The sequence below is a fragment of the Erpetoichthys calabaricus genome, chromosome 5, assembly GCF_900747795.2.
Source record: "Erpetoichthys calabaricus chromosome 5, fErpCal1.3, whole genome shotgun sequence".
NCBI classification, from domain to species: Eukaryota; Metazoa; Chordata; class Cladistia; order Polypteriformes; family Polypteridae; genus Erpetoichthys; species Erpetoichthys calabaricus.
This window is the reverse complement of record NC_041398.2, coordinates 228235871-228307959: the sequence shown is the minus strand read 5'-3', so window position 1 is coordinate 228307959 and position 72089 is coordinate 228235871. Positions and strand designations below refer to the sequence as shown.

The 72089-nt window shown below is 40.4% G+C and overlaps 3 protein-coding genes across 3 annotated transcripts in view; all 3 read left to right on the top strand.

Annotated features, from left to right (window-relative positions):
• Positions 1–13140, top strand: part of LOC114652308 (granzyme A-like) — a 13839-nt gene extending 699 nt beyond the window's left edge. Inside the window, exons 3-5 of the mRNA XM_028802628.2 lie at positions 232–370; positions 9212–9478; positions 12796–13140. Coding sequence (XP_028658461.1) covers positions 232–370; positions 9212–9478; positions 12796–12951 — 562 coding nt within the window. The 3' untranslated portion in view covers positions 12952–13140. The remainder of the gene's footprint in view (positions 1–231; positions 371–9211; positions 9479–12795) is intronic.
• Positions 13141–30755: 17615 nt separating this feature from the next.
• On the top strand, positions 30756–54390 carry LOC114652307 (granzyme A-like). Its single transcript, XM_028802627.2, has 5 exons — positions 30756–30916; positions 33594–33726; positions 40762–40900; positions 45716–45979; positions 54006–54390. Exons 1-5 carry the CDS (start codon positions 30856–30858, stop codon positions 54153–54155), a joined length of 747 nt encoding a protein of 248 aa, XP_028658460.2. The 5' UTR covers positions 30756–30855; the 3' UTR covers positions 54156–54390.
• Positions 54391–67218: 12828 nt separating this feature from the next.
• On the top strand, positions 67219–71872 carry LOC114652886 (granzyme A-like). The gene is made up of 4 exons (XM_051928583.1): positions 67219–67226; positions 67734–67875; positions 71063–71326; positions 71720–71872. Exons 1-4 carry the CDS (start codon positions 67219–67221, stop codon positions 71870–71872), a joined length of 567 nt encoding a protein of 188 aa, XP_051784543.1.
• Positions 71873–72089: the final 217 nt, after the last annotated feature.

Sequence of the window (72089 nt, the reverse complement as noted above, 5' to 3'; positions counted from 1 at the left end):
AGTTGTGTATTCAATCCTTTTCCTTGTGTTTAATAATTCATTCTTTTATGGCTTCATGTAATAAATTGTAACAGATTATTATACACTAACTAAAAAGTCCAGCTGCAAACACTGAAATTGAGTTGAAAGGCTATATGGACTACTTTTAAATTGGGAAATCATATACTTACTATATTGTGAAAATGTTTAAGTGTTAATTTTCTTTGTCTTATCTTTATAACCAAATATCAGGAAAAACATATTTGTGATCCTGGGAGCTCATTCACTGACTGAAAATGAAGAAACAAAGCAGTTTATTAGAGTGAAGTCTGCTATCATTCATCCACAATATAATCCCAAAAAGTACAGCAATGATATCATGCTCCTTCAGGTAAGCATTTGTTGAATCCAATTTTCTGAAATGTTTCTGACCCAAGTTAAGGTATCACTTATGAAATAATACCAGAGGCTGACCATATAGTACTTCCAATTAGCCAATGTGGAAATGCTCTTCAATGTGATTTTCATTTTTGACTGAAGTCTTGGCAGATCACAGTAGGTTAAAACTGTTTCTGACATCTCAATATAATTGTTTTAGCATTCTTGAATTAATGTCCAATATAAACTATATTCAAATCTCTGCCATTGTGTTCGAAAGGTACTAAGATATGTAACACAGTGGGCTATCCTCAAATGATGGTCCATTGTAGGATTGTAGAGGCTCAGAGCCAATGCTAACAGTATTCAGACAAAAGGGGGAAACAACTCTGGGAAATGTTCAAGTCGATCACAGGTCACAGTTGCACAAACAAAGTCGATTTAAAGTGGTCATTGGCAAACCAGAGCATCCATTCATCCATCCTCTTCCGCTTATCCGAGGTCGGGTCGCGGGGGCAGCAGCTTGAGCAGAGATGCCCAGACTTCCCTCTCTCCGGCCACTTCTTCTAGCTCTTCCGGGGGAATCCCAAGGCGTTCCCAGGCCAGCCGAGAGACATAGTCCCTCCAGCGTGTCCTGGGTCTTCCCCGGGGCCTCCTCCCGGTTGGACGTGCCCGGAACACCTCACCAGGGAGGTGTCCAGGAGGCATCCTGATCAGATGCCCGAGCCACCTCATCTGACTCCTCTCGATGCGGAGGAGCAGCGGCTCTACTCTGAGCCCCTCCCGGATGACTGAGCTTCTCACCCTATCTTTAAGGGAGAGCCCAGACACCCTGCGGAGAAAACTCAATTCAGCCGCTTGTATTCGCGATCTCGTTCTTTCGGTCACTACCCATAGCTCATGACCATAGGTGAGGGTAGGAACATAGGTCGACTGGTAAATTGAGAGCTTCGCCTTGTGGCTCAGCTCCTTTTTCACCACGATAGACCGATGCAGAGCCCGCATCACTGCAGACGCTGCACTGATCCACCTGTCGATCTCACGCTCCATTCTTCCCTCACTCGTGAACAAGACCCCGAGATACTTGAACTCCTCCACTTGGGGTAGGATCTCACTCCCAACCCTGAGGGGGCACTCCACCCTTTTCCGGCTGAGGACCATGGTCTCGGATTTGGAGGTGCTGATTCCCATCCCAGCTGCTTCACACTCAGCTGCGAACCGATCCAGAGAGAGCTGAAGATTACGGCCTGATGAAGCAAACAGGACAACATCATCTGCAAAAAGCAGTGACCCAATCCTGAGTCCACCAAGCCGGACCCCCTCAACACCCTGGCTGCGCCTAGACATTCTGTCCATAAAAGTTATGAACAGAATCGGTGACAAAGGGCAGCCCTGGCGGAGTCCAACTCTCACTGGAAACGGGTTCGACTTACTGCCGGCAATGCGGACCAAGCTCTGACACCGATCGTACAGGGACCGAACAGCCCTTATCAGGGGGTCCGGTACTCCATACTCCCGGAGCACCCCCCACAGGATTCCCCGAGGGACACGGTCGAACGCCTTTTCCAAGTCCGCAAAACACATGTAGACTGGTTGGGCGAACTCCCATGCACCCTCCAGGACCCTGCTAAGGGTGTAGAGCTGGTCCACTGTTCCGCGACCAGGACGAAAACCACACTGTTCTTCCTGAATCCGAGGTTCGACTATCCGACGGACCCTCCTCTCCAGAACCCCCGAATAGACTTTTCCAGGGAGGCTGAGGAGTGTGATCCCTCTGTAGTTGGAACACACCCTCCAGTCCCCCTTCTTAAAAAGGGGGACCACCACCCCAGTCTGCCAATCCAGAGGCACTGTTCCTGATGTCCATGCGATGTTGCAGAGACGTGTCAACCAAGATAGCCCTACAACATCCAGAGCTTTGAGGAACTCCGGGCGTATCTCATCCACCCCCGGGGCCCTGCCACCAAGGAGTTTTTTGACCACCTCGGTGACCTCAGTCCCAGAGATGGGGGAGCCCACCTCCGAGTCCCCAGGCTCTGCTTCCTTATTGGAAGGTATGTTAGTGGGATTGAGGAGGTCTTCGAAGTACTCCCCCCACCGACCCACAACGTCCCGAGTCGAGGTCAGCAGCGCACCATCCCCACCATACACAGGTTGACACTGCACTGCTTCCCCCTCCTGAGACGCCGGACGGTGGACCAGAATCTCCTCGAAGCCGTCCGAAAGTCGTTCTCCATGGCCTCCCCAAACTCCTCCCATGCCCGAGTTTTTGCCTCAGCAACCACCGAAGCCGCATTCCGCTTGGCCTGCCGGTACCTATTAGCTGCCTCTAGAGTCCCACAGGACAAAAGGGACCGGTAGGACTTCTTCTTCAGCTTGACGGCATCCTTCACCGCTGGTGTCCACCAACGGGTTTGAGGATTGCCGCCATGACAGGCACCGACTACCTTACGGCCACAGCTCCGGTCAGCCGCCTCAACAATAGAGGCACGGAACATGGCCCATTCTGACTCAATGTCCCCCACCTCCCTCGGGACAGTTCTGCTGGAGGTGGGAGTTGAAGCTACTTCCGACAGGGGGCTCTGCCAGACGTTCCCAGCAGACCCTCACAACACGTTTGGGCCTACCAGGCCTGACTGGCATCCTCCCCCACCATTGGAGCCAACTCACCACCAGGTGGTGATCAGTTGACAGCTCCGCCCCTCTCTTCACCCGAGTGTCCAAGACATGTGGCCGCAAGTCCGACGACACAACCACAAAGTTGACCATCGAACTGAGGCCTAGGGTGTCCTGGTGCCAAGTGCACATATGAACACCCCTATGCTTGAACATGGTGTTCGTTATGGACAATCCGTGACGAGCACAGAAGTCCAATAACAAAACACCACTCGGGTTCAGATCGGGGGGGCATTCCTCCCAATCACACCCTTCCAGGTCTCACTGTCATTGCCCACGTGAGCACTGAAGTCTCCCAGCAGTACGAGGGAGTCCCTAGAAGGTATGCCCTCCAGCACCCCCTCCAGGGACTCCAAAAAGGGTGGGTACTCCGAACTGCTGTTCGGTGCATACGCACAAACAACAGTTAGGACCCGTCCCCCCACCCGAAGGCGGAGGGAGGCTACCCTCTCATCCACCGGGGTAAACCCCAATGTACAGGCTCCAAGTCGGGGGGCAATAAGTATGCCCACACCTGCTCGGCGCCTCTCACCGGGGACAACTCCAGAGTGGTAGAGAGTCCAGCCCCTCTCAAGGAGATTGGTTCCAGAGTCCAAGCTGTACGTCGAGGTGAGCCCGACTATATCTAGCCGGAACCTCTCGACCTCGCGCACTAGCTCAGGCTCCTTCCCCTTCAGAGAGGTGACATTCCACGTCCCAAGAGCCAGCTTCTGTAGCCGAGGATCGGACCGCCAAGGTCCCCGCCTTCGGCCACTACCCAACTCACACTGCACCCGACCTCCTTGGCCCCTCCGATAGGTGGTGAGCCCATGGGAAGGGGGACCCACGTTGCCTCTTCGGGCTGTGCCCAGCCGAGCCTCATGGGTGCAAGCCTGGCCACCAGGCGCTCGTCATCGAGCCCCAGCTCCAGGCCTGGCTCCAGAGGGGGGCCCCGGTGACCCACGTCCGGGCGAGGGAAAACGCTGTCCAAATTTTGTATTCATCATGGAGGTTTGTTTAACCGCTCTTTGTCTCATCCCTCACCTAGGACCAGTTTGCCTTGGGTGCCCCTACCAGGGGCATAAAGCCCCGGACAACAGAGCTCCTAGGATCATTGGGACACGCAAACCCCTCCACCACGATAAGGTGGCAGTTCGAGGAGGGGCAAACCAGAGCATCCAAAGGAAAATTCCCACACATACAGGGAGCGAACACAGACTCAATATAGACATGCCTTGGTGGGATTCCAGCTAGTGACACCAGGCCCCTGAGTCTGCACTGCTAGTCCCTTTCATTCAAATAATTCCATATTTATTTTGTTGGTAGATCTCACTGATGTGGTCATCTGACTCTCTCAAACCTTCTGTCTGGGCTGCCCTTTAGGTTAATGTATTTTCATATTGTGCTTTGCATTTAAACATGCTTTCTAGTTGTGTGATGTCACACTGTATGAATCAACTGATAACCCTTCAGAAGCATTAGGGCTTGAAACACAGATTTTCTTTGTTTTTATGTTTTACTTCATTTTAAATAGACCTGTTAAGTAGGTAACAATTAAAGGTTCCAACATTACAGTTTTTGGTTTGGTCTCTCTAGAGAAGGTTCACCTGATCATTTGTCCCATGCTTTTTTAGCAAGTATTTAGACCCCTTCACTTTCTGCACATTTTTAAATGGATAAATGTAACATTTTTGTCCATCAATCTCCACTAAATAAGTCATAATGACAAAGTCAAAACATGTTTTCAGAAAGGTTTGCAAATTCATTAAAAATCAAAAACTGAAATCTATCAGTCATGTAAGCATTCAGACACTTATATCAAACACCCCTTTGCCAGCAATTACAGCTTGGAGATTTCTTGAGTTAGTGTCTACAAGCTTTGCACACCTTGATTTGGGCAATTTATCCTGTTCTTCCTGGCAGGTCCTCTTAAACTGCATTAGATTAGAGGGGAAACATCTCTAAACTGTTCTATGGGATTCAAAGACTTGTCCTAAAACCACTGCAGCTTTGTCTTGTTTGTAAGCTTCAGGTCACTGTCATGCTGAAAGGTGAGCCATCGCCCCAATTTGAGGTACCGTGCATTCTGGAGCAGGCTTTCTTCAAGGACCTCTCTGTATTTGTCAGCATTCACCCTTCTTCAATATTGACCAGTCTCACTATGCCACTTAGAAAAATACATGATGATGTCTTCGCCATAGGGATGAAATCAGGCAGAACATTGTCTGGTCCTTGCCAGACATAGAGCTTGGAGTTCTCATCAGACCACAGAATCTTTTTTTCATGCTCTTAGATTCCCTTAAATGCCCTCATAGGCCTTTTACTGAGAAGTGGCTTCCAACTACCCATTCTACCATAAACACCTAACTGACAGAGTGCTGCTGAGATGGTCATCCTTTCGACAGGTTCTCCAAACTCAGAAGAAAACTGAATCATTCTGAAATTCTGTTAGAATGATCATTGAGTTCTTGGTCACCTTCCTGTCCAGTTACTCAGTTTGGCCAATCAGTCAACTCTAGTAAGAGTCCTGGTCACTCCAAACTTGTTGAATTTCACAATTGTTGAGGACACTCAAAGCTTTAGATATGGTTTTATGCCCTTGTCTTGATATATGCCTCATCACAATTTAATCATGAAGGTCTATAGACATTTCTTTGAACTTCATGGCTTGGTTTTTGTCCTGCCATGTAGTGTGAATTGTGGGACCTTCGATACACAGGTGTGTGTCCTTCTAAATGATGTCCAATCAATTCAATTTGCCAATCAAGTTCTAGATACATCTCAAATATAATTAAAGCAAACAGGATAAACCTGACCACAATCTGGAGGGCCACAGCTGATGTCTGAATACTTATGTGAATAAGAGATTTCAGTTTTGGATTTTAAATAAATTTGCAAACATTTTGTCATTATGAGTTATTGAGTGTACATTGATGGACTATAATAGCAAAATGATCTATTTAGAATTAAATGTACAACACAATAATGTGTAAAGAAAGTGAAGGGGTGTGAATACTCTCTGAATCCCATTTAAGTTTATAGTTTCAAAATCTTGGCTATCTGAGAAGCAACTAGCAAAATAACCAGCAAGTAACTCTTTTCTATTTAAAAAGACATCTGTGATTGTTGGAAGAACTGGAGGTTCACACAAGAGGAAATATTTGGACACCAGCTCGGTTTAATAAATGCAAGTCTAACAAAACACACACTTAATGGCTGCTAAATCAACAAAAAAAAAGTAGTGTCCTAATGAGGAATGTTTCTCTCTGGTTTCAAACCTCACAAAATCATGGCTTGAAGGAGCTCCGTCCTACAGTGCATTCTCATAACGAGAGAGGCCTCCTTCTGGGAACTGCAGGATATTTAGTGGGGAAACCTGAAGGGACCGTCTTCTTGGAAACTGTGAAGGAAGAAACAGAGGATAAGGTTAGCTGCAGCGCCCCCTCTCTATCTGAGGTGGAAGCAGATACCTCAGAAGAGCCCAAAGGATGATCCACTCTTGCTGCTCACATTGATGAGAACTCTTAAAAAGAAAAAATTAGGTTGAAATTTGAAGGTTCCTGGAGCGCTCCTATTAGTCACACTACTTGAGTATTTTATTCTATTTATCTTCTAGTTCTCTGTGTGGTGACTAAATAACATTCTAGTGTTTGTGGAAAGCGTACCATCATGCAGATTTCATCAGTGTCCCCATGTTCTAGCTAAAAACTCATTTTGAAGTAGCAGCTGGAACTAAATATTTATTTCTGCCTCTACCCCACTTCTGTGATTTCACTTTTAAAGATAATCTGACTGGAATGTTTTAAATGTTTTATGCTCACTTTAAATAATTTAATTAATTAATGTGTTAACACACTTTAATCTTCATACAAAGTACTGTATGCATATTAAATGAATTACTGGAGAGACTTTAGTTTTGGTTCTGCAATAATGCATCTATTACTCATTTACCACTATGCAACAAAACACTTCTTTGGGTCTTCATAACACATGCAAAGCATTAGTAAAGTGTGTATTTATCTCGGCAATGTGACTTTCTAACAAAACTTCACATTGGAGTGCTCTGAGGTGGCTTCACTGAGACCCATTTCTCTTGATATTCCATATTTAGTATAAGACCTGTGAATCCTTCATATTAACAACTCATTTTACCATCATGTCAGTATGTGACACTGCCCAGAGATGAATAACCAATCATCTACTGATGTTTTATAAGTGTTATGAAGAGCAAAATTAGCCTTTGTTAAGGTCTTGGTATACACAGTGCATCCGGAAAGTATTCACAGCGCATCACTTTTTCCACATTTTGTTATGTTACAGCCTTATTCCAACATGGATTAAATTCATTTTTTTTCCTCAGATTTCTACACACAACACCCCATAATGACAATGTGAAAAAAGTTTACTTGAGATTTTTGCAAATTTATTAAAAATAAAAAAATTGAGAAAGCACATATACATAAGTATTCACAGCCTTTGCCATGAAGCTCAAAACTGAGCTCAGGTGCATCCTGTTTCCCCTGATCATCCTTGAGATGTTTCTCCAGCTTAATTGGAGTCCACCTGTGGTAAATTCAGTTGACTGGACATGATTTGGAAAGGCACACACCTGTCTATATAAGGTCCCACAGTTGACAGTTCATGTCAGAACAAAAACCAAGCATGAAGTCAAAGGAATTGTCTATAGATCTCAGAGACAGGATTGTCTTGAGGCACAAATCTGGGAAAGGTTACAGAAAAATTTCTGCTGCTTTGAAGGTCCCAATGAGCACAGTGGCCTCCATCATCCGTAAGTGGAAGAAGTTCAAAACCACTAGGACTCTTCCTAGAGCTGGCTGGCCATCTAAACTGAGCGATCGGGGGAGAAGGGCCTTAGTCAGGCAGGTGACCAAGAACCCGATGGTCACTCTGTCAGAGCTCCAGAGGTCTTCTGTGGAGAGAGGAGAACCTTCCAGAAGGACAACCATCTCTGCAGCAATCCACCAATCAGGCCTGTATGGTAGAGTGGCCGGACGGAAGCCACTCCTTAGTAAAAGGCACATGGCAGCCCGCCTGGAGTTTGCCAAAAGGCACCTGAAGGACTCTCAGACCATGAGAAAGAAAATTCTCTGGTCTGATGAGACAAATATTGAACTCTTTGGTGTGAATGCCAGGCGTCACGTTTGGAGGAAACCTGGCACCCTCCCTACAGTGAAGCATGTCACTGGCAGCAGTGGTGGCAGCATCATGCTGTGGGGATGTTTTTCAGCGGCAGGGACTGGGAGACTAGTCAAGATAAAGGGAAAGATGACATCCTGGATGAAAACCTGCTCCAGAGCCCTCTTGACAACAGACTGGGGCGACGGTTCATCTTTCAGCAGGACAACGACCCTAAGCACACAGCCAAGATATCAAAAGATTGATTCAGGACAACTCTGTGAATGTCCTTGAGTGGCCCAGCCAGAGCCAGGACTTGAATCCGATTGAACATCTCTGGAGAGATCTTAAAATGGCTGTGCACCGACGCTTCCCACCCAACCTGATGGAGCTTGAGAGGTGCTGCAAAGAGGAATGGGCGAAACTGGCCAAGGATAGGTGTGCCAAGCTTGTGGCATCATACTCAAAAAGACTTGAGGCTGTAATTGTTGCCAAAGGTGCATCGACAAAGTATTGAGCAAAGGCTGTGAATACTTATGTACATGCGATTTCTCAGTTTTTTTATTTTTAATAAATTTGCAAAAACCTCAAGTAAACTTTTTTCACGTTGTCATTATGGGGTGTTGTGTGTAGAATTCTGAGGGAAAAAATGAATTTAATCAATTTTGGAATAAGGCTGTAACATAACAAAGTGTGGAAAAAGTGATGCGCTGTGAATACTTTCTGGATGCACTGTAAGAGTAAATGAATAATAGATGCATTTGCACAGCACCTAAACTCAAGTGTTACCAAATTATCAAGTGGCTTGCTGTAGGTTAGGGCTTAGTACCTTCAAATTTCAACTTGATGCTGTTTTGGAAAATTTTAGACCTGCTTGATTAGTGAACTTGTTGGGCTAAATGGACTGTTCTTATCACTATTGCTCTAATGTTCTAAATAAAGCACTTTAAAGCTTTCACAACAGTGTTTAGGGTTGACCATCTTCATTTAATCCAATCATTTGAACCATCTGATCAAATGAATGTAATATTCTAATCATTTTCTTTATGTTCTTCTGACAAAGCTGAACCAAAATGCGCAACTGAGCAAAAGCATTTCAACTGTTTCACTTCCTAATTTTGGAGAAGATGTCAAAGCCGGGACAAAATGCAGTGTCGCTGGATGGGGAGCTACCAGGAATAATGGGAGCACGGTGGACAAGTTGAGAGAAGTGACTGTTACCATTATAGACAGAGATGACTGCAATGGCCCCAACTATTACGAAAAGATTGAAATAACACGTAACATGCTGTGTGCAGGAAATCCAAACGGAGGAAAAGACGCCTGCCAGGTAAGAACTCTGCATTCATTCAAACATTATTTACAAATATCTTTGCTTGTCAGTTTTTTGTCTTTTATTACATGTTGTGATTTGAATTATATTACCGGTTGTGTAGCATAAATGATTTATTCTATCCTGACTACATCTGTGCTCTGCTGGACGGTAGCAGGAAATATTTTAATAGGGAATCAGAAACATAACAAAAATGTAATCCGGCAATCAAAACAAGTTCAAAAGCCAAAAAAGGAAAAAAATCTGTTATCAAATCAAATGCGAAACTGTAATTTGTTTAATTAATTTCTATGAATTTTTTAAACTGAGGATAGATATCCATATACATTCATATCACATGGAAATTGCTTGCAAACTTAATTTGAACCATCAGATATGAGAATGATAATTGAAATTGAGTAACTTTTAATAGCAGTGTGAATGTAGTTTCAGCAGCATAAATGCATCCATCCATTATCCAACCCGCTATATCCTAACTACAGGGTCACGGGGGTCTGCTGGAGCCAATCCCAGCCAACACAGGGCACAAGACAGGAAACAAACCCTGGACAGGGCGCCAGCCCACCGCAGAGCACACACACACACACACTAGGGCCAATTTAGAATCACCAATGCACCTAACCTGCATGTCTTTGGAGTGTGGGAGGAAACCCACGCAGAAACAGGGAGAACATACAAGCTCCATGCAGGGAGGACCCGTGAAGCAAACCTGGGTCTCCTAACTGCGAGGCAGCAGCACTACCACTGTACCACCGTGCCACCCCAGCAGCATATAGCAACTTAAAAAGTCAAACGGACCTGGTCTGGACTCTTAACTCATTTTTACAATCACGACTTTTCTGTAGCACTGCTGTTTCATTTTGGGGGTTGTATTTCCTTCCAACTCTAGGACGGGGGGTGGGTTGTTGCTCCATGCCCTCAATATGGAACAACCATATACAAGGGGGAGTCAAGCTAAGGTTAGAAAATGGGATTTATCAGAAAATGGAACGAACCTTAATAAACCTGATCATGTCATTTCTCAATGGAGTCCCCACCCTTCACAATGCACTTGTGCCATCTGCCTGGATTCCTTGTCAGTCACTCATGCACCGCTTTCTTCACGTTATCATCGGTCTTGAATCGACGACCACCCAGGGTTTTTTTTATGTGGTCCAAAAAGGTGGAAATCACACGGTGCCAAATGTGGTGAATAAGGATGATGTGGCAATACCTCAGATTTCAGTTTCTTCAGACAAGCCTTGCTGTTCTTAGCAGCGTGTGCCATTGTCTTGCAGCAAAAGGACTCCTTGAGACAGCAATCCCCACTACTTGGATCAAATAGCAGGCTTCACATTGGTCTCCAGCAAGTCACAGTAACTTGCACTAGTGACTGGAGTACCCCTCGGCATGTAGAGTTCGACAATAACTCGGGGTGCATGAGTGGCTGCAAGGACAAGATGAAACCTTTTATTCTGCTGGAATCCAAGCACTTCCAGGTAGGGGGTGCAAGTGCATTGAGAAGGGTGGAAAAGACATTGAGAAATGACATGATCAGGTTTGTTAAGGTTCACTCCATTATCTAATAAATCCCATTTTCTAACTTTAGCTTCACTCCCCCTTGTATATTATGCTGAATCATACATATATAATAATTGAACAAAAAATACAGTATATTTTCATTTAATTATTAACATTTAGATGTCTATAAATAAGCATATATACAGTGCCTATAAAAAGTGTTCACCCCCTTGGAAGTTTTCACATTTTATTGTTATACGGCATTGAATCACAGTGGATTTTATTTGGTTTTATTGACATTGATCAACAGTAAAAGACTCTTTAATATCAATGTGAAAAGAGAGGGATACATTAATTAAAAATTTAAAACACAAAATAATTGATCGCATAAGTTTTCACCCCCTTCAAGTCAGTATTTTGCCAGCCATGACAGTCTTGAGTCTGTGTGCACAGGTCTCTCTTTGTCTCTTGTGGCAGATGGCCGGGACCCATGCCCAGCAGGGATGCCCCTTTGTCACTGGATCCGGGGGAGCAGCCATGGGAGCCACGTTACATCCCTTGGAACCTTTGTTGGCAGCCCCCCTGGGTTGCGTTGGGGCCACTTTTGTGGAACACCGGAGCTCATCCTAGAGTGGCCCCGACACAACCCAGGGGGCTGCCAACAAAGGTTCTGAGAGATGTAGCGTGGCTCCCATGGCTGCTCCCCCGGATCCAGTGACAAAGGGGTGTCCATCTTCCACACGGGTCCCGGCCATCTTCCACACTCTCCATCACCTTAGTAAACCTGGACTCTGCACTTCTTCTCAATTCTTTTTCTTTGCAAAGCTGTTGAAGCTCTTTAAGGTTGCATGGAGCTCATGAATGAACAGCATTTCGTACGTCCAGCCACAAGTTCTGAACTGGATTGAGAGCTGGACTTTGACTCAGCTGCTCTAGGACCTTCACGTTGTTGTTTTTAAGTCATTCCCATGATGCTTTTATTTTGTGTTTGACCAGCAGCAAGCTCTCTTGATAGGTTGGGTTCTTGCTTTGTGCTTCTCTTGAGCTCAAGCTGCTTTCCCTGAAGATCATAGAATGCCACACTGGCTACTATGGACTGGTAGAACATTTCCAGCAGTTTGCTGCACAAATCAAAAGACCTGGGTCTCTTTAGCAAGTACAGTCTGCTCTGGTCATTCTTGTACAGTGCCACTGTGTTGTCAGACCAGTACAGTTTGTTGTTCATGTGGACCCCCAGCTAATTGTAGCTCTGCACCACTTCCATGTCCTCCACGTGAATGGTGACTGGTCTCAGAGGCTCTTTAGCTGCTAGAAGTCCACCACCAGCTCTTCTGTGATGTTGATATTCAGTTGCAGGTTGTTATCCCTCCACCACAAGACAAAGTCCTTAACATCCTTCCTGTACTCTGACATATCTCCTTTATTAATTCAGACTATGATAGAGAAGTCATTTACAATTTTTGTAGGTGGAAAGTGCTGGTATTCTACTGGAAGTCTGTTGTGTAGATGGTAAACAAGAAGGGAGACAGGACAGTTCCCTGAGGTTCTCAAGTATCAAAGAGTCCTTTCCTGTTTTTCAGCATCAAAAAAGCCAAATTAAATCTATTATGTTGTATAACAATAAACTGTGAAAACGTACAAGGGGGTGAAAACATTTTTATAGGCCCAGTATTCATATATCTCTGTGTAAATACTGGACAGTGTTTGAGACATATAATTATATAAATCTTTGTCAAATAAGTAATCATACAAAAAGAACACCTTTACAGTCAATAATTTGTTTTGCAATGCTGTTTTTTGTTTTTTTTTTGTAGGGAGATTCAGGGGGCCCATTATTATGCGATGGGGTCTACAGAGGAATCGTCTCTTTTGGTGAAAATTGTGGGCTGCCTAACAAGCCAGGAGTCTATGTGCTGATTACAAAAGAATACCTTGAGTGGATTGAAAAAGTAATTAGGCAATATGGTTAAAATTCATTTCTGTAAATGCTTTGCCTTTCATAGTAAGAATATATTTTCAGAATATTTAGCCAACCTGTTCTGTGATAATCGCATTTAATGGAATGCTTACTCATTTATGCTATTAAATTTAATAAGAGTAATTTGCAGCTAATGGTTAAATTCTTTTGTATGTTTTTGTCTAAACATTAATAAAATCAAAGTCAGACTTTTTTCCTGTGGTTTTCTGTTTATTTCTATTTACTGATGTATAATTCTTTAACACAAGAAATTGAAAATGTATTGCACATTTCAATTCACTGTGAGTTTCAACTGAGAATTGACTGGCTAACTAATAACAATTGAAACTGAACTTACAAAGTTAGATCAGCTTGGTTGTGGCCAGGATGTTCAAAGAGTATATGCATGAATTATACTTTAAAAAGAAGGAGCCCGAATAAAGGTGACACCAATTTAAGAATGAAAAAGTATATGTCGAGAATTCTAAGAAGAAAACTAATAGAAAGAATGAATAACGTGAATATGTAGGAGGCAGTGTTAGAATGTTAACGGTAATAGTAAATTTACATACAGTTAGGTCCATAAATATTTGGACAGAAACAACTTTTTTCTAATTTTGGTTCTGTACATCACCACAATGAATTTTAAATGAAACAATGCAGTTGAAGTGCAGACTTTTAGCTTTAATTCAGTGGGGTGATCAAAACGATTGCATAAAAATGTGAGGCAACTAAAGCATTTTTAAAGCTAAAGCCCCTGAAATGAAGGGATTGTGTTAAAAAGTGCTTTAGTTGCCTCACATTTTTATGCAATCGTTTTATTCACCCCACTGAATTAAAGCTGAAAGTCTGCACTTCAACTGCATCTGAGTTGTTTCATTTAAAATTCATTGTGGTAATGTACAGAACCAACCAGAAGTTGTCTCTGTCCAAATATTTATGGACCTACCTGTAAGTGTTTGCTTAACTTGAATAGAATATGAGCTTCATATTGCTACATAGATAACAGAATACTCGTTTATCATGCTATTCCTACTCTATTTCTACTCTTGTCCAGGGATTCCAAAATTCTGCAGCTATAGCTCCAGAAAAAGTTCAGGGCCCTCATGTATAAACAGTGCGTACACACAAAAACGTTGTGTAAGAACGTTTCCACGTTCAAATTGCAATGTATAAAACCTAAACTTGGCGTTAGGTCACGCACATTTAGCTCATACCCTGCCGTACGCAAGTTCTCTGCTCAGTTTTGCAGACTGGCGGCACCCAGCGTCAAAGCAGTGTTACTGTTCCAGTGTGGTTATCCTTTCTTTTTTAGATCCACATCCCTGACGCGGCTTTATAAATACACTGAAATTAACCACATATTCTTTATTAGTTTAATGCATCTGATTGTAATTAACCTGTAACAATATAATGGTTCACGGAATGGTCAAACTATTCCAAATACCATAACTGCTTTAGCGTTGTTACTCTCACTGCACCTTCTTCTTCTTCTTTCAGTTTCTCCCGTTAGGTGTTGCCACATCGGATCATCTTTTTCCATATTACTCTCACTGCACCACTCAGAGTACTTATTTCACTGTATCTGAGTGTGAATCACAGCTGTACAGCAGCTGATCGGAAAGAGAATTATCGGTATACAGCATCAAGCACACGCTGCCTCGGCCATGCTGTCTATTGAACTGCTCTCATATGACAAACGCCTTTCCTGTACGTACTTCGCAGTTCAGAAACAGTTTAATTCCAAGAACTTTAAACGCACTCAATCAGTCCATCAAGTGCTCCTTGTAGAATTGTTTGTACTTATAAGTACAATTACCTCACTGTAAACTTGCGATACTGTTATAATATTGCACAAATTGAGCCACTTTATAAAGCACATATTTACGTATGATGGCAATGTCATTTTTAAGATGAAATGCAGCAAACTATGTTTATTATACAGATTTAACTTTAACTACACGGTTGCACAGCGCTAGAGGATTGTACCTGTCTCGCGCTGTATTCTTGCTGGTGCTGACATGACACTGGAAGGACAGATGGATAGAATAATTAAACACGTAGTATGAAGATATTTTGATGTTCCTTTAAAGCTTTGAAGAATCGCGTTCTAAGCTTATAAATGGCTTAACGTCTATTACAGAGCTGATTGTGTGGCGATTGGGTATTTGGAGAAAGAAAAGTAAGGACAGGAATTGGGGGTTAGTACGTTTGAAAGAGACAGTACTGCTAGAATAAAGTATTTCATCGAAGGTCACGCACGGCGCAGTTAGCATCTTGCGTGAGACATGAACAATCTCTGTGCCACCGTGTTCCCAAGTTTAATAACATGCTTTAACTCCTATCATCATGACAATGATATCACGTATACATCTCAGCATTTTAAATATTCAGAGAGCTGTAATACCACGAATGTAATGGATTCTGTGTCCTGTCGGAGGAAGAGAAAGCCCGTTTAAGAAGCATGTAGTGATTCACACACATAAAGCACATAGAAGAACACATACAATACAAATCATTTAACGTGCTACTTTAGTTACGATGGTATTTGAGAAACTAGTAAATTAAACGATTTTAAGATGAAGTTTATGACGTTCTACTTTATTGACCAAATAAACTATGTGATTAAAGTGGAAATTCTGTGATTAAAGATGACATTATGGAGCTTTTTTTCCTACTGTGTGCCTATTTTTTTTTCTTTTCTCTGTACCCTAATAAACTTTCATATGACACTCAAACGGTGGGCTACGACTCACCTTTTTATTATTACGACTTTGATATGTGACAACTTCTTTTTTATTTCAGGCACGTGCGACTTTGTGAACGTGAGCTTTCGAGTTTCTCGGACAATATGTCACCCGATCAACTTCCTTTTGTTGTTTATACTACTGTTTAAACCAAAAAATAGTACGTTTTTCCTTTGCCTCCACTTGGTATTCGCTGAAATTATTTTCACTCTTGCTTTTGCCATTGCCTTTTCACAGAAGGCTGAGCTTAGGGGCTATTTATATTGATTTGTATATTCAAAGAAGCGTAATTCTGGGAGGAGTTGGGGCGGGACAGCAGGCGCATGCACGTGTGTTACTTTCACGTTGACTGGGATTTATAGAGCGGAAGAATGTGGAAGTTGGCGTTCGCACAGATTTATGCATCTGGATTTTTTTGTGCGTAAGCGCATTTCTGCTTTTGTGCTTATGTCATGTTATAGTGCAAATTCTACACACAAAGTTATGCATGAGGCCCCAGGTGTTGCTCATTTTTTCTTGATCAAGGTTTTCGACTGCTTCATGTAGCTCTCTCTCAGCTTCAGCAAAGTTTGCTCCATTATCAGAGTGCATAATTTTAGTTTATCCTCTTCTGCAAATGTATCGATGTATGGCATTGACACAAGAATCACTGCTCGATTAGATAGATAGTGAGGTATTATGCAGGCATATTGCTGTTGGTGTAAAGGAGCCCCTGTAGTGTTTCTTGACACAGTTTTGCTGAATAATTCTTTGGATGAAAGTACATCTGGTCCTCTTGAGTAAACTTTACTCTTTTTTAACTTAAAATGGTTCAAAATAATTAACTTCAACTCCGGTGAATGGTGGTTGGTCGGGTAGCATTGTATCCTTTGCATGTGTTTGAAGCTGCCAAACACAGAAGGTTTTTAAATGTACAAACAGCTGTTAGAGTCGTTGTGATTGAGGTGCCTTGAGTCCCCTTTTCAGCACCATTAGTAATGCTATTAGTAAAACTGGTTCCTCTCTGGCCACTTTTCAGGACAGTCTTTTCCTTACAGTCTTTTCTCTCTATGTATAGGCAGCTTCCAAGAAAAGGAGGCAGGGCAATAAAGTCAACAAAATCAGCTGATCTTCCTGTACTTCCACATAGGAAAACAGGATGCACATAGGAAGCACTTCCAGATCAGCTGGAAGCCCTACAAAGTAGTGGTCGTTAATCCCTGCAGCACCCATGGACCCCAACAGGGCTGCCCCACTTGACTACAGTTCCCAGCATGCCATGCAAGTGCACATACTAGTTCCATGTCTCATGGATTCTGCCATCTGGTGTGACAGGGGAGCATGTAGCTGTATGTCTGCATGTAGTCTGCTTTGAAATGGGAGCTTTGATAAAACAGAACATCTGTTTTCTAGCTGCCCCACTAGGCCTACTAAAGCAACTGATTGGGTGGCTAACCCACATGCTCACTTTCACAGTACCACTAACACACTCCCGCTCATTTCCCCTTTCATTTTTTCAAAGCCCTTTCCACAATAATTTCCTGACAAACTGCTTTCTTCTGCTTCACTTATACAACAATAGCAGGTAGCTATCAGATAAAGTCCAGTGCCCCATGTAGTTCTAAGGAATTTCTTTTTCAGAGTTTCACTCTGTCCATGCCACAGCAGATTAAGGTGCTGTCTGGAATCAAAGCCAACAATAACAACATCATTTTATTTTCTATAACACATATTCATACAAAGAATGTAGTTCAAAATGCTTTACAAATGTCACAGAGATAGTGTGATGAGAGAGTTTAATGGCATTCCAGATTCTAAATAAATATTGTGAGTCCCGGAGCATTCAGGCTCCTAGTGGGTGTACTGTAGGTGCATGTGTAAACTTGCATGCACCACTCCGAGGTTAATTGGGATGCTTGGCTGATCGCGTGTTCACATGCAAATATGAGCAGATGGGTCAAGAGCTTCATTTACACCCCAGAGCAGGTGGAGGACAGCACCTGCACCCACTTGGATTTACAAAGGGAACCTGCATGGTGAAATCAGGAGGGTAAGAAAGAGAGAGCAATGAGAGACAGAGGTTAAAGAAAAGAATGACACAGATGGCAGGTTTGGCAGATGCAAGCATATGGTAGAAAGGAGCCAGTCAGATGGGTATAGAGCCCTGAGGAGGAGCATATGATGAGGCTGAAAAGGGTCACTTCAGCTGAGCATCTTGAGGAAGTTATAGTAATCCTTCACTTGTGGACTTTAGTGTAAGGCTGGGGAGTGGCAGCAAGTGTCAGAGGAGTAAGGTGAGGCTCAACGCGGCACCCTGTCGGGAGCTAGTAATGGCTGCAGATGCCCAAGTCCCAGTTAAAAGTTGGCTGTGCCCATTGGAAAGGATGTTTCCTCTGGCTAATGGATGCCATCTGGGGTAAGCAGAGGAGTTTTTATAAGGATGTACCTGGGATTGTGAGTTTTTAGAACTGTTTCCTGACTTTGATTTTAACCTCATTTTCATGGATTATTTGACTTTTAACCTCAAACACAAACTTGATTTTATTTGATCATTTATTGACTAATTTTTGAAGCACTGCAGTTTTGGACATTGTTTAATTGTTTTAAATAAAATCACTGATTCACTTAGCACCAATCCCTTGCTGACTGTCTGTGTCCTCATTTGCCTGGCTCACCCTCAGGTACTTTATCAATGGTTCCATGTTCAAGTGGCTCCTGGAAGCGACCTTGAGACTGTGAAGCTGATCTGGACTATCATAAAAATAAATTAAATCAAGAAAGAATAATAAGTAACTACAATAAACCCATACAAGCTTATATAGCAGACTATAGATACTTAATTAGCAGAAAAGTAGTGTTCTTATATACAATATCATATTGTGAGTCTTTCCAGATGAGTACGATGATAAAGTCAGATGGCCTGGAGGAAAATAAAAAAACAAAAAGAACTCCAGTTAAGCTGGTGAAAAAACAAAATCTGCAGGGGCTCCAACAAGGCCAAAAGACCACCCAGCCCCCACTGGGCATTCGACCTAACAATGGCACCTGTCAAGTGGTGGGATGTATTAAATAGCAAGCGAACAGTCTTTTCTTGAAAGTGATGTGTTGGAAACAGGAAAAATGGTCAAGCATATGGATCTGAGCGACTTTGACAACGGCCACAATGTATAGTCCAGACGACTGGGTCAAGGCATCTCCAAAACAACAAGCCTTGTGAGGTGTCCCTGGTATGTAGTGGTTAGTACCTACCAAAAGCAGTCCAGGGAAGGATAACTGGTGAACCGGCAAGATGGTCTTGGGCGCCCAAGGCTTACTGATGAGTGTGGGGAGTACGAGTATGGTTCAATCCCACAGAAGATCTACTGTAGCACAAAGTGCTGAAAAATGGAATGCTAGCCATGAGGGAAAGGTGTCACAACACACAGCACATCATAGTTTGCTACATAACCACAGAATAGTCAGAGTGCCTATGCTGACCCCTGTCTACCACCAAAAGTGAACATGTGTGTCAGAATTGGAACATGGAGTAATGGAAGAAGGTGGCCTTGCCTGTTGAATAACATTTTCTTTCATATCATGTGGGTGACTGGGTCCATGTGTGTTATTTACCTGGGGAAGAGATGGCAGCAAGATGCACTATGGGAAGAAGGCAAACTTACAGAGGCAGTTTGATGCTCTGGGCAATGTTCTGCTGGGAAACCTTGGGTCGTGGAATTCACGTGGATGTTACTTTGGCATGTTCCACCTTGTTCAGGAATAATTAGAGGAATATGGCAAAGAGTTCAAGGTGTTATCCTGGCCTCCAAACTCCCCAGATCTCAATCCAGTCAAGCATCTCTTAAATGTGCTGGAAACACAAATCCATATAGGCCCCATTTCACAATTTACAGGACTTACAAGGTCTGCTGCTAATGTCCTGGTGCCAGATAGCATAGGATACCTTCAGAGGTCTTGTGGAGTCCATGCCTTGATTGACCAGAGATGTTTTGGTGGCATGAGGAGGACCTACACAATATTAGGTATGAGGTTTTAATGCTGTGGGTGATCATGATCGGTGTACATAAAGAGAAAGTGTAAAGGCAAGTAATCACGGAGAGATTGTACAACTTGGCGCACTGGATTAATGAGGCACCACTACACCACTTTGTTGTCCTGTTATTTTTGATGTTCAATTTCATTTAAGGAAACAATTTAATTTCAGAATATGCTTATTTTTTCTGAAAATAAACCATAAGAATGTGTTTCTCAAAAAAAATGTAAATTATACTTGCAGAAAGTAATCTAACTGCTAAATCATTCTTTAATATGATGAGTACTTCAATCTTCTTAAATCAAGATTTAAAATCAACAGTAAGTTCATAAACTGCTAACTATTTTAAATTTGAGAAGTGTTGAGAAATCTTATCTGGACATCAAAATAAGCATACTAAAAAGCTGCCTTGCATATGTTTATGATAATGTCTATTTTGGAGATGCTTTGTTACATTTTTGGTAAGTTTATTCAAGGGTCTTCCAAAATGTGTAATGTGAAAAACTTTTTAAACATTTGTCTCAGATATGCTTAAATGATATGGTCATAGGAAAAGGAAATTTGGTGTTGATGGCACCTCTTATGTTGGAGAAAAAAATTAAAAATCTGAACCTACAAAATGATGTGGAAAGAGGGAGCTTAGGGGGCTGAAGGTTAATTTATTTCTGGTCAAAAAGAGACCCTGATTGTCAAAGAGGGGTCCTGAACATGTTGAATCTCTTGCTGGTAGATCATGTGTGTAAGTTTTGGGTAGAGATCTAGCAGCAGACTGTCAGTCCTCAAACATTTTTAGCATTTATGTTTAGTATGCTGCATCTTTTTTATCATTTGCATTCATTTTCCCTTATAAAACATTAGAGGTGACTAAGAGCTCGCCACCCTATGGTCCTTCTCACTGCAGCAACAAATTGCAAGCTCAGCATACAAAGGAAAGAAGCCAAACAACAGTGATACCAGAGGCAGAGCAGGAAAATAGAGGACAGCACATGTGTGCAGGTGGCATTCTATAAATAATATGTTATGTTTGTACCCGTAAATGGGACCCTGACAGTCTGTTGCCCATTCCTCATGGTCTTCCAACATTAGCTTCTACAGCCTAAAAAGCTGAGCTGTGACAACAGAAAGCACAAAGATGCCTTAGCTAGCAAAATGAACCAATGTGGTGACACAGATATAGACTGCTAAAAATATAAACAGATGCTGTAGAAAGCTAGTTTAAAGATAAAAAAAAATGATTTATTCTGCATAATTTAAAACCCATAAAATCTAGTGCAAAAAAAGAATTCTGTCGTCTTTCTGATATGAGCCAATAAAGCAACTAAGCTGAACTAAACCTGGGGAGAGGTAAAAATCAGTGGCGCCTCTACATTAAGGGCAGGTGAAGTATCTTCTAGCAGAAGGCACTGTTGGGTAAAATTGACATAAGTAATAAACTCGCCTCAATAGTTTAACGTGATGTGGATGGCAAACTCAACTTAGTCAGCATAATCAAATGTTTGCAATTTTCCATAATGTGCTCAAACCAATTTCTTATCTAGAAAAGTATTTGCCTTTGGAGTATGTGAGCATTTCTTTGTGCCTAGTGTCACTAGCTTGTTTCTGGGTTGTTTATTCAGGCCCTTTGACCCTGCAGTGTTCCAGGCATTGCTTCGCTCAAGTGTATGCCTGAAATTTCCAGTTCTGTCTTGGGGTTTGAAGAATAGAACCCTTTAAAGCAACCCATTGGCTGATATTTTGTGAGGAAACTTAAAGGGTGCATGGACTTAAACGCCCATTTTGGAGCAGTCATCATGATTATCATGAATCACGTCAATTACTTATATACGGTAGCACTTTGTTTATTTCTGCATTGTGTGTCTTCTTTTAGTGTTGAGTATTTAATGTTAATGTTTATATATTGTGGAGAATAATCAAGCCTTGACACACAAAGAGGAATGGGGAAGCCTCCTGCATACTTGAAAATTGGTAGCAAAGTTTGAAAAGAGGTTGAGAAAATGGTCTTTATAGACAAGAGTCTACAACAGAACTGCCTAGGTTAATAAACATGGTGGATATATAATTGGACTGCAGGAAGAGGAGGGATCTTGGGACCGGAACCGGAAATGAGGTCACCGGGTTGTGACTTCTTGAAGGCGGGACCGGAAGTGACATCTTCGGTGGTGGAGCCAGGCGAAATTTTCCGCATTTGGTCTGTGGGGAGATAAGAGAAAGGAGTAATGCACTCTGCCACCCCCTGGTCTGATCAGGAATTACCTTCTTTTGAGCCCTTTAGCTGCCTCCCATGCACACGTGTATGAGAATATGTTTATATGGACTTTATGCTTAAGTGATACTTTTGTAGTGAAAGTTAGTTAAAAAGTATCCTTCTTATTGAGAGAATGCACAAAGTGCCATGCTGAGTCCCAAGCAAAAATTTTGAAGGGGATGCTCAAGAAAGCTCTGAACCAAATCATCATGTTCACGTATCATATTCCTGAAGCAAAGGCCTTCTTTCAGTACTTTCCGAAAAGAACGTAAATGGTGTTAGAGCAATCTATAATCAAGGCCAAATGAAGACTTATTTTCTCATATTCCTTCACAACATTTCAGTGCTTCTTCTCTTTCTAGAAACTACTTTTTGGCATGTGAACATTTTAGAGTTCTTAAACGTTTTTCATCTTTATAACATTAGAACAATCTAAATGAGAACAGGCCATTCAGCACAATAAAGCTGGCCAGTCCTATCTACTTACTTCTTCTAAAATAACGTCAAGTTTAGTTTTAAAAGTCCCTGACGTCCTACTGTCTACCACATTACTTGGTCGTTTAATCCATGTGTCTACAATTCTCTGTGTAAATAAACATTTCTTAATATTTATGTGAAATTTACCCTTAACAGGTTTCAAACCATGGCCTTGTTTTCTTGATGAGCTCGTTTTAAAATAACAGTCTCGACCCAATGTACTAATTCCCTTTATAATTTTAAACACTTCAATGCCTCCTCTTAATCTCCTTTTGCTTAAACTGAAAAGGCTCAGCTTTTTTAATATCTTCTCATAATTCATCCCCTGTAGTCCTGCAATCAGCCTAGTTGCTCTTCTGTCTGCCAACTTTTTCTAGCACTGCTATGTCCAAACTAAACTTTAAGTGAAATATAAGGCTCAGTGTGGCTTTAATGTCTTCACCTAAGAAAGACATTAATCGGTTGCAGTTAATGATGAATGAAGCAGTAAGAATGTTAACTAGAGAAATAAAATCTGAGCACATCTCATCAGTGTTAGCATCAACACATTGGATACCTGTATTATTTAGAACTGATTTTGATTTGCTGTTAATGGTGTATACAGCTTTAAATGATCTTCTTATATCTTGGAATGTCTGTCCCCACACTCCAAGTTGTAAACTTAGATCTGCTTAGATGATCTGCTTATTAACTAACTAACTAAGCATAAAAGACGTGATGAGGTAGCCTTTTGCTGTTATGCACCTTTGTCTTTTGCCTGCTCCCAATAGGGCTTCTCCAAGAGGATCATCTCTTTCCATATTTTCCTGTCTTCCACATCTTGTACTGTCATATCCACCACCTGCATGTCTTCTCTCACCATATCCATAGACCGCCTCTTAGGCCTTTCTCTCTTCCTCTTGCCTGGCAGCTCTATCCTTAACATCCTTTTCCCAATATACCCAGCATCTCTCCTCTATACATGTCCAAACCAACACAATCTCACCTCTCTAGCTTTGTCTCCAAACTGTCCAACCTGAGATGTCCCTCTAATGTATGTGTTCCTAATCCTATCCATCCTCGTCATACCCAATGTAAATCTTAACATCTTTAACTCTGCCGCCTCTAGCTCTGTCTCCTGTCTTTCCGTTAGTGCCACCGTCTCCAACCCAAATAACAAAACAGGCGTCTTGTGTAATACACAACACAGCTAAAGATTCTCCCCTTTCTTCTTTTCCTCCACTTCTCCCAGACGAGCTTTGTCCTCATCCACCGGACTCCAACTCGTCTGGGTGAGGAACAGAGACTCCGTTTATATAAGATCTTGGAGTACTTCTGGTAGCAGGACGTAGCAGAAGCCACGCAAAGTAGTGGCCATTAATCCCTGCAGCACCCAAAGAACCCAACAGGGCTGTCCCACTAGACTACAGTTCCCAGCATGCCATACAGGTGTGTGTACAGGTAGCATGTCCCATGGAATCTGCCATCTAGTGTGCTGGGGGAACATATAGTCCAAGCAGGACGTTTTCCTCTATTAATTTATTATACTGGATAAGCATCTTTGGTCTAGCTCTACTGGCATGCCAGCTTATCCACTTCCTTTCTTCCTGCCTTCTCATTATCTTAGCCCCCTGGTCATGTAAGAAAACAAAAACCATCCCAGAAGGGTTACCGTCCCATGCATGACGTCCATCACAATGTATTTAGTTGTTTAAATAAGCCCCTTAAAGTGCTGTATTTAAATGTTATTATCTTAGATGGTGCATGTATTGATTAATATACAGTAAACTTAAAAAAAAGATACACTGAAAATGTGAAAGAATACAAGAATGCCCCCTATTTTTACCTTATTTGAATTCTTTCTTTAGGTTTCTGAATATAGATTTAGAAAAAAGGTTTTTCTGTTTAAGATTTCACATATTTATACAATGAGAATCCAGAGTTTCCATTGCCATGTCTGTTTTCAGGTAAAATGGTGTGTTGCTGTAGCAATGCAGATTTTGTTTCTTAAGGAAATGCCTGACATATAAAGTAGGTTCACAGTTAACTTCAAATTAAGTTGGTGCAATCGTGATCTTAAAAGAAACATTAAAGCACCATTTTATAAGCATAGCCAAGTTTTACAATTTGTGGAGGCAATTAAAGTTTTAATTGTGTAGAACAAAATGAGCAGAGGTTAAGCTAACTTTAAAAAACGTTGAAATTGCTTCTAGGTTGGATGTGCCATTTCTGAGCAGTTCAGAGTCGGAGTGAAAAAGAAATTTTATCTAAACCCATATATGTCTGTGTCAGTAAAAGTAGAAATATTGAACATATTTTATTTTTTCTTTAAATTATTTTTTTATCTATATAAATATGGGAGCTTATGTAAAAAACTGATAGCAAAAATAAGTTATCAATAGTGGCCTATGGTGAAAGAAGTGGTCTCAGTACTAAACCTACATGGATTCTGAGGTGGATACCAAAGAACAGCATCAGAGACACTTGCAAAATATACTTGGCTTATCATTTGCAGAATTATCTGCAACTGTGAATTTTTGCTATCGTTATAAGTCTTTTTTCACATTTTGCGCATTCCAAGAAATGGCTTATTATGCTTATTCAGAGTTAAATCAGAATGATAACGTGACTTATGTGAATGTCAGCATATTCATATTGGTAGACTGCTACTGAGTGAATAAGAAGGACACAATTTAAAATGCAAACGTGAAATAATCAACATTGCTTTAGCAATTTGATTACTTTGTAAATTATTGAATGCTCTTCACACTTTGCTGACGGCTGATTGTTGCATAGTGTTTGATATAGCCAGGAAAAAAGGGATCTCCCCATAACCCTGGAATTAGTAAGGTGTATCTACTAAATTCATGGATTGATGAATTTGTAGGGAGCATCTCACACACCAAACCCCAGACACAACTGACCACAACCCAGGCGCCTGGTCCAAAAAGATTATTTTTATTAGGCACCGTACCTTTATGATAGTCAGAAATGCTTCCAAAATGGTGCCTTTTCACATAAACCAATAAATACAGTTCTGCTTCCTCTGCTATCCTCATCCTCAGGCAAGCTTCACTGCCAACTCTGACTTGCCTGAGTAAGGTGGAACAGCTGCTTTTATGCTGGACATGGGAGAACTTTTGGTGCCAGAACATTGCTCCCAAGAAGCACTTCTGAGTAAGGCAGAACTACCATGAAACAAGGGCGTCCTCCAAATAGAGTACAGGGAACCCATCGGGGCAGCCTTTTAGAACTAAAATTCACATGCGGCCTTGTGGATATCCAGAAAGCAGTCATGCCAGAAGTACACTGCCATCTATTGTATTGAGATGACAGCTGCTCTTGATAGGTTGTCTCTCTCTGTTCATCCATTATATTATAAACCCAACTAGGAAACGGAATAGGAACCATCCTGGCCAGGATGCACATCCATAATGGCCTACCAACTGGGTAAGGGAACACCATCAATCACAGTTGGGATGCCAGTCCATCCATTATGTCTATCATAATGCATGTATTTCTGTTTCGTATGATGTTATTAAAAATCAGATTGCTGTCCTGGCACCACTGAGTCAACAAGTAGACCTCTGTTCTATAAGCTTTCTCATGATTGTTGGTGAACTGACTTATGATGGATTTGGAGCTGTGTCTGACCACACAGCCAGAGTTCAAAAAGTTGTATGGAAGGGGGCTCAGCACACCACCCAGTGGAGTGCCTGTGTTGAGTGTCAGCATAGGGGATGTGAAGCTGCCAATCCTTACATGCTGAAGTCAATTGGTTATGAAGACCAAAATCCAATTGCAAAGGGTGGTGTTGAATCTTAAATTGAGATGTTTGGTGGTTACCTTTGTTGTGTTAAAGTTAAGTGGCAAATGATGAGTTTTAGTCTATAAACAAAATTCCAGAATAACAATTTTTATTATCCTGATGTGCTAGGATGGTATACAATGCAAGGGTTATGGCATCCTCTCTGGACCAGTTGTGACATTATGCAAACTGGAGTTTATCATGACTATCCCAAATATTCTGTTTAATGTGTACTAGAGTACTTAATGAAGAACAATTAGAATCCATAATATATAGCCTGCTGTCAATGACCTGCCAAGACAAGCAGAAGGATCATTTGCTTTGACCATTTGCTTTGATGAGTGCTAAATAATAATGCACTTCCAATAGCCACTAAATTCAAATTAATTAGACATTAATATTTCTAATGATAACTGGTTTCTCTGCCTCTCTCTAATCTGTGGAGTCTTTCCCAACTACCATCCACCATATTGGACAGCCATCTTTCTGGTTGGCAGGCGTTTTATAAAACAATCTGATGAAATGAACCGAGTCATTCATTCTCTTCTTTGTACATCAAAATGTACTTGTGAATTCAGGAGAGAGTCATTGTTAGGGGTTTGTTTAAATTACTTTGCCCTTAAAATGTTCTTAATGAACTAGAGGTGCAGCTAATTGGTTCTCAGCAGACAATTAACTTGATTTGTATGAAGCAATAGCCTGTTGAGGTAGTGATATTTCATTTAACCTAATAACAAAGTTCCCTACTCACACATTTTGGGTTTAGTTTATAAAAATTAAACGTTTTTGCCCTTACCGTCTCTATTAGAACAGCATCAAACTGCCCTAGTAACAAAACTGTTGATTGTCCGGTTGAGTCAAGTGAGAAAACTCCCACTAGACCAGTATTTCTCAACCACTTTTGGGTCATGTGCTACCACCAGTGTCTTACAAGTTGCTATTGCTTATAATGGTAGGGGGTTACAGCAGGACACTGCTCCGACAATCGTGCTCAACCCACCCCAACCCCAACTCTAGTAGCTTTTTAGGCCTATCCAAAGGTCGTTGGAGATCTGGGGTAATCAGATGGTGACTTTGCCCCTGCCACCCCTTTAAAACTTGTTCACCTCATCTGACTCTATGCAGACCGTATAAACACCCGTCTACTTTCAACGAGTCTTAATGAATACACACAAACACAGTGCAGACAAATTAAGGAAAGGAGGTGTGAAATAAACATGTCCAAAGATGTCAAAGACACAATCAAATGAGCAAAACAGCTAACAAATATCAAAAATAACTATGAATTCCAAAAATTCTAAATGAATAAAGGAATCAGTCTGTATTGTGTAACTAGCCGTTCCCTACAGTTCCGCCCATGTAGGAGTGAAACAGGAGAGTGAGGAGGGCCCTGCCTGTCTCTCCACTCCTGACGTCACGCTTCCTCCTCCCTGCGGCCCGCAGCATCTGTCTCGGATTAACGTGAATATATCGCTCCTGCAAGTGAACTATGATTCTTAGCGTGATGAGAAAAGTCACAAAATCAACTGGAATGTTCAAGCAAATTATAGAAAAAAAACCCAATCTAATTCCGTTAAGTAGTTCTCTCATGAAAAGCGGACAGACACAGACAGACAGACAGACAGACATTGGATTTTATATATGTAGAGATTGAGACAACTGGCCATTATGATGTCATGTGTAGTGATGAATGAAACAGGCAAGTCTTGACTTTTAATTTAATAAATATTGTAAAGAAAGCACACAGACACTGCGTTAAGGGTTCGAGATCCGTCCCCGTATAGTGTAGCTTGGTCAAGATTATACAGTGATATTTTAACTGCAGACATTTACAAGCCACCTTCTGGTGGATGGATGGGCGAATTTATGGAGGATGGCAGAAAGGATGTTGGGAGGAGCGGGGAATCCTGGGGTGATGGTGACATCATCAGGAAGGGATGGTACGTGACTGAGGAACGCGGAACCCGTCTGGATGGAAGGGTGGAGGTAAATTCACGGTACCGAGCTCTTTTGCGGTTTGTCTTTCCTGTGAGAAAAAAGAGAGAGTTGTCAGTACACTGTTCCTCTCCCCTGTCTTGTGAGTTCATTTACTTACCTCGGTAGCAATGCTCATGTCTCTGGTGACTTTTCCTATGAAGTCAGTAGATGGATTGGGTTGAGCATGAGGGGTCATGAGGTCGCTGGAAAGGGGTGTGTCCCACTCCTGATATAATTGCATCATTGCAATAGGATGAAGGTTCAAGTCTTTAGAGTCCTGGAGCTTCCTGTCGTGCTATATGGTTGCGAGACATGGACACTCTCCTAGTGACCTGAGACGAAGACTGGACTCCTTTGGTAATGTGTCTCTTGTGAGAATCCTTAGGTTGACTTTGTGCCAAATGAGCAGTCGCTCACAGAGTCTTGAATGAGGCACATTACCTGCATTGTGAGGGAACATCAATTACAGCACTACAGCCATGTGATGTGATTCCCCGAGGGTGATCCGGCTCACAGGATCCTCATTGTGGAGTACCCGAGTGGCTGGACCAGGCCAAGGGGATGTCCACGTAACACCTGGCTGCGGTACATAGAGGGTCATTTCTGGAGGGTGGGGATGGACTGTGTGTCTGCCTGGGAGGTTGACAACCAGGATCCTGAGCTCTTTCGTCATGTGGTGGGTGCGGCAACGCTCTATACCAGTGCATGCTTCCCAACCTGACCTGTCCTGGTGTACCTTTCACTTCTTGTTGGATCATTGTGAGCATCCAGTTCCCATTCTAGGTATAGACTTGTGCACTGTGCTGCCGGTGTAGATTAAGGTGAGAAAGCACTGCCGATGCATTTTAATAGCTGGTGTAAATGTATCACGACTCAATTGTATATGGATACAATCTATGTAACAAACATTAAATGGGGTCTTTGAGAAAACTGATTGTTATTGTGCATCAAGTTTAACCCATTTTGGATTATGGTCCACTTAAAAAAAAAAACGTTTGAAACTCTTGATGAAGCTTGATTCTTACGGATTTGTGTATACTGCTGCAATTTTATATCTCTTTTCAATTGCCTTGCTGCCCCCCTGAAATTTTACTGAGGCCCACTAGTGGACTGCAGCCCCATGGTTGAGAACCACAGAGGTAATCCACATGCAGCACATCAGCACTCTCTAGTGCCAGGATCAGTGAGTGGAACTACTTTACCTCACAATTCTGTCTTTCTTATCTGCAATACCTACCTGACCTTGAAGTAAGAACTTATAATTACAGAAAATCAGGAATTGAGAGTACAAAATTGACATCCAAATGTTTTAGGGGGTAACCCACTCCACACTGCACATTATGTGCCTCTGGACACATCCAGGTTTACATTACATTAGATAAGGATTTTTTTTGTCACCACCTATTATGTATGTTATCCAACAATCACAAAACATTTGAGTTTACTTTTATTTTTTATGTCCTTCATAAATCTGTTGTGAAGTGGTGCCTGGCTGGCAAGAGTTTACAATGGTCAGGCACCCCTCCAGGAAGGCACAAGAAGAAACCTCCAAGGCAGAGAGAGGAAGCCACACTGGCTGCAAGAAAGATCAAATTAATAAATTTTGAGAATGTTATGCTCTTTTCATTGCAATCCATCCACCCATCTGTACAATTTTTCAACCCACTTTACCTTCAGCAGGGTCACATGGAAGATGGACCACATCCCAGCAAGCATAGCACACAGAGTAGCAACAATCCCAGGACAGGGTGCCAGTCCATCACAGGGAGAACATACACACACACACACACGGGCCGATTTTACATTGCGAGTCCACCTAACCTGCATGTCTTTAGATCATGGGAGAAAACCAGACCTCACCACAATAAAAGGTGCAAACTCCACATGGGGCACACCCAGGGATGTGAACCCCAGTTGTTTTGAAGCAGCAGTGCTCCCATTGTGCCACTTCTGTACTTCTGTTTTTGTGCATTTTTTCATTCATCTAATACCATACTAGAACAGTCAAACATGGCAGTTAATGGCCTGCCAACATTTTCTTATTGTCCATTAGATCTAAAGGGTGGCACTGCTGCCTCACAGTAAGTTGACCGGGGCTTGCCTGTTCTCCCTGTGTCTGTGTGGGTTTCCTCCTGGTGCTCCGTTTTCCTCCTACAGTCCAAAGACATGCAGGTTAGGTGGATTGGCGATATTAAATTGGTCCTAGTGTGCGTTTGGGGTGCGTGTGTTTAGTGTGGGTGTTTGGCGCCCTGTTCAGGGTTTATTCCTGCCTTGTACTGTATGCTGGCTGGGATAGGCTCCAGCACGCTCCACAACTCTGCTCAGGACTAAGCGGTTTAGAAAATGACTGACTGCAGAATTACGTTAGAAGTACACAAGCAAATTCTTTATGTGACACCAGAAGCCACCATTCCCAATGCCTTACAAGTGGCGTACACCAATGTGGATCAGTTCATTAGGTTTTGCAGTGAAAGCTACATTCAGTAAAGTAAAATTGTAAGGTCACACTGGTGTTCATGTAGAGAGCTATCAAGTATCATCACATTGAATATTTGATCATGAAAATAATCTCATGCGTTCTTTCCAAAAGGATAACAAAACCACATCCTTGATCATGCAATAAATAGTGTCATGCCAGCGCATCGTGTAACACATCAGAACATCACACCATCAACATGCACTTACAACTCGTCCTTTATGGTGCCCTCGTATTTGGTCTACTGACCAGCCTTGAAGGTAGGTTGTCAAGATTTCTATAATACAAATAATTTTTGACATATGAAAAGGGAACTGGGAGGCACGGTGGTTCAGTGGTTAATGCTGTTGCCATACAGCAGGAGTGCCCAACTCTGTTCCTGTAAGGCTGCAGCGGCTGCGGGTTTTCCATCCTGCCACTTTCTTAACCAGTGACCAGTTTCTGCTGTTATTTGACTTCTCTTTTCATTTTAAATTACTTTTTTTTTTTTTTAAGATTTAATCTTCTGAATGGCTTCTTTTTCCCTAAATGGCAGGCAAATAAAAATGAGACATTTAAGCAAGCCAAAAGATGACCAGCTATGATGGTATCTCAAATTCCAACCAGTTTCTTAATTAGATGCTGATTCCTGTTCCAAATTAAACCCGATATTTAATGCCATGACTTGTTGATGCTCTTATTCTGTCACAGCAGACATTTCCAAAACTGTTGATATTCTCTTTTCTAAGAGCACCGTCAAAATGCTTTGTTGACCTGAGCGGATCATCATTACTGAGACCTTCACCTATCTTTAATTTCAGATATTGTATGACGGACACGGGATAACAGGTGAAGTGTTGGTTTGTTTTGTATTACATTATTAATTACCTATTAACTAAAGAAAGAAGAAACAAGTCTGCATCTCTAGTAGTAAGTAAATTAAAATTTAGGTAAAAGAATTTAACTAGCAGCAAAAACTGGTCGCTAATTAAGAAAATGGTTAGAATGAAAGCTTGTAGCCACTGCAGCCCACCAAGATCTCAGTTTTACAGCATTATGGATCTTGTTTCAAGCTCTGGCCCTGTGAAGTTCTGTGTGTGGTTTTCATACTTTCACCATGTGTGTGTCCTGCGGTGGGCTGGCGCCCTGCCCGGGATTTGTTCCTGCCTTGCACCCTGTGCTGGCTGGGATTGGTTCCAGCAGACCCCCGTGACCCTGTGTTAGGATATAGCGGGTTGGAGAATGACTGATTGGCTGACTGACCATGTGTGTGTATTCTAATTTCTTCTCAGGTCTCATAGATTTCAGTCTGAATGTCAGCCTGGTCATGTACTTCTTACGTCTTTGTGGGGTTTTGTTCTTGTACTCTAATTTCCTCTTATATTTCAAAGATTTGCTAAAATTGAGCCCTCGTATTTACATGGGCTTCCTCTAGGGACCATCTGGTGATTTTAAATTTGAACAATATGAGTGGGCGTGGGTATGTGCATTGGTGTGCACTGCAGTAGACTGGCACCAAAGCCAGGCAGGCAGAATGAATAATTGGACAAAAAGGCAACTGGCACCACAGTGTTAAAAATAATAAATTAATAATAATTCTTTTCGGAGATATAACACTTTTCTCACTACTCAAAGAGCCTTAACATAATAATAATAATAATCATCATAATCATAATAATACATTTTATTCATATAGTGCCTTTGCTATGCTCAAGGCGCCTAAATACATAGTGAGTGGGAAGCCCCTTCATCCACCACTAATGTGAAGCACCCCACTTGGATGATGCGGTGACAGCCATTTTGTGTCAGTATACTCACCACACATTACCTGTTAGGTGGTAAAGGGGTGAGCTAATTAGAAACAGGGGATGATTAAGGGACCATAATGATGGGAAATTTGGCCAGGAAATTGGCACACATCCTGCTCTTTACAAAGGATGCCCAGGGATCTTTTATGATCACAGAGACCTCAATTTTACCTCTCATCCAAAGGATGGCACCATTTTTACAGCACAACGTCCCCATCACTGCACTGCAGCATTGGGATCCACATTCGGACCACAGGGTAAGCACCCCTTTCTGGCCTCACCAATGTCTCTTCCATCAGCAAACTTAGCTTTTCCTGGTCTCTCATCCAAGTACTGGCCAGGCCTGAACATGCTTAGCATCAGGTGGATGACCTCTTCTGAGGTGCATGTGGTATGGCTGCTGATACCGTGCTTAGCATTTGGTGCTTCACTGTCTGGACAGGACACAGTCTGTGTGGAACTTGCAAGTCCTCCATTAGTGTTCTCTTGTAGGTTAACTGTAATTTACAAAAAGAACTGTCACGATGGGCGGCACAGTGGCGCAGTGGTAGCACTGCTGCTTCGCAGTAAGGAGACCAGGGTTCGCTTCCCAGGTCCTCCCTGCGTGGAGTTTGCATGTTCTCCCTGTGTCTGCGTGGGTTTCCTCCCACAGTCCAAAGACATGCAGGTTAGGTGCATTGGCGATCCTAAATTGTCCCTGGTGTGTGTGTGTGTGTGTGCCATGCAGTGAGTTGGCACACTGCCCAGGGTTTGTTCCTACCTTGCGCCCTGTGTTGGCTGGGATTAGCTCCAGCAGACCCCAGTGACCCTTTGTTGGGATATAGCGGGCTGGAAGATGACTGACTGTATGTAAGAGTATCCTGTGGTGTACAGGTAGCTCCTCCAGACTTGACACCTGCCTTTCTCCCCCATTGTTGTTAGGAGGATTATGCATTCCTCATGAAGTTTTATCAGCTTGTGCAAGATAAAAAAAATATTAATGAATGATGAAACAAAATGTAAGTTTCATACTTGTGGGAAGATGTTTATGCAAAAGATGTTGTTATGTTGTGGAACTACTCATTTGAATAAGAAACGGTAAAGGCAGATCAAAGGCAGGAAAGTTAAATGAATTGATTTTAAACAGGTCATGTGTGTTCTTTCCGTACAGGTGACTGCCTGAAAATCATAGGTGGAAAGGAAGTGGCACCTCATTCAAAACCATACATGGCCTACCTGTCCATAGGATGTGGGGCAGCTTTGATCAAAGAGGACTGGGTATTGACTGCAGCACACTGCTTCAGGTAAGAACCAAACTTTGACATAAAATGACCATTTTTATAGGATGTGCTACAGGGTGAAATTATAGTCATACCTAACATTCCTATTATTCCTACTAAGTTCCTGTTTCATTTGTAAACAATGAAAACAATACACGTTGTGTTTTGCTATGACCATTAACAAAAAACAAAGGTCAGACAGTAAGAAAAGCAAGAATTGATCAACAGCAGGAATTTAAGAAGCTCCAGTGAACTAATAATATTTGGCGCTTGCAAATATAGTGTACATTGTATACTTCTGATACATCCCATTAACCAATGGCAATATAATGGAGGCCTATTGTCTTATGACATTTCCCAGGCAAGGCTGAGTGACACAGCAGATACAGTATATAAATTTATATATATATTCTTTAATTTTTTACCTATAAATTTATATACTCTATATTCTATATATATATATTTTTTTGCATTTTGTTTCAGTTCATCAAAGAAGTCATACCTGTACATCAGCGTTTCTCAACCTTTAAGTACGAGGGGGGACCCAAAAATAACCGGAAATAATTTTAAAACGTGTTTAATTTAATTTTCTGTACAAACTACAATTAGTCTCCTTCAAAGTACTCTCCATTGGCGGAAATACACTTATCTAACCGTTTGTTCCATTGTTCGAAACATTTTTTAAATTTGTCTGAAGTAATGCCCATTAATGCTCTGGTTGTTTCTTGTTTTACCTTTTCGACGTCAGCAAGTCTTTTCAAGTCTTTTTTCATCCGAGGGAACAAAAAGAAATCACACGGAGCTAAATCCGGTGAGTAGGGTGGGTGGTTCAGGGTTGTCATACCGTTTCAATAACAATAGTTTCTGCAACACTTTTTTCAAGAAGAAAACAAAATTTCACTGCCGCGCATTGCTCACGTTAATCGGCCATCGTAAAAAAACGACGCTTGCACAAAACTACTTTTACAAAAAAAATTCACTGAACACAAGCACAACCTTCCAGACTGATGGCACTTGGCAGACTGACTTGTGAGGAGTGTAACTAGATCGCCCTAGCGGCCCAACCACGTACTACAAGTACCAACCTAACAACAACAAAATTCCGGTTATTTTTGGGTCCCCCCTCGTATTTGAGACCTGAGTTTTCATAACAGTTTTAATCGCGCCCCCCCCTTAACGCTTTTTTGAAAGGAGCCAACTAATACCAATTTGTTTTTTTTTAATTAATGATATATCATAGATGCATATTTTATTATACCTACTTAACTTTTATCGACATTTATCTAACTCCATATTTATTTTTCTAGTATCAGAATGTAGTTTAAGTTAATTTGTTTTGGTTTCAATAGATGTATTTTTCATATTTTTGATTCTTGTTTTCTTTTGTTCACATCTTCGCACCCCCTTTTTTGTTACTTCGCGCCCCCCTAGGGGGGCCTGCCCCACAGATTGAGTACCACTGCTGTACATTAACATTTTAATAGAAAGGCCATTGTTTTTACTAGTTTGGAAACAAGAAAACTATTAAGTATTTTCTATTAAGTATTTTTTCTTTTAGTTAACATGTAAATAAAATATATAGTTTGGCCAGGGGCAGATCTACCATCAGGGCATTCTGGGGGTGCACCTAATGGCCTGTGAGAGCAGGGAGTCTTCTTACAAATACTCTCAATGACACAACTGAGTATCCACGATTCAAAATTACCAAGGGATACCCCTGCCCACTAGATAAAATGATTGATTATCCATGAAACAAAATAACAGGCATTTAAATGATCAAGTCCTAGCCAGAAATCAAGAGTGAGAACTGCCTTTCTGCTTAAAATGACTTGGTGTCCATGAGCTATATTGTTAAAAGTATAATCAACTCTTTGTTAAGTAGCTAGTTCACCCAGGGCCTTGAGTTTGACCAGGGGTGTTAAAGAGTTTTGCATGGAAGTACAGTATATAATATAATATATATATATATATATATATATATATATATATATATATATATATATATATATATATATATATACACACACACACACATACTGTCATATGAAAATGTTTGGGAACCCCTCTTAATTCTTTGGATTTTTGTTTGTCATTGGCTGAGCTTTCAAAGTAGCAACTTCCTTTTAATATATTACATGCCTTATGGAAACAGTAGTATTTCAGCAGTGACATTAAGTTTATTTGATTAACAGAAAATATGCAATATGCATCATGACAAAATTAGACAGATGCATAAATCTGGGCACCCCAACAGAGATATTACATCAATACTTAGTTGAGCCTCCTTCTGCAAATATAACAGCCTCAAGACGCTGTCCTCCCATAGCCTTTGATGAGTGTCTGGATTCCGGATGGAGGTATTTTTGACCATTCTTCCATACAAAATCTCTCCAGTTCAGTTAAATTTGATGGCTGCTGAGCATGGACAGCCTGCTTCAAATAATCCCTTAGATTTTTGATGATTTTCAAGTCAGACTGTGATAGCCATTCCAAAACGTTGTACTTCTCCCTCGGCATGAATGCCTTTGTAGATTTCAAACTGTGTTTTGGGTCATTGTCTTGTTGGAATATCCAACCCCTGCATTACTTCAACTTTGTGACTGATGCTTGAACATTATCCTGAAGAACTTGTTGATATTGGGTTGAATTCATTCGACCCTCGAATTTAACAAGGACCATGTCCATGAACTAGCCACACAGCCCCACAGCATGATGTAACCTCCACCAAATTTGACAGTAGGTAGCAGGTGTTTTTCTTAGAATGCTGTGTTCTTCTTCCACCATCCAAAGTGCTTTTTATTATGACCAGATAACTCAAGTTTTGTCTCATCAGTCCAAAGTACTTTGTTCCAAAATGAATCTGGCTTGACTAAATGAGCATTTGCATACAACAAGCGACTCTGTTTGCGGCGTGAGTGCAGAAAGGGCTTCTTTCTCATCACCTTGCCATACAGATGTTCTTTATGCAAATTGTGCTGAATTGTAGAACGATGTACCAATATATCATCTGCAGCAAGATGTTCTTGCAGGTCTTTGGAGGTGATCTGTGGGTTGTCTGTAGCCATTCTCACAATCCTGCGCATATGCCGCTCCTGTATTTATCTTGGCCTGCCACACCTGCTGGGTTTAACAGCAACTGTGCCTGTGGCCTTCCATTTCCTGATTCCTGATTAGCCTTCCCCTAAACCATGAGACTGAACAATCTTTGTTTTCAGATGTTTTGAGAGTTGCCTTAAGGATCCCATGCTCTCACTCTTCAGAGGAGAGTCAAAGGGATGCACAACTTGTAATTGACCACCTTAAATACCTTTATATCTCATGATTGGACACACCTGTCTATGAAGTTCAAGGCTTAACAAGCAAATCCAACCAATTTGGTGTTGTAAGTAATCAGTATTGAGCAGTGACAGACATTTAAATCAGCAAAATGACAAGGGGGCCCACATTTTTGCACAGCCAGTTTTTCACATTTGATTTAATTTCATACAACTAAATCTTTGTTCAGAAAACACCCCAGTACTCAGATGTTCCTAGGAAATGAAAGACATACCACTGTTATCTTTTTTTGTTGAAAGTAGAGTAAATTATTATTCAGGCTGAGAGGGGTTCCCAAACATTTTCATATGACTGTATATATATATATTCAGAAAGAAAGAAAAAAATCATACAGTGCCACAATCTAATCATAACCCTTGGATAAGAACTGTGCACTGCTAAATTTTAAATATTAATGTGAACAGCTGAAAGTCCTAACATAATTCAATAACAGAATAAATTTCTCAAAGTGAGTATTAAAACACTGCTCCTGGCTTTTCTAGTTGGTTGCCTGGAGAATCTTAGCCGCTGTAGCACCTTAATGAAACCAGCTTCTTATTGAAAGATGAGAGAGAGAGAGTGCGATGAAAAATACAGAAGTAGAAAAAACTGCAGGGAGCAGGGAACAGTATCAACCCAAGAGAACAAAAGAGATGTGGAAATGGGGGACCATAAAGATATGTGGTGGGAGGGCAGGACCAGAATATATGAAAAGAAAAGAACTTTAGGAGAGCATAAATTACAAATAGGGTCATGGTCTAAACCTATTAAAAATCATTTCACGAGGGTCTTATAAACGCTATGAACTATTTTATATTGAATACATTCATGATTTGCATTTTTTGAGGACATTTTTGGTTATACAGTATTTAATATTGAATCCTAGCTCTAGTGGGAGGAAGGTGCTGTTGAAGCAGGCTGACATGGCAGGGGCACCCTCTAAATGAAGGCACTCACTAACTCAGAACAGACAGCAGAATTAAGTTTTATTGCATGGCGCACATACAGACTCACTTAAGATGGAACAATGAGCCCCAAGCAATGGGCACCTTTTATTTTTATTACAATTCTTATCATTTAAGCCATTATTCTCCCTTATCTGACTTCAAGCATTCCATTGCTTGAATTGCTTGAGCATCCAGACTCTTTACCATCTCACCTTTACTGAAGTGCATTCTGTAATTCTCTTATGTCTTTTTTCAATGACAAAATCCAAAAGATACATCAGCACCTTGGTCCAGATCCTCTCTGTATTCCTTCTGAACTACACTCGCCTATTCACTCTTTCTCTTCTTTCCAGCTTCCCACTTCCTCTGAAATCTCAGATCTCATCTGCAAATCCAAGTCATCTACTTGTCAGCTGGACCCCCTGCCTACAGTTCTGGTTAAAGCCTGCCTCCCCTCTCTACTCCCTCTTATTTCTGCCATCATTCACTCTTCTCTTACTACTGGTATTATTCCCTCATCTTTCAAAACTGCTGCTATAACCCCAATACTAAAAAAACCTGGTGCTGATCCTACTAATTTCAATAATTTTTGCCCCATTTCTAACTTGCCCTTTATCTCTAAAATTCTTGAAAAAATAGTAGCTATCCAACTTCACACCCACTTATCTCACAATAATCTATATGAAAAGTTCCAGTCTGGTTTTCGCCCCCTTCATAGTACAGAAACGGCACTTGTTAAAATTACCAATGACCTCCTTATGGTTGCTGATTCTGGTCTAATCACTATTCTCATCCTCCTTGATCTGAGTGCGGCCTTTGATACTATTTGTCATACCACTCTCCTTAATAGATTGGCATTTCTCACATTTCATTTGATTGGTTTAGATCCTACCTCTCAGGCCACACTCAGTTCATACAGCTTAAAACCTTCACATCCCAACCCACCGCTGTTACTTCTGGTGTGCCCCAGGGCTCTGTCCTGGGGCCTATTCTTTTTATTATTTACCTTCTTCCCCTTGGTAATATTTTTCGCAAATATAACATTAATTTTCACTGTTATGCTGATGACACCCAGCTCTACCTTGCTGGTAAACCCACCTCCTCTTTTCCACCACCCTCGCTTATTGACTGCATTTCTGAAATTAAATCCTGGTTTTCTTCGAATTTTCTTAAATTAAACAGTGACAAAACTGAGGTTCTCCTCATTGGTTCAAAATCATCATTATCCAAAACCAATAATCTTTCACTTATTATTGATAACTCTGTTGTTTCCCCATCACCTCAGGTGAAGAGTCTGGGTGTCATCCTCGACAGTACTCTATCTTTCCAATGTCACATTAATAACATCACCCGGTCTGCTTACTTCCACCTACGTAATATTAATCGCATTCGCCCCTCCCTCACTATTCATACCACTGCCATTCTTGTTCATAGTCTTGTCACTTCTCGGCTGGACTACTGCAATTCACTCCTCTTTGGTCTCCCTAATAAATCTCTTCATAAGCTTCAGTTAGTCCAGAATTCTGCAGCACGTATCATCACTCGAACCCCATCTATTCACCATATTACTCCAGTCTTGCAGCAGCTTCATTGGCTCCCGATCAAGTTTCGTACTGATTTTAAGATTCTGCTATTAACATTTAAGGCCATCCATAACCTCGCCCTTCCATATCTGTCTGACTTTCTTCATGTTGCCATTCCCTCCCGTAACCTTAGATCCTCTTCCTCCACCCATCTGACCGTCCCTCTCGCCCGTCTAACCATCATGGGGAGCAGAGCTTTCAGCTGTTCTGCTCCCAAGCTCTGGAATTCATTACTTGCAGATCTCCGAAATATCAAATCATATTCATCCTTCAAATGTAAACTTAAAACACATCTGTTTAAAATGGCTTTTTCTTTTTCCTCCTGATTATAGTGGTTTTGTTTGGTTTTAATTTTTAGATTTTCTGATGTTTTAAGTTGTTTATAATTGTGTCTTTTATTTATTTATTGTTTGTTCGGTGTCCTTGAGTTCTCTGAAAGGCGCCTTGTATAAATAGAATGTATTATTATTATTATTATTATTGCCCTAGTTCTCTAATTGATGCCATCAGTAATTCTTAGTTAAGTGGTTGTCAAACTCCGCTCTGTTTGATAAGGGCTATCCTCTCACCCTACTATCTCACCTTGCTTGCTCTACTGATTTACAACCAAAGAGTTGACATTCCCTCTCTCAATGAAGGGCCCATCTTTCTCAAGCTCTCCTGGACATCTAACTTTTGGCTTAATAAACTATTGATTTTTTGTAGCTCATACACAATAATAAAAAATATGTAGGCATAAGTCTTTTTAATCCTAACTCTTACATCTTAATGCTTAGTAAAATATAGTGTCTACTTTTCTCATGTGCTTATAAAACCTTTCTAATACATAGAGATTACCAATTTTAAGAATACAGTTTTCTATAGTGCCAGAGTTAAATTCCACTTTAGTGAGACAGAATGAGGTTTTGATATATTCTTGATACTTAGGAGCTCTGTGCTAACTTAAGTGATAAAAAGTAAAGTTACCAGTGTACTTCTCCAAGAATAAGAATTACTGGCAAGAGATCAGGGGCTGAAATCCAATAGACATTTTGTCTCTTTGGGTTCAATTGTACCTAAATATGTATGGCAGTCAAATTGCATTAAACAAAATAAGGCTTATTTCCAAATCAGAAATTTAATATTGAAAGACATTGACATAAATAAGGATGTGCTCAAATGAAAAGCTATTAAAATAACAAGCCTTGTCCCATTCTTGTTCTTCTGCCTAACAGACTTGGTGAAGTTGCAGTCCTGGGGGCCCACTCAATTAAGAAAAATGAAAAACAGCAGCAAATGCTTCAAGTTAAAGGAGTGTTTATGTATCCCAAATACAACTGTCTAACAAAGCAAAATGACCTCATGCTTATGCAGGTAAAGCATTTTTATTTCAAATTCACCAAAGAAAACAATTACCTAACATTCTCAAGACCGTATACTCCAATTTAGAGTCGCGTGTGGCTAGAGCCTGCCATGGCAGTATCAGAAGCAAGGTAGGAACGAGCCTGGAATGAGGTGCCAGTTCATCACTGCAGAAAGCTTTAGATGAGCAAAACTTCAAAAAATTCTAATTATGATCAAATGCATTTTATTCATTTGTTTATTTCTTTTGAAGTAGAGACTATTGGAAGTGAGGTGTAATGCTCTCCTTACAGATTCATTCTTTCCATTTGTAATAGTAGCCATTAAAACACTATATGACCTACAGTTTGTGGGGTTGTGGACACCTGCCCATCACACGAACGTGAGCTTGTTGGACACCTCATTCCAAAACCATGCGCTTAGCCCAAAAAAGCATTTGTAAGGTCAGGTACGGATGCTGGATGACACAGCTCACAATTGGCATTCCAGTTCATCCCAAATGGAATCAATATGGTTGAGGCCAGGGCTCTGCGCAGGCCACTGCAATGCCTCCATGTCCTTATGGAGCTGCCTTATGCACAAGGTCACAGTCATACTGGAACTGAAAAGGGCTTTCCTCAAACTGTTTCCACAAATTTGGAAATGCACATGTGTCTAAAATGTCTTTGTGTGCTGTAACCTTAGCGGTACCCTTCAATGGAACCAAGAAACTTACCTTGAACACCTAAAAAGAGCCCCAAAACCATTATTACTCTTCCACCAAGCTTTGCTGTAGATACTGTGCAGGCCATAAGGTAGCATTCTTCTTGCATTCAGCATATCACATGGCTAGATAGTGACGCGTGATTCATCACTCCTGAGAACACATTTCCACTTCTCCAGAGTTCAATGGCAGCGTGCTTTACACCATTCCAGACAATGCTTGGCATTGCGCATAGTGGTCTTAGGCACGAAGCTCCCAATGCACAGTTCTTGTACTGATGTTGCTTCCATAGATAGTTTGGACCGTTGTTGTGAGCAATGCAACAGAGGAGTAGAGATTTTTAAGTACTATGCACTTTAAGACATTCGGCCTCCCCATACAGTGAGTTTGCGTGGTCTACCATTTCATGGCTGAGCTGTTGTTGTTCCTAGTTGCTTCATCTTCACAATAATATAACACTTGCAGAATTAGCAAGGTAGAAATTTCACACACTGACTTGTGGCAAAGGTGACGTCCTATGACAGTGCCACCTTTGACGTCACTGAGCTTTGCAGTACAACCCATTCTACTGCCAGTGTTTGTCAATGGTGACGGCACACCTATGTGCTTAATTTTATGCAGCTGCTAACAATGACACAACTGAACTCAATCATTTGGAGGGGTTTCCACATTCCTTTGGCCATATAATGAGAAGATCTAAATACTGAAGCTCTTCAGTCAGTTCATATTTTGTTACAAAGGACAAAAATAATAGCAAAATAACCAAGAGTTTCGACATTTTTCAAAAGTTAAAACTTTATTAGTCAATGGTTTATACTATAGAATAGTTAATGTTTCTTTACGTTGATGGTATCAATTTTAACAAAACCAAACTCATTCAATAGTTTTGTACATTGGTGGTGTAGAACAATTAGTTACCATTTTAAAAATGAACAGGAAAATTAGTACAGGTAAAAAATGTACATATTTCTAATATAATACAGAAAATGGTTACACCAAATAATGGTTGGAACATTTCATATTTTTATGCAGCGGTAGTACAAAATAGCTTTAATCACCAATGGAATAAAGTGACAGGTTATTAGCTTTCTTGCACACTGCGAGTGTAAAACAATTAACTGCAAATTTTACACACTGACAGGAAACCAAAATCAGAAAATGGTTAGATTCATTGGCAATTGTGGTCATTGAAAATATCTATGTAAAATCACTTTATAGTTCTAAAAAATGAAAGCATAAATAGTTTTACATTATATATTAATGTTTTTAAGAACCAAAGATGTAAAATAACTCGATAGCAATCATTTTTGAGCATTCACATGGCTATCATGATTGGCAAATAGAGATGGAGTTGTCCTACATAAATGATAACTGGAATTCATCGAAACGAAAAACAAAATTGAGAAACACACAAGAAACGCTCACTAAATACAACTTACCTTCAGTAAATCAGGGAGAAAAATCACTTTATAGGCTCACACAGACCACTCCAGACATTTCTTTATTTCCAGTACCATACAGTTTTTTCGTAAGAAATATCAGACTAAATTAAACATGTAGGGATGTAGGGTCACTCTCATTACTAGGCAATATAACTGTAGAGGTAATTCACACTGCCAGAACATCACAAGTAGTTTACAAAGCATTGTTTTCATGATGTAAATACACTCATTGAGTAAATTCTTAAGATCACTATACTAATGCTTGGTAGGGCCTCCTAAAACAGCCTCAGTTCTTCATAATATGCATTCCACAAGATGTTGCCAACATTCCTGTGAGAGTCTGGTCCATGTTGACATGATTGCATCACGCAGCTTCTATAGATTGTTCAACTGCATATTCATGCTGTGAATCTCCCCTTCTACCACATCCCAAAGGAGTTCAGAGCCGGTGACTGGGTAAGGAATTGAAGGACATGTCATGTCATTGTCAGGTTCATGAAACCAGTCTGAGATAACTTTCGCTTTGTGACCTGGTGCATTATCATGCTGGAAGAAGCCGTTTGAAAATATGTAAAATGAAGGGATGCACATGGTCAGTAACAATACGCTGTAGCATTTAAACGATGATTGAGTGGTAATAAGAGGCCCAAGAAAGCACTCCTACACCGTTATATCGCCACCAGCAACTTGGACTGTAGACGCAAGGCTGGTTAGGTACATTGATTCATGCTGTTGGCACCAAATTCTAATCCCCTTGGTGTTCCCCATCAAAAATCGAGAGTCATCAGACCAGGCTGCATTTTTCCAGTCTTCATCTGTCCAGTCTTGGTCAGCTTGTGCCCACTGCAGCCTCAGCTTTCTGTTCCTAGGAGACAAGAGTGGAGCCTGACATGATCTTCTGCTGATATAGCTCAATATTCGACATGCTGTGCATTCTGAAATGCATTTCTGCTCACTGTAGTTTACAGAGTAGTAATCTGAGCTGCCATTGCCTTTCTGTCAGATTGAACCACTCTAACCATTCTCCTCTGACCTCTTTCATCGACTAAGTGTTTCTGTCGACAGAACAGCTGCTCACTGGCTGTTTTTTTCACCATCCTGAGTAAACTCAACAGACTGTTGTGCATGAAAATTCCAGGAAATCAGCAGTTACAGAAATACTCCAACCAGACTGTCTGGCACCAACAGCCACGCCACGATCAAAATCAATGAGATTACATTTTTCCCCCATTTTGGTGTTTGATGCGAATGTTAACTGAAGCCTAATGCTTTAGTTTATTCGAGTACCTTTAAGCAACTCCATAATCATGCCCACCTTTTCTTGATACACAGGTAATACGAGGCATGTTCGAAAAGTTTCCATACTTTTATATTTTCGTTGGAAATGGTGAAGGCGGGAGTAGTAATTAGTTATGTCTGAGAGTGTCATGTAACTAGTTCTGTCTGGCAAGCTGGCTGCCCTTGCAGTTTAGCATAACAGTTGTTTTGTTTTTGTAATTCTTAACAAATAGAGTTTAAAAAAGTGCGGAAACCTTTTGAACATCCCTCGTACATACTGAAAAATTCATGATTGCATGGAAAAGTAGGTGTTCCTAAAAATTTGCCCAGTGAGTGTATTTCATAGTTTTTTGTAACTGTTAAATTCTTGTTTCAGCGTGTTTTCTTTTTATTTGTTTTTGTATAGAGCTAATAAGGTGAATTGCATGCTTTCTTGTGTAAATATGACTAGAAAAAAAATGTTAAACTTTAAACCTTAAAGAAATATCACACCCAAAAATGATATTCTCCTATCCCATGTTGTTTGTAGAGATGGCTCAGAAAAATTTTAAATCACGTTTTCCTGAATAAAATCTCAAATTATTCGATTTGCACAATCCAATTATCCAGCCGTAACTTCACAAGTTCATTATTTCTTATTTTTATGTAGCATATATGACATGAGTTTTTCATGAATGTTTTACTGTCATTTGCTGTTTTTCAGTGTTGTCCTTTTATCAGAAACTTTGTTATTTCTATTCTCCATGAAAACATTCAATTAAAAATTTTTCTCAGCCATCACTACAGATGACATGGTCTAAGTAACAGATAAATAAATATCATTTTAGTGTTCAGCATTCCTTTAAATCTCACCCAATGGCAATTCTTTAGTCAAATCTATCCTTGCCTTTTCTGGATTCATTTTCTCCTTTACAGACTTACGCTACAAACCAACGCTTGACAGATTCCCATCAAACACTAGGCACATATCCACCACTCACTTTGGGACAGTTTAGTGTCTCTAGTTACCAAAAATAGAGAAACCGCATGCAGACACAAGAACTTGGAATATACAAGTGTATATTTGTTATATTTAAAATTGAAAGGCAATTACACCATAGAAAGAAATTCAGCTCATATGTTTATAGCACTTTCCTTGGAGTGCAAACTCCGAGCGTTTGCATATCTTTACAGCTATAATAATAGAAAGCCATACTTCATTTACATTCATCAACACACTAATTAGGTTAAACACCCAGTAAAGTAAAGCAGCAGATTAGACACAATAGTATAAACGAACAAAATAATACATCTGTCAATTTCTTTACGGATTAAATATATGGATGAGTTAGTCACCAGGCAGACAAATGAAGATTGAGAGGATGGTCTCCTTTGTTGTAACTTTCTGATATCCCTTTTTCAAAGTTGGAAAAACCAGCAACACTGAACAAACAAGTCAGTCTCCTTAGTTTGCCTAGTTCTGGAGACGACGTCAGTCCTGGGACCAGATGTAATGTTGCCGGATGGGGTGCCACCTCCTTCATGGGAAAAACGTCTGACACACTCCAAGAAGTCAATGTTACTGTCATAGACAGAAAGCTGTGCAACACCAACAGCTACTATAATGGATTAATATCAAAAAATATGCTTTGTGCTGGTGACAAGATTGGAGGAAAAGACTCGTGTGGGGTAAGTAAGTGATTTTATAAACTGCACAATCAATTTGTCTCTTTAAATTTTTGTCTGTCATTTCAAACATGAGCCTTTTCATCTTTAAGCATAACGTTCAGTATGCCTACTATTTTATTTTGCACACTTTTTAAAATTTAATTCTGAGATACACTGGAATCTCATAAAGGGCTTATGTTGCCTTTCAATATTATTGCCATAATCAGTTCCTGAACATCTGAACCCCTGACTAGGATTCAAAGAATATGGAAAAAGGCTAAAGAAACAGATTTATAGCATATTAGTCTTATCTGTGTCTAGAGATATTTATGCAAGCTGCTGTTCGTTTTTCTATTATTCTAGAGTTTGAGCAGTATTAAAATTACCTTACTGTCATTATTTAATTAATTTGCAATCAGAGTATTGTAAGGTACTACACAAAGAATGATAACTTTGTTAATGATAAAGTTCATACAACTTGATTATATCCTTTATGTGTCATTTATAATTAATCCCTAAATGTGGCACAATAGGAGCCCCTCCAGACTTAGACGGCTATCTTTATTATTAATGAACCCATTCCAGCTCAATCATCCCTTTCTTTATGCAGTACTGGACATGTTAATTGTAGCAGAGACCACAGCGCACCTTCTAGTGGATTCTCACGCTATTCAAAATTGGGTCCTGTCTTATTGTGCTGCAGTTGACTGCAGCAAAGTAAATTGTAGCCTGTATGAATTATTTTGGTAACATGAGGAAAGTTAAAAATTAAATATACTACTGTATATAAAGTAATACATCCAACCATCCATCTTTTTTGAAAGAACTTCTCCTGGTCATGAATGTTGCAGACATATAATTTAAAGTGTATCCCTCCATTCAACTTTAAACCTGATTAGTCCAGGCTATGGAGGCCTGCTTTCATTGCAAGGAAGTTACCAGATACAAATGACTTGCCAAGCCATCACAGCACTTCAAGTCTTTGGGAGGGTGTAGGAAAACTGGGTTACACAGAGAAACACCCCGTGTAAACAGGGAGCCTTGCAAAGTCCACATAGTGTGATAAGCCAAGTCCTCAGGTAATTTAAAAGTAGAGATTAGTATAGCTATTTATAGCTTATCGTGTTCAGATATAAACTTATTGAGGTAAAGTTACTTACCTGTTTTAGCACTTGAGAAATTAAGGTAGAATGGTGGCGGACAAAGTCGCATCGATGTTTGGTATCCCCTTGTGTGTCATCCCACTGATGTGAAGGCCTACAATTCAGATGGCTTCTCCGGGCTTGAACCCGCACTTTGCCGAGGTACGTGTCCAATTACACTATATTAACCACAAGAGAATTGGAGCAGCCCGATGGCCAAGTGTGTGCCCAAAGTCACAAAGGGGAGGAAATATCAGAGCACTGAGTTTAAGAGGTTGCCGGTAGAGAATGTGTGCATAAAAAAAGAATGGTGTGAAAGTTCACAGCATAACTTACCTGCATTGGTGAATAAGCAGCTGGTGTGAAAGGTGAAAGGAAAGGTGAAAGTTAAACACATTGGCATTGAACCTCAGGACGACATAGGGCAGCGTTTAGGTTTAGGTTTAGGTTTAGGTTTAGGTTTCTTTATTTAGTCATGTTTACACACGAAAACATGAAACTTTTCTCAACCGTTTCTCAACCTTTAAGTATTTGCGACCCGAGTTTTCATAACAGTTTTAATCGCGCCCCCATAACGTTTTTTTGAAACCCTAATAAAATGTATTCCTATATTTTTTGCTGCCGATACACCGCTACAAGTTTAAAATTTTCCTACGAATAGCGAAATTACGCCACATATGGCAACATTCGCACCCCCTTTTTTGTTACTTCGCGCCCCTCTAGGCGCTGACATAGGACATGACTCCACGTCATTTGCTATTGGGCGACCCCGGAAGACTTGAGTAAGGATTGGCTAGGAAAGTGGGCTAGCTGTATAAATCTCAAGTTCAGACCACCAGGGGTCATCTTTTGATTGGTTTTCAGGCTTGCTGATCCTTCTTTACTGCTAAGCTGGTAAATATTAGTAAGAACAGTTTACTTCTGATTTGATAATATTTTCTGGGTGGAAATAATTTGTGTTTGTTGGCACTCGTTGTTGATTTTCACGTTTTGTTTTTGATTATTGTTCTGTCTGAGCTTCGTGAACTGTCTGTGGAAGAAGAAGGAGAAAGAGAAGGTTTTTTGTTTATCTTTTGGTCATATGTTGTCATCACTTTTTGCTTCGGAGTCGCTCTAATTATTGTATAGGGCACCTGCACTTATTTATCTTGTTTTTGTTAATGTTTTTGCATTAAGCAGTATATTTATGCAATGCCTTACTGAAAATAGATTTTGGCACCTCTGGAATAAACCAGAATTCTGATTTTTTATTTTTAACTCAGTTCATTTTTTATCATTGTCGGTGTCTCAGTTCTCCCATCCCCTTATTGTTTGGTTACAGCTCAAAGTGCCCGGAGTATCAAACCGTGCAAAGGTGCCATTGCATGGGGCATAACACACAGACAAGTGACCAAGTCAGAACTAGAACCCAGGAGTCTGGAACTTACAGGCGCTGTTTTATATAATGTGCCACAGCACTGATAAAGTGTACATTCTCATAAAAAATACTTTATTTCACACAGTTAATATAGGAGTAGTGGAGTGTTTTGCACTGCTGCCTCACATCTTCAGGGTCCAAGGTGTAAATCTTGGGGTACTGGTAACCATAAATCAATATTGTCCAGGAAACTCGGAAAATCTGTCAGTGTTTTGAAATGAGTGCTTGTACCCTGAGACAGACAGGTGACCCATCCATGGCTGAATTTTATAAAGCAGCTTCTGCTGCTGGGATTCAGTTTCCTGTGGCTTTATAGTTGAATAAAATGAATAGATGAATGGTAGGTCAAAATCTTTAAAAGAATGCTCGGCTCAAAAAAGATTTTTTTAAAATGTTAGTTACCCCTTGTGGTTTGCCGTCATGGCCGAGAAAAAAATTTTAATCTCAGGTTTTCATGCAGAACAGAGGTAACAAAGCTTATGCCAGTGGCGTCTATTCTTTGCACGGGTGTCAAACTCCAGGCCTGGAGGGCTGCATTGGATGCAGGTCTTCATTCTGACTTTTTTCCTAATCAGTGACCAGTTTTCACTGCTAACTAACTTTTTTTCCCTTCATCTTGTCTTGCTTTTAAGGATTCAGTCCTCTGAATTTATTCCTTTCTTCATTAAATGACTGACAAACAGAAATGAGGCTTGAAATGAGCTGACAGATGACCAGATAAATTGGGATTTCAAACTCCAACCAATCTCTTAATGAGAAGCTGATTCTTACTGTTAATTGGTTTATTGCTACTCTCATTCTGCCACAGCAGACTTTTACAAATCTGTCGATTTTTCTGTTTTTTCTAAGAACACTGTCAAAGTAGTTTGGTAACCTGAGAGATCAACCTTACCGACACCATCACCTTTCTTTATTTTCAGATATTGTGTGATGTGGCAGCTTGTTTTGTGTCTCATTATTGTTTGGCTGTTAATTAAGGAAAAAGAGACAACTAAAGGGGCTGAGTCAAGTTAATTACAATTAAGGCAAAATAAGTTAATTAGCAACAAAAACTGATCACTAATGAAGAAGATGGTTAGAATGAAAACCTGCAGCCACTGCGGCCCTCCAGGACCGGAGTTCTATACCCGTGCTTTAGAGGGTTGAGACCCTAAACTATTGAGCCAAGGCCCTGATCCTTTGTCCCTTAATTCCAAATTCCCTTTGCTTTCCCACTCTTTGATGCTCGATATGTATTGTATCACAGATGAAACGCATAGGGGGACTAACCCTCCTGATCCTCAATGGTATATTTGAATATCAGTCCTTGAAACCCCTATGTAGCCAGGAATAATTATTGAAGTGCATTTCAAAAAAGTAGTCAGAGAAACTGGATAAAAAAAAAAATACTAAAATCATCACAGCAAGCAAAGTCGAACTTAATAAGTAGAATTCACCAAGTGTTCAACAGACAAGAGTTCAAAAACTAAAAGAAAACTTAAACAAAAATTAAATTGATCAAGAAGCTAATCTTCTGTGGTAATGAGTCTTATCTTAAAAAAACAAAGTGTGGACTGTGGAAGCTAACTCCCACCACTCAAAAAAAACAAAATTGTGTTTACTCTTTCATAGCGGATGTCGACTTTTGACAAAAGGAGGGGTTGATGGTGGTAATCAACTATAAATGGTGACAAAACCCACTGTTATGATTTAGTTGGACTCTCTTTACTAGAAGGAAAGTTAGCTTCATTGGCTAGTTCGAGATACCCTACACTTACGTGAGCAGCGAGGAGCAAACAGCAGCAAACAAGGCATTGACATCTGGCAAGAGATCGAAGCGAGTGTGGAAAGTAGAGTACTCCACAGAAAACATTTTGAATAGTATAGCTGAATTGGACTCTGACTTGTCTGACTCTGATTTTGATACATGTGATCGAAAATGGATGTGAGGTATCAGTAACAGCTGATCCGTCCACAGCTGATCATGGTTTGTGTAGCTGATGCACCTACAGCAATATTCACTTTCGGGGGTTTGCCACTTATAATGGCCAGAGGTACAAACCAGATTTCAATACACTCGCATTCCCAGTGAACCGGCGGCCATGGCATGCAGCAACATATGTTTTATGTTGATTTCTGTGTGAAACCCTTGCTTTGTGTGCTTTTCAGTAAACTGTTTTTTCAGAAAAAATATTCAGCCCTCAAAGAGTTAATTCACAAAATTAGTAATATCTTAATGTTTATTGCATTATTCCACCAAGATATTGCCTGCTTACCTTTAGGGTCATTGTTGCGTAGCACAGTGTAGTGGAGTGTAGGCTTTATAGGTATATGCAATTTTTTTTTTAGTGGTCAGAATAAGCTTCCAAAATGAATATTAAAAGATCCGTATCTTGGTCTTTGAAAGCCTGTCCTTGTAATATTATATGTGAAATAAGGTACAGGTGGGCAGCACGGTGGCACAGTGGGTAGCGCTGCTGCCTCGCAGTTGGGAGACCTGGGGACCCGGGTTCACTTCCCGGATCCTCCCTGCGTGGAGTTTGCATGTTCTCCCCGTGTCTGCGTGGGTTTCCTCCGGGTGCTCCGGTTTCCTCCCACAGTCCAAAGACATGCTGGTTACGTGGATTGGCGATTCTAAATTGGCCTTGGTGTGTGCTTGGTGTGTTTGTGTGTGTCCTGCGGTGGGTTGGCACCCTGTCCTGGATTGGTTCCTGCCTTGTGCCCTGTGTTGGCTGGGATTGGCTCCAGCAGACCCCCGTGACCCTGTGTTCGGATTTAGCAGGTTGGACAATGGATGGATGGATGGATGGATGGATAAGGTACAGGTGCTAACACAAAATTCCTAAAAATGGTAATAAAATTAAAGAGAGGAACAAAATGACGAGGGGGAGTCAATAGGATAACAAGGTTTTTATGACTCTTTTAGACCCTTATTCCAGATTGGAATGACCTCCAGTTCACTACAGTTAAACAGACAGACTAACATTTATTAACTAAATAAATCCACGTATTCAGTGGTTAGAGCTGCTGCCTTGAAGATAAAGGGAGTCTGTGGTCTGAATTCCAGCTCAGTTATTTTCTATGTGATGTTTGCATCCTCTACCCTCCTATTTATGTGATCTTCTCTGGGGACCCCTGATTTCCTCTCATAACCCAAAGACATGCAGGCAAAAATGGCAACACTTCCGAATAAGTACAGGCCAGGCAGGAAAAGGTGGGCCCAGGGGAACAGACACGAGCAAGGAAGAGTCATTGGTAAACAGTGCCATCTTGTGGATGGGCAAGGAATTACCACCAACAAGGCTTTTAAGTTGTCCCCAAGGCATACGTGTGTGACAATTTATAATTCTTATTTCACACCCCCACCATAAGAATGTAGCCTGGGGGGTCACCTTCAAAAGCAGCTCATCCAGTGATATCTCATGCATATGTCTTCCAACCCATTCCTTCTTCTACAGTACCTTTTTGTAACTCTGGTCTTCTTGGAGATTGTTCACTTTTCCTATGCTTCTCTGGTTACTCCAGTCCTCTCTTGTAAGGGAGAGATTGGGCTTAAAAAAGGAATTTTATTTTAAAAAGGCATTTTATGAAAAGGGAATTTTATTAAAAAGGAATTAAAAGAAATGTATGAAACCTCAGCGTGAATCCAACAATCAGACTTCCAAAAACAAGCTGCGCAATCACAATAATAAATAATTCTTCTTTCATTGTTTCATTGAGTGTTGCCCACTGCCTCATATCAATGACCTGGAAATGCTACTGATGCTATGCTGTGTCTTCCTGGAAGCACTCCTGGGCCATAAAGAAAGTAGGGAGGTCGTTTGCAGGGCCCTGTTTGGAAGCATTTCTGCCACACCCGGAAGTGCTGCTGGAAGAAGCTCATTGGGAACCTGGACTCCTTCTGGGCGCCCTATAAAAAGGGGCCAGTTGCCAGCATTGAACAGCTAGATTCGGAAGGAAGAGGACAAAGCCTGAAGGCAAAGGGACTGTGTTGGTGATTAGCACAATGTGCTTTACCTTGTACTGTCGAGTGCTGAACTGTGTAAATAAAACCGTGTCCGGTGTGGACTAAACCTGTGCCCAGTCTCTCTGTGTTGCAGTTAGGGACCCTGGATATAACAATATATATACAGTATATACAGTAATCCCTCCTCCATCGCGGGGGTTGCGTTCCAGAGCCACCCGCGAAATAGGAAAATCCGCGAAGTAGAAACCATATGTTTATATGGTTATTTTTATATTGTCATGCTTGGGTCACAGATTTGCGCAGAAACACAGGAGGTTGTAGAGAGACAGGAACGTTATTCAAACACTGCAAACAAACATTTGTCTCTTTTTCAAAAGTTTAAACTGTGCTCCATGACAAGACAGAGATGACAGTTCTGTCTCACAATTAAAAGAATGCAAACATATCTTCCTTTTCAAAGGAGTGCAAAGCAAGCAGTCAAAAAAAAAATCAATAGGGCTTTTTGGCTTTTAAGTATGCGAAGCACCGCCGGTACAAAGCTGTTGAAGGCGGCAGCTCACACCCCCTCTGTCAGGAGCAGAGAGAGAGAGAGAGAGAGAGAGAAAGTAAGTTGGGTAGCTTCTCAGCCATCTGCCAATATCGTCCCTTGTATGAAATCAACTGGGCAAACCAACTGAGGAAGCATGCACCAGAAATTAAAAGACCTATTGTCCGCAGAAACCCGCGAAGCAGCGAAAAATCCGCGATATATATTTAAATATGCTTACATATAAAATCCGCGATGGAGTGAAGCCGCGAAAGGCGAAGCGCGATATAGCGAGGGATCACTGTATATATATATATATATATATTTTGATAAAGGTGCTATATATCGCCTGACCCAGCACAGACTGACGCAGAGGCACGTGTAAAATAAACAGACTTTTTATTTTCTCTTCAGCTGTGGGGCACGTCTTTCCCATGTCCCACAGGTCCAACACAGTCCCAAGCACAAACAATCCTTCCTCTGGCATCACCACTCCTCCCAGGCAACCTTGTCCTCTTCCTCCCGATTCTGGCTCCTGAGTGGTGGACGCTGGCCCTTTTTATAGCCCACCCGGAAGTGCTCCAGGTGCTTGATCACCTGTGGCTAATTGCACTTCCGGGCGGAGCTGTAGAGATGTCCAGGTGGGTTCCGGGATCCATGCAGCACCCCCTGGCGGCCATCCCAGATCCCCACAGGGTTGTGGAGAACTCCATTTCCCATGAAACCCTGGGGGAAACAGAGGCTCCATCGTCAGCCAGGGAGGCTGCCACCAAGCATCCCGGGGGAGGTAGTGAGGAGCCAATGGCTGCTCCCCCGGAACATATACAGCAGGGGTGTCCCAGCTGGGCATGGGACTGGCCGCCCATTACTATATATATATATATATATATATATACTGTATATATATATATATCAATCATTAATTGCACTATTCTTAAATGAACATAAGCTACATGTTTCTCCATTATTAGAGAATTAATCATTTTTATTTTTCAATTTTACTATATTTAATACAGGGAGATTCTGGTGGCCCACTGATTTGTGATGGCGTCTACAGAGGAATTGTTTCATTTGGTGCTGATTGTGGGCTCGCCACAAAGCCTGGAGTGTACACCCTGCTCACAGACAAATACCTGAAATGGATTCAGGACACAATATCAGCTTAGTCAGTGGCTGCCTTCGTTGACTTTTGCTTTCATATTTTATCTTGCATGCTTTTTTGCAGTCAGCAGGAGTCACGGGCTGAATGCTTGCCTGGTTTAATTAAGCACACTTTATTGTTTTCACTTTAACATTCTTCTGTCAAAAATTTGCTTAATCCCAAAAAAGCATTCTTTTATATTATGGATGAATAACTGCTATTTGTTTCTGTATCTTCTCATTAAAATGAACTATGTTGCATCATTTTCTTGTCTATATGAGTTAGGGAATTCTTTATTATAAGAGTCAACTCATCTTTAATGTTAATAAAAATGGTATACTATATTTGGCCTAAAGCAAAACTAAAGCACAGCCATTTGCACATTAGTAAGAATATTTTTTAATATTTTTTACATGCAGAGCACACTACTGTTTGTTAAATTAATGTTTCATAAAGACCTTCTGATTGAGAACAACTACTGACAACAATGTGTGCCCTCAGCTTGCCAGAGAAAATGAGTTCAAGTGAATGAAAAGGGAAGGTGTGCAGCAAAACTCTTTAACAAATGTGGGATTTAGGAAGCATCTCAAAGTCCCAAACCCCAGATGCAGCTACACAGATTACTGTCCCAGATGCAAGTAAATTATTTTATTTGCACTATACCTTCAGAATCCACAATACAGTTTTTTGGTCTTCCCTATCCCTATCCTTTCCCGACTCGGCGAAGTGGCTCCATTTATGTCAGACACGGGAGTTCTTCCAGTGGCGCCGTTTACAACCAGACAGCACTTCCAGGTCAGGTGAAGCATCCTTCATTGAGAGAAGTTCCCCCTGGTGGCACCCAAGTACTCCAGCAGGCCTGCACCTTTTAGGATTACACCTCATATGTTGCCTTGACGGTGTACAAATGGGAGCTCCTCCATGGAGATGCTGCCACCCATTGTGTCAGGGGAACACATGGCCCTGGGAGGCAGTGTCCCCATGTCCTTCCATTATTATGGCCTTCTGGGTGGGAAAGGTACTAGAAAGCAATCTGGCTTGGATGCCCAACCATCCATATCTCTCTAACACAAAGGCAGCCAGCCAATGTGTGTAATCTGTGACAAAATTAAAGCAATACTATTACTGTGACAGGCCATTTAAATGTTACAATTCTTGTTATATCAGGTGGAATCTAAAAAGAAGCGCATTAAACAAGTTTACCAACAAAAATAACAATTGGGCTATTCAATGGGGAAGTGGTTAGTCAGGCACACGAATAAACCTGCAAGTAGACTGAAATCAACGGGGATTGGGGTGACGTTCATTTGAGACTCAAAGCTTTTCCTGATGCAAGTATCTATCTATCACACAACCTAAAAAATGTATTTGTCGATATGGAAATCTTCAGCTTTTCTTTGGCTCTCAACTTTCTTATTTGCCTTCCACACCGTATTTATCAAACATCTCGGAGTAGGAAAACAGGCCCAGCTGGCTCAAAATTCTTATTCTTGATGCAAATTTAGTTCTGCTCTTAGAAGTAGGAGTAAAACAATCTTATCAGTTTTCCTACTTGATAAAATTACTCCTTACTTCACCAGGATATAGGAGAGTTGTGAGCTGTGCTGACTTGCTAGGAGCTGCCAGAAGATGCCATTCAGGTGGAGGTCAGCACAGATGCCCTGGAAAAGGAGGAATGCTTTGGAAATGCTGGACAATGCTAAACTTGTTAAGAGATATTCATTGAACAGAGATGGAATATTATTTGTAACAAATCCTGTACATTATGTGAATCCTCTATCTTCTTAAAGAAGCTATCTATCTATCTATCTATCTATCTATCTATCTATCTATCTATCTATCTATCTATCTATCTATCTATCTATCTATCTATCTATCTATCTATCTATCTATCTATCTATCTATCTATCTATCTATCTATCTATCTATCTATCTATCTATCTATCTATCTATCTATCCATTTTCCAACCCGCTGAATCCGAACACAGGGTCACAGGGGTCTGCTTTAGCCAATCCCAGCCAACACAGGGCACATGGCAGGAACCAATCCCGGGCAGGGTGCCAGCCCACCGCAGAACACACACAAACACACCTACACACCAAGCACACACTAGGGCCAATTTAGAATCACCAATCCACCTAACCTGCATGTCTTTGGACTGTGGAAGGAAACCGGAGTGCCGGAGGAAACCCACGCGGACATGGAGAGAACACGCAAACTCCACGCAGGGAGGACCCAGAAAGCGAACCCAGGTCTCAAACCGCAAGGCAGCAGCGATACCACTGCACCACCGTGCCGCCTGCCACCCATCTATCTATATATAATTTATTAAAGGACTGAAAGATAAGACAGTAGATTTGAATATGTAAAACTTTTTCTTATATAAATTCATAACTGTATCATTTACATGATTTAACATGATATAGCTATTAAAGCATGAATCTTTTAATTCACAGGATGCTCTTATTTGATTATAGAACCACAGATTATCACATTATATCCCAGCAGCAACTGTCTCAAGGCAAAAAACTTACTTTGAAAGCAAGACTCACTCGCATTAACTCACACTGAGCAAATTCAGAGTCGGCAATCAGTCTAACCAGTGCATCTTGGGATGTGGGGTTCAAATCATAACAATATAAGAAGAAAGGTGGGAAGATGCTGCGGTGGGCTGGCACCCTGCCCGGGGTTTGTTTCCTGCCTTGTGCCCTGTGTTGGCTGGGATTGGCTCCAGCAGACCCCTGTGACTTTGTAGTTAAGATATAGCGGGTTGGATAATGGATGGATGGAAGATGGGAAGATGTACAGACCGCACCATAGTGCTTCACACTGCCAATCGATATTAACAAATTAATATGCTGCTTGTGTTTTTGGATTTGTCTTTATAATGAAGTGACATACATGTGAAAGATAATAAAAAATCAAGATTAAGGGTGTTGCTCATGCAGGATTGTTTTACCAGAAGCAGTAAACTTAAAATTGGCACAATCTCTTTACTGGAGAATATTATCTTCTTATATAATACGCTACCGTGGCTGTCCATTTGTCTGTCCAGGATTTTAAATCACCTGTAGCTTGCAAACTGTTTGACCAAATGACATAAATTTGGTACTCATATACTACGTGACCTCTACTGTCTGCTTTCAGGGTGATGATTTTTATTACATTTTTATTTTATTTTATTTTATTGTAGAATCAACTCTCGGCAGCACGCAACAGGGTGGCCGTGCGGCACATGCATATGGGCTCCGTTGTCATTCCCTACCACCTTTGACGTCACTTCCTCTGCCTCTTCTTATCTTAAATCATTCTTGAGGCTGATTGAAGACTTAAGTGCCATCTTAAGTGAAAAATTAAGGAAAACATACTAAGTAATTGCAACACAAAAACTGACTTAATCAGTTTTAACGTGAAAAGATGCCAACGAAAGAAGAGAAGAAGTGGGTCACTAGAGTAGAGAAAAGAAGAGCTGCTCAGGAAGCAGCAAATTCATCAACCTCTGAGCAAACAAATGCTAAACGTACAGAGAAAGAGGATGAAAACTATAAGTCAAGTGTATTCCTGCACATTATCATCCAGTGCGCCGTTACTGGTCATTCATATTTGAAGATTTCTTTCCCAGATTGTGTGTTTCATTAATTGCTTCAATAAAGCGGTTCTTAAATGTATTAATCTGAGGACCCAAATAAGAAAATCTATACCATACTGAGATTCAAGAAGAGGATTATTACCTTAGCCATCCATCCATCCATCCATTTTCCAACCCGCTGAATCCGAACACAGGGGTCTGCTGGAGCCAATCCCAGCTAACACAGGGCACAAGGCAGGAACCAATCCCAGGCAGGGTGCCAGCCCACTGCAGGACACACACAAACACACCCACACACCAAGCACACACTAGGGCCAATTTAGAATCGCCAATCCACCTAACCTGCATGTCTTTGGACTGTGGGAGGAAACCAGAGCGCCCGGAAGAAACCCACGCAGACACGGGGAGAACATGCAAACTCCACGCAGGGAGGACCCGGGAAGCGAACCCAGGTCCCCAGGTCTCCCAACTGTGAGGCAGCAGCGCTACCCACTGCGCCACCGTGCCGCCCCTACCTTAGCCATTCATAGTTAAATTACTCTGATAAAAACAGTGGAAGGTTTTGTTTCTGTTCAAGCATTTAGGGCAGAGTGGTGGCTCTGAGGCTAAGGATCTATGCTGGTATCCAGAAGGTTGCCGGTTCGAATCCCTGTCACTGCCAAAAGAGATCCTACTCTGCTGGGCCCTTGAGCAAGACCCTTAACCTGTAATTCCTCCAGGGTTGCTGTAGGGGTATGCAATAACTAACAAATTCCTAATACAAAAAATTGTATAAGGTGAAATAAAGAACAAAAAAAACAGTGGCACAGTGGTAACGCTGCTGCCTAGCAGTAAGGAGACCCGGGTCCTTCCTGCATGGAACTTGCATGTTCTCCCCGTGTCTGCGTGGGTTTCCTCCGGGCGCTCTGGTTTCCTTCCACAGTCCAAAGACATGCAGGTTAGGTGGATTGGCGATTCTGAAGTTGGCCCTAGTGTGTGCGTGTTTGTGTGTGTGTCCTGTGGTGAGTTGGCACCCTGCCTGGGATTGGTTCCTGCCTTACACCCTGTGTTGGCTGGGATTGGCTCCAGCAGACCCCCGTGACCCTGTGTTCGGATTCAGCGGGTTGGAAAATGGATAGATATTTCTCACTTGAATTTAACTAAAAGAGGAAGGTGGAGGGCAAACACATTGTTCATAAAACAACAATTAACACTGAAAATGAGGAGAAGGTTTCTGAGGTAAATCTTTGCCAGTGTGAATGCTCAGTGTAAGTTTTAGTAGAAGTCCATTAATGAGAATGAGATAATTTTTGAAAGGACAGTGTAAATGGTCACTTAACTTACTTGCTTGACTTATGGCACCGGTTAAGCAATAAAGTAGACAAAAAAAAAAATTGATTAATGCAGCCTATGATGGAGGAGTCATCATGTTGTATTTATATAAAAGGCAGAATAAGGGTTCTAATTAGGACTTTTAATTTTTATTTTGTTGTATGTTTGTGGTGTAGCAGAAAGAAGGCTTATCTGTCCCCTGTACAACTGATATCAGCTTTTCTCAGAGGGAGGAAAACAGATTAAAATGTTTTTCTGTGATCACTTTAGTTTTGTGTACCAGTAGGATTGAGCTTATCACATCAGTGTATCATACTTCAAATGTATTTTTTGCACAGCTTCCATATCTTTATATCACTACCACCACCTTTACACCAAGACTGGTATCAGATCTAAAATCAAAGATCAACATCCTATGCATAGGTGCCCACACTTCAAACACATTTTTCCTTTTATTTTCACTCCATTCTAGGAGCATTTTTAAGTATGTTGCACAAGCTATGGACGGGGTGATCAAGTTCAGTCCCAGACGGCTGCAGTGACTGCGGTTTTTTGTTCCAACCCAATTATTTAATTAGAATCCAATTATTGCTGCTGACTCAATTATTCCTCAAGCAACATTGTTGCATTTCCTTTTAGTTCATTCACTTGATAAGATTTCCAAAGCGTCATTGCTTCTTTTAGTCTTGAGCAGCTGCATTCACTTTTTAATGCTTCTTGTTTTCTTATACAATTAACAATAAGATTCAAATAACACAGGAGACTGCAGATAACCATTTTGGCCCCATTTAGACCTCTGTGTGTTCATCAAGGGATATCCATTAATAAAATATTTGGAAAGAAATGGAGGAGAAAAAGTAATTGACTAAGGATTACTAATCTGCTCTGCATCACAAAATACTTGAACGAGATCATCATGAAGGAAAAACAAGCCATTCAATTAAATATGTTCTGTTAATGGCAAAGACGAGCTTTCTTATTAAGCATTTGGGTTGGCATAAAGTCCTCCAGTTAACCCTGTTAAGGAGTTTTCTTTAATTTATTTTTTTTTTACATAAATCACATAACTCAACTCTTTTAAGTCAGTGGGTAACTGATGTTACAGTATATACTATTTGAAATTGGAAAAAATTGAATTCTCTCTTAGAGGATCTGTGCAAAACTTTTTAAAAACCCGACAGGATCTAATCAATAAGTATTTAATAAGCATTTAAATTATGCAAAAGGATGTTCTTCTCCCTTTTTTTTTCCTACTCTTTACAGTTTTACTCTGGCTGTTGGCCTAGCTCTCTTTCTCATGGGTTGCGGGATGATTTGATTTGAACTTAGTTTTGAGAAGTTTGGCTTGCTTGTATGGAATGTTACTTGCTTTTAATAAATTCAATAAAATGATAAAAAAAAAATCACATTTTACACTTGTTTGGTTAATTTTGCTTGTTCTGATGGGAGACAAAGCTAACGAAATCATGTTGCTGGGTAAGAAAAAGCTTCAGAAAAAGAGAAAAATTAGAAAATCCAGTATATTCCTTTCTAGGGTATACATAAACATTATGAAAAACATTTTATGGTATATATGATGGGGAAGTTTATTGCCTCATGTACATTGTATAATGACATTCTTACTTGCGTGTCATCCCAGAAAAGTTGACAAAAATACAATATAAAAAATAATGAAATAGAAAGTGTATTTAGAATATAGGAACAAAGCATGCATAAGACACAGGGCGGCCACGTCTGCAGATCTCGCTTTTTGAAGATTTCTATAACTCTGTGTGTGTATGTGTGTGCATATATATACATATATATGCGCACACACATACACACACAGAGTTATAGAAATCTTCAAAAAGCGAGATCTGCAGACATGGCCGCCCTGTGTCTTATGCATGCTTTGTTCCTGCTTTATACCAAACAATAGAAGGACAAGCTGGGACCTCTCAATTCTGATCAGGACAAAGTGAGTTTCTAACATGCACGGATGAAATGAAAGAGCACATATGAAGACTACATACAAAAATGTCCTCAAAACAGGTGTAAAGAAAAAGCATGATGGTGCATTTTAAACTAAGAAATATACCCATTTTGCACCACTTCCTTTAGATTTTCCTAAACCCCAACATAGACTGATAAAGATGGTGGTAAATTGAATCAATTAAGGTGAGATATTTACTCAATCTTGTACCACTCACAATGGTCATCTTGGCTGTCAGGTAATCAGCTGAAAGCTATCAGAACATCTTTTTCAGTAATAAGAGTCAGCGAGTCAGTGCCAATATCTGAAGCAAACACCATGAAGCAGTGGGTGAGGTTTCCGCTTTTAGTTATAGCCTGCTTGTTGACTTATGAGAGTAAGTTTTATGATTTTAAACATTTCAGTTTTGTAATATTTACAATGTGACTTAAACTGATAAAAATGATATCTAGGTAATTGTGCAGAAATTGTTGGTGGAAGTGAGGTTCCAAGTCATTCAAGACCCTACAAGGCTTATCTCAGCACTATGTGTGGTGGCGCTCTGATTACACCAAATTGGGTTCTGACAGCAGCACACTGTAATATGTGAGTACTGCCATCTCTTGTGTGTTTTTTAGAAGTGGGGTACATGATTTTAGGTGATTGTTGGCAAGATATTTCCAGGAACTTTTTTTTTTATATTTAGTGAAGACACATTCACTGGGGGGGATAAAAAAGGGTGTAATTTGCTATCAATATCCATTTATGAAGTTTGAATACAAAACATGTATGGATTTCTAAATATATTTTGCAATGCTAGTATATTCTGATGTATTTAAATTGTATAGATGAAAATATTTAATTACCATTTTGTATTCTGTCAAAAGTGCCATTTCACTTTGTTGATTGTGAGTAGACCTGGTGAAAAATACGTCTAAGGAATGGGCAAGAAGATTGCAACAAAGACAACCCGTGATTTTGTTCAAGAATTGTTAGCCTCACAATGGTTAAGTGCTGTATGTAATGTCTCTGAATATTGGAGATAAATTATATGTACTGTGGTCGTGAGAGGTACGGCAATTGGACTGCAGGAATGGGGCACCAACTGGTTCACACCGTTTACTAACACCTAATGTATTAAAGAAAAAAAATGGTGCAATAATGGAACATAAACTGCCCATGGCAGGGAATTTTAACCAGATTAGGTCTGGTTTGGAGCTCCTTCTCTCATGATTATGGGTACAGAATGAGATGCCACTGTCTGTGAGAGTCTCCTCTGACTGGAAGTGGCGGAGTCAATTGCCTTCATTGGGACTCTTCACCCGCCTGCAGGAAGAGAGAGATGATACTGGCAGCAATAGCACCTCCCTCTTGTCCCAGGATGGAACTGCTTACCTATGATGGAACTGGAGGGAGATACACATCTATGACAGTACTCTCTTGAAAGGTTCAGCTTCCAAAGGTGATTGGGCAGAATTTAAAAAGGTATTAAGACAACTTTTAGAAAATTCAGTATTTTACGGTATTTTTTATATTAATTTTCTAAAACCGCTTGTCTCATTTTTTGAACTGTGACCCAAAGTTTGAACTGGGTGCGAATCAGTTACACGGCACATTTTCACTCATGTGCCCACACTCTGCTAATTTACAATCCCACAACAATAGCCTGGAAATGCAGCAGAAGGTTAATTGGATATTACCTCGGATGTAATTACTGTTGTTAAGTAATATTTGGTGTGTAGTAATCCGTAACACAGAAAAGTAGTTCAAATAAACAAAACACAAACAAAAAAATCGACTAATATAAAATGAATATAATAAATGGATGGCAAGTTATGTGGACTGCGGTGGGTTGGCACCCTGCCCGGGATTGGTTCCTGCCTTGTGCCCTGTGTTGGCTGGGATTGGCTCCAGCAGACCCCCGTGACCCTGTGTTCAGATTCAGCAGGTTGGAAAATGGATGGATGGAAGTTATGTGGAGTAAGACTTTGTAGAATTAGAATACACCAAATAAGATTCTGAGACACACCCTACATAACATATAACCGAGAGTGTAGATAATGTTAGAGATACAGAGACAACACTGCTAATGTACAGAATTGACGTTCTCGTAACACAATATGGATCTTTACCAAGTTAGGGAATGGGGAATTGTTTTTATTGGATTAAAAATAGGTCTGTAAAGTGACAACATTAGCTTTGAGTATAGCTCTTCTTTAGAGACTAAAATTTGAATGTGAAAGACAACCAAACATTGTCACATTAATTAGTCTCTTTCAAGACTAAGTGTGGAGATAGACTTGTAGATGAGTTGCGATTTGGAGAGGTTGTTTGGCAATGAAGCAAGAAGTGTCTTATATACAACTAGCAAAATACCCACGCTTCGCAGCGGAGAAGTAGTGTGTTAAAGAGGTTATGAAAAAAAAAGGAAACATTTTAAAAATAACGTAACATGATTGTCAATGTAATTGTGTTGTCATTGTTATGAGTGTTGCTGTGTTTTATATATATAAAATACACACACACACATATATATATATACATATACATATACACATATATATACATATCTACATATATATATATATACATATACACATCCACATATCAACATATATATATACACATATATACACACACACACGCTTTATGGGTGATGATTGTTTTACTCTTTTTATCTTTATTTTATTTTATTGTAGAATCAACTCCTATCTGCGCACAGCAGGGCAGCCGTGGGCGGATGCGTATGGTGTATTCACTCCATGTTATCGTGCATTGCGCTGTCAGTGTTATTTTGATAAAAGAATTTGAACAACATATAAGAAGCGTATAAATTATTAAACAGTAAAACATTAACATTTAAGAAGTAAAGTTACATTAAGTACTACTGCAGTGCCTTCGGGTATACCTCATTTTTTGTTTGCCCATTACATGCTTAAATGTATACATTTTTTGGTGCACCTACCCGAGAACACGCGACATATAACCGAGTGTGGGAGAAGCATGGATTTTAAACACGCGTTGAGTTCATCTGCTGGTCTCCCTCGTGGAATAACTGGTAATGTTTGACTAAAATGTACAGCGAGTAAAACGACATTACCTCCTATTTTTTTTTTTTACGATCTCTGAGATCTTGCTTTTTTCGGTTCAAGGCTTCATAAGCTCTTTTATGTTGTATGGTGTACTTATCCCAAACCATCATCTTTGAATGTTGCAAGACTTTCGCCTTGTATGTAGATCGGGGTAATTACATTCATTGCATTCCTAGTCTGAATCACAATCTGATTGTATGGGTGGTTACCTGGCACTGTAGGGTTGCCACCCGTCCTTTAAAATACGGAATCGTGCCGCGTTTGAGAATGAAATTGCGCGTCCCGTTTTGAATCAATACTGGACGGGATTTATCTCGTATTTTTTTTATCATTTTTTTTTTAAAGCAGCGTCTCATGCAAATCATCCCACACGCATTTTATGAAGATGCCTCCTTTCCTACTTTTGATTGGGTAATACTTGATGTCATCGTTAGTTTGATTGGTGTTTTTAACTGTCCAGTGAGGAGGGCGTGTCTTTTAAGTACAGTCTGCAAAGTGTTGGCACTGAGATGTGGCGTCAGCGCCATAGTTGAAGCCCCTAACGTTGCGGTCAGCAAGTCGGCTAACATCCGCCATGTGCCGTCTTTCAGTTGCGAGAAGCAGATCATAGAATGGTTGAAACTGTTGCCCCTAACGTTGCGCCACGGCGTGTGGTTCGTTTATACCTCGTGTCTTCTCATTAAACTTTTATCTTGCGAATATGTTATTGCAATCCACAGCGGGAGCGTTTCTATAAACTTAATTTAAACTTACGTTTTATACCGTGCTTTGTTTCCCTTATGAACATGCTTGTATTCTTAACTCGCTCCGTTCTCAATTGTTTAATTAATTTTTTGCTCTTCGCTGTTTGCGGCTGTTCCTCCATTTCCCCCTACTTCGTTCTTTTATCTCGCGAATATGTTATTGCAATCCTTAACGGGAGCGTTTCAATAAACTGATTGAAAATAGTTTTGCATTTACCTTTTTAGTAAAAGGCGAGCTTTTAAGCCTGAGAAATCACCCCGTAAATGCACACGTTTAATTGGACATGTGTTAATATGTATGGTTACACAGTATTAAAAGACAGTGAACAATGTCAGTTACCTTTCTTCCCGCGTTTGATAAAAGGTGAGCTTTTAAGCCTGAGAAATCACCCCGTAAATGCACACGTTTAATTGCACATGTGTTAATATGTATGCTTACACAGTATTAAAAGACAGTCAAATTAACGTCATTTACCTTCGTTCCCGCATGTGACTCGTGCTGTAAATGTCTTCCTTGTTTTTAGTTCACGTGATTACGTAGGAGGCGTGATGACGCGATACGTGACTCCGCCTCATCCATTACAGTGTATGGACAAAAAATATGTTCCAGTTATGACCATTACGCTTTGAATTTCGAAATGAAACCTGCCTAACTTTTGTAAGTAAGCTGTAAGGAATGAGCCTGCCAAATTTCAGCCTTCCACCTACATGGGAAGTTGGAGAATTAGTGATGAGTGAGTCAGTCAGTGAGTGAGTGAGTGAGTCAGTCAGTCAGTGAGGGCTTTGCCTTTTATTATTATAGATTCGTTAGCAGTATCTCTACTGAGCAGGTACACTTTACAGGTTAATATTTATATATTTTTTTCTTTTCCAGCTGAAAATTCCATGTCAAAATAATTCACTGCCTTAGCAGTGTTTTTGAATATTTAAATCTCTCTCTCCCCACATTTCTACACAACCTTCAGAAAATACTGAGACACCATTCACTTTCAAATTTTGTTGCAGACTTGTACTAAACTCATTTACATTTTTTTTTTTTCTCTCCGCACTCTATCTCAAAATGAAAAAAAAAAAAAAACTAGGATTTTACAGTTTTGCAAATGTGTCCGTGATATTGCAGTTTATTTTCAATACAAGTATTCAGACCTTTTTACTCAGTACTTAGTTGAAACCCCTTTTGCAGTGATTACAATCTCGTGTTATGTCAAGCCTAAGACAAGATTTACACACCTGGCTTTTGGGTTTCTGAAATTCTTCTCTGCAGATCCTCCCAATCTCTGCCAGACAGTATGGAGAGCGTCGGTTGACCGCTTTTTTTAGATCTCACCAGTGGTCAAGTGTGGACCATTTGAGAACATTCATAGAACTGACCCTAATCCATTCCTGGGTTGTCTTTGTTTTGTGTTGTGTGATGTTCAGCGGGCTCTGGAGCAGGTTTTCATTAAGAATATCTTTGTACTTTTTCTCCATCTTTTCTTTAACTCTGTCCAGTCTCCCAGTCCCTGCTAATGAAAAACAACCTCACTGTATGATGCTGCCACCATCATGCTTCACTGTTGAAATGGTATTCTGCAGATGACAAACAGGGCCTGGTTTCCTCCAGAAGCGACTCCAGATATTTAAATCTGGGTTTAATCAGACCAAAGAATCTTGTCCTTTTTTAGGTGAATTTTCAGACTCCAAGTGGGCTTTCATGCATCGTCTAGCCACTCTGCCATAGAGCCCCAGTCGGTGGAATGTTGCAATGGTGGTTGTCCTTCTGGAATTTCCAATCACCTCGCAGGTTCTTGGTCACCTCTCTTACTAAGGTTCTTCTCCCCCAATGTTTCAGGTTGGCCAGATGGCCAAATATAGAAAGAGTTTGGAACAACCAGAACTAATTTCATGTAAGGACTTTGGAGGCCACTATAATCTTGAACTTTCAATGCTGTAGAAATCTTTGTAGCCTTCCCCCAATCTGTACCTTGAGACAATCCCGTCTAAGCTCTGCAGGCAATTCCTTTAACCTCATGGCTTGGCTTCACATTTGGTATGTGTATCAAAGTGAAAACCTTCAATAGACCGCTGTGTGCCTTTCCTTTATCTTGTCCAATCAATTGACTTGACCACAGGTGGACTCTGAACAAGTTGTAGAAAAATCAATGGAATCCCCCATCTGAGACAAATTTCAAGTAGCATGGCAAAGGGTCTGAATACCTGTATCAATGTGATATTACAGCTTACTCATTCTGGCTTATTTAGTGTTTAATGGGGGGCTGGAGTTAAACAATTTAGCAACAGAAGAAAGTGAAGGAGTCTGAATACTTCCTGAAGTGACACTATTAGAGTAGTCTGTTGGTTTTTTTTATTTATTTATTTTTTTTCTATTGCTTACTCTGGCACTTCTTGCTGTTCTTGTCTAATGCCAATGTAAGTCTTGATAAATTCTAAGGTTTGACATAAGATTTATTGCTATGGCTCCCTTGGTACAGCCTGGTGGGGCACAATCAATGAAATTGGAGTGTGTGTGAATCCTCCCTTTGGTTGACTGGCATCTGTCCATGGTTGATTCCTACTTTTGTTAATTCTTCTCCTTGGTTAGGCTATATTCTTGTTGCTCTTTAATAAAACAAGTGAAGTAGTGAAATTTAGATGGATGAAATCATTAAAGAAATGTCTGCACAATGGTAAATAAGAGTGTTGCCACATTCACTAAATGGGCTCAAAAATTTTAGGTTATGTGGTTATAGAAAGGCAATGATAAGTCGTTTAGTTAAGAGTATTTTCAATTAATGTAATCACTTAAAGATTACAATATAATGAAATGAGTCTTAGGTGTACTAAGACAAAAAGGAAAAAAAAATCCCCATAATTTCAAGTGAAGAGCAAGTCATTCATTTACCTGTTTTTATACATTCTATGTTTCCACTTTTTAAGAAAGAAGAATATTGAAGTGACACTGGGAGCTCATTCGCTAATTGAACATGAATCTACGAAACAGATATTTCAAGTGAGGACTGTGGTTGTTCATCCTGATTTTCATTCCTCAACTTTGTTGAACGATCTCATGCTCCTTGAGGTGAGTATTCACTTTGTCAATTTTCCTTCCAGCTTACATCCAACTCGGACAGTTTACAAATTGATATTTTGAGCACCTCAATCTTAATGGGCAAATGAGGACTTGGAGACCGCAAAAAACTGGACAGGCCTCATTATCCTAATTTAAGACAAATCTTAAGAGTAAAAATTGAAAAGTGCATCCATTGTATTAAATGCTTACATAAAATACAAATTGAACAGCTCAGTCAAAGAGTTAATCCATTGATAATAGACAGTGTTTCAAAACATTCCATCAAGCTGAACATTTGTTTCTTAAGAGAGCCAAGTCTAATGTATAGTTTGTCACATACATTAAGACAATGGAGACCCAATGTGCTTAATTTAGAATAGCATTCAAGAATGCTCACTACAATTCAAAAACATTTTGACCCACTTTCTTGTGAAGAGAATTGCATATTTTTTTAATATAAGGTAGTATAGGATATCATTGTCACACGGAGTTACAGATGGGGGTTTGGATTCTTCTAGTTAAGCAAAGTGGGTCTTTGTGTAAGTAATGTTGTGCAGGATATCACAAGAGATTTTATCACTTGATGTTTAATCATCTGGTGTTAATCCAACCCTTGCTTTTAGAGGATTGACTCTGAGAGCTATGCAAATATTTTAACCCAAACTGGACTAACTAATGTAGTCAAACAACACATGACCTAATGTGGTGGGTGTTTAGATGACCTCGTTCATAATTTGAAACCACTAGATGTTTTTTAATCATTTGTAAATAAGGTATTTCCATGATGCATGTTTTGCACAGATTGAAGAATGTATTTTTAATGAATTGCTGAATTCAATTTTTTATCTTCAATTCTACTTCAGAATAACTTCTAGTTTCCTAAGATCATCTATTAACAACATTAATTATCCATCCATTCTCCAACCCACTATATCCTAACACAGGGTCATGGCTGGGATTGGCTCCAGCAGACCCCCCCAACACCGGGCACAAGGCAGGAACCAACCACACCACCAACCCACCACAGGACACACCCACACCACCAAGCAAGTGCCTTGAAGGAAGGATGTTGCTGTATTCTTCCTTTTGGAAGCTGTGGGGAGTGTGCACAACCTCGGATTGAGATGACCGCTTACATATCAGTCCAACAATGACCTGGAGTCTCATTTGTAAAACATTGTGTAGATTTCAGCGTTAAATTGTGCTTGCACCAAAAAAAGGGGGGACAATGCATACATCAATTAAAAATTGGCTTTATAAAATTGAGAATTTGAACATTTCTACACAATTTACTCTTAAATCACAATCATCATGTACATTCACCTTAAACCTCATGTAGTTACCCTGAAACAACCATATATGGTTCTGGTATTGAATCTCATAAATATGCAATCATGATGCTGCTGAGCTTCATTTGCTGGTAGAGTAGCCTCCCTATTGATGCATTGAGTCCTATGCTGAGCTCCTTTGAGTATGGAAGAGTGTGCGGCATTGTGAACACTCTATTCTGTGTCCTGGGGGCCAGGGAAAGGTGTAAGGCACCAGTGTTTGAGCGCGTGACCACTATCGGTGGCTATGTAATGATATGACTGCTGTTACAATGAATATAGGCCATTTGAAAAACTTAGGGTTTAACCAGTTACTTTACCAAAAAGCCAGCCACAATGCCAATACCATCATGTATGCTAAAGCTGCTTTGCCTTTGAATAAATGAATCGTGGGCTGATACAGGCCACCAAGCCATGATATTTGTCAGTCTAACCTTGGCATCCCTTTGCTTTAATTGAATGTAATTGCTTACAATTAACAAAAGCAGCTTCATTCTCAGTAGATGTCCTTATTGCAATATGAGAGCAATAAACTGCTCTTATGCATTCTTTAATATGTTGGCAAAATATCTTCTATGTATGTACACCCACACCATACAAAAACCGTGTAGCACCTCACTTGTCGGTTAATGGCTTTCAGCACAGCAGACCTACTAGAGTGAAGCTTGACTGAGATATTCCTGACTTGTCTGTCAGTTCCCGCAGAAGTGACAATAGGTGGCTGATATAAACTGATGAAAAACTAAAAAAGTTCTTCAGTGCAAATATGCAGCATTGTTCCCCTTAAAAGGGAACTGTCTGTACATCATATTTGTCACTTTTGAGGTTTAAAAGGTTTGTTACATCACGCACATTATAACTGGTAGATGATATGAATTGTTCACGTGAATCATCAGTTAGCTGGTTTGGCTGCATTTCCCTGTTATACGAAGTGTCATTTTTCCAGTTTTTCAAAATGTTGCAAAGGAATGGGTCAGAGATGCCATGAATATACGCAAGTTCTGCCATCAAAAGTTTACTTTGATAAATTACAGCTCTTGCATGGAAAGTTGCTTGCGCACATTTCAGGCTTCTTGTACATAAGTTTGATTAAATCTGACAGTCCTTGAGTGGCCCAGCCAAAGCCCATACTGAAACGCCATAGATCTGTGGAGACCTGAAGATGGCAGTTTATAGAATCTTCCCATCCAATCTAAAAAAGATTTAGAGTATCTTTCAGGAAGAATTTGATAAACTGGGTTATAAATTCATATACATGTTGTTGGTGCTTTTTCTTTCTTTGACAGTCCAACACAAAACACTTTTTCCACCACCTAGCATTACTCGCATTGGGCCAGTATTAGGGTTCATAGTTACAATGATATGGAGAAAGCACAAACAGACACCGAGCAAATGTTTAGCCAACATTGAGAAACTGTTAGTTTTATTATGAGGGACTTTCAAAAAGTTTCCACACTTTTTTTTTATATTTTCTTTGGAAACCGTGAAGGTGGGAGGCAAAGTATAATGGTTGTGTGTGAGTGTCATGTGACTGGCATAATTGCATCACAAACGAAGGTGACTATGTAGAAAACTGATTTGCTTTTGACAGTTAAGTGATGAAACTTTTGAAACGTCCCTCATAGACAAAATGAAGAGTTCTATATATAAATGAATTTGTACAATGAATACTTGTACAAATTTACAGCTGTATTACAATAACAGAAGTAGCTAAACCATACATCTACTCGCATGAAAGCACAAATTACGTTTTTACAACCTATTTAAGTATTATCTTTTCACAAACAATAAGGAACTTTATGGATGCTGGATAAGCAAATGAGAATAGGAAGGATGGCCTCCTTTATTACTGCTCTAATATTTTACAGCTAGGAAGACCTGCAGATCTCAACCAATATGTCAATCTTCTTGATCTGCCTAATTCTGGAGAGGATGTCAGGCCTGGAACCAAATGTACTGTTGCAGGATGGGGAAAGATCTCCTTCTATGGACAGACATCTGACACGCTCCAGGAAGTCCGTGTTACCGTTATAGACAGAGAGCTATGCAGTAACTTCAAATACTATAAAGGACGAATAACAAAAAATATGCTTTGTGCTGGTGATGAGAATGGAGGAAAAGACTCCTGTAGGGTAAGTGATTTCATAAATTGTACAATAAAATTCATCCGCATCCCTTTTTAGTCTAGCATCAGAATATTAACCTTTCTATTTGTAAATATAAAGTCCAGTCTTCTGAATGTTCACTATTTTAATCCCAATTGTGACATGGACTGAAATCTCCTCAAGAGCTTATTTTGCCTTATGGCCATGATCAGCTCTTGAATGTCTACAGACAAAATTTTAGGTTGAAGAGAATATGTAAAGGGCTAGCCTTTCCTGTAGCCCCCCTAATTGAATCCCCCCACCCCTAAATTCCCCCAAATTGGATCCACAAAAGGAATGGATGTGTTTGTAGCTATTAGAATATTTACCATCTGTTTTTAAAGTTTTAGGACATAAATTATTTTATTATATTTAATCCAGGGAGATTCTGGTGGCCCACTGATATGCAATAATGTCTACAGAGGAATTGTTTCATTTGGTTATAAATGTGGGCTCCCTAAGAAGCCGGGAGTGTACACCATGCTCACAACTGAATACCTGGAATGGATTCAGAGCATAATATCAACAGCCTAGTCGGGAGATGGCTACGTTGACTTTTATTTTAGTGGTAGTGTGGGTTTTGTTTTTCCCCCCATGCTTTTCTGCAGTCAAGGAGAGTCAGCCTGAATGCTTGCTTGGTTTAAATACACATATTCTCTATATTAACAATCTTCTGTCAATAAATTTACTGTATTCTAGAAGAAAACACTTTTTTTTTTAACATTATTGATGAACTACTACCTTTTTTCTG

Coding starts and splice junctions, on each gene's coding strand:
- LOC114652307 (XM_028802627.2), top strand. CDS start 30,856: ATGCACTTACAACTCGTCCTTTATGGTGCCCTCGTATTTGGTCTACTG. Junction 33,727..40,761: donor ACTGCAGCACACTGCTTCAG/GTAAGAACCAAA, acceptor TCTGCCTAACAG/ACTTGGTGAAGTTGCAGTCC. Junction 40,901..45,715: donor ATGACCTCATGCTTATGCAG/GTAAAGCATTTT, acceptor CCTTTTTCAAAG/TTGGAAAAACCAGCAACACT.
- LOC114652886 (XM_051928583.1), top strand. Junction 67,876..71,062: donor ACGATCTCATGCTCCTTGAG/GTGAGTATTCAC, acceptor AATATTTTACAG/CTAGGAAGACCTGCAGATCT. Junction 71,327..71,719: donor GAGGAAAAGACTCCTGTAGG/GTAAGTGATTTC, acceptor TATTTAATCCAG/GGAGATTCTGGTGGCCCACT.